Source organism: Mytilus californianus, unplaced genomic scaffold, assembly GCF_021869535.1.
Source record: "Mytilus californianus isolate M0D057914Y unplaced genomic scaffold, xbMytCali1.0.p SCAF_6, whole genome shotgun sequence".
Lineage (NCBI taxonomy): Eukaryota > Metazoa > Mollusca > Bivalvia > Mytilida > Mytilidae > Mytilus > Mytilus californianus.
The window spans coordinates 112,131,616-112,203,704 of NW_026262712.1; the positions used below are offsets into that span (position 1 = coordinate 112,131,616).

The 72,089-nt window shown below is 32.5% G+C and overlaps 1 protein-coding gene across 5 annotated transcripts; it reads right to left on the bottom strand.

Annotated features, from left to right (window-relative positions):
- Positions 1-2,233: 2,233 nt before the first annotated feature.
- On the bottom strand, positions 2,234-49,428 carry LOC127705930 (uncharacterized). 5 transcript variants are annotated; one of them, XR_007984119.1, is made up of 6 exons: positions 47,152-47,400; positions 33,296-33,379; positions 30,518-30,582; positions 13,354-17,151; positions 6,037-7,201; positions 2,234-6,003 (listed from the first exon to the last, which is right to left on the bottom strand). XR_007984119.1 is itself a non-coding variant. In XM_052210281.1 (6 exons), exons 5-6 carry the CDS (start codon positions 17,127-17,129, stop codon positions 7,168-7,170), a joined length of 3,810 nt encoding a protein of 1,269 aa, XP_052066241.1. In that variant the 5' UTR covers positions 17,130-17,151; positions 30,518-30,582; positions 33,296-33,379; positions 48,427-48,591; positions 49,287-49,428; the 3' UTR covers positions 2,234-7,167. The 5 variants fall into 5 exon arrangements, 4 of the variants coding, with proteins under 4 accessions (XP_052066241.1, XP_052066242.1, XP_052066240.1 ...); XM_052210281.1 differs by lacking the exon at positions 47,152-47,400 and adding exons at positions 48,427-48,591; positions 49,287-49,428 and having other exon boundaries at positions 2,234-7,201; XM_052210282.1 differs by adding an exon at positions 25,355-25,428 and having other exon boundaries at positions 2,234-7,201.
- Positions 49,429-72,089: the final 22,661 nt, after the last annotated feature.

The window sequence follows — 72,089 nt, forward strand, 5'->3', positions numbered from 1 at the left end:
AATCAAAAATCTTAATACACTGTAAGATTTGGCATATCAAAGGACACCAATAATTCAATTCGGATGAATCAAACAAAGTTTTATTTTAGACCAAGATCTGGACCAACTTGAATACTGAGCCTAAATTCAGTTATCTAAATACACGGTAAGATTCAGCATATCAAAGAACACCAATAATTCAATTTATGATGAAATCAAACAAAGTTTAAATTTGGACCCTTTAGACCTTAATACGGACCAATTCAAAAACATGACCAAAAATCCAAATTCTAAATGATCGGTTGGATTCAGCGTATGAAAGAACCCCAAAAATTCAAGACTTTAAACTAAACCCCATTGAAATTGGTCAGGAAATAAGCAATTTATACAAAGCATTTCAAAAGTATTGCTTTTGGCACCTTTTTCCTAAACCGTTAGGGTCATAACCCCTTTAATCAATCCCAACCTTCCTTTCATGGTATAAAACCTTGTGACACAATTAAATAGCAATCCATAGACTTATACTCAAGTTGTTGTCCAGAAACCAGGAAATCCTAGTTTTTTCCCCTTTTCAGCCCCTAATTCCTTAACGATTTGGGCCATGACCCCAAAATCAATCCAATCGTCCTTTTCAGGTATGGAACCTTGTGGTAAAATTTCATAGAGATCCATATACTTATACACAAGTTATTGTTCTGAAACAAGAAAAAGAAACATTTTATTTTGGTCCCTGTTTGGCCCCTAACTACTAAACAGCTACAACAATAATCCCAAAATTAATCCCAACCTTTCTATTGTGGTATAGAACCTTGTGCTAAAATTTCATAGAGATCCATATACTTATACTCAAGTTATTGTCTGCAAACCAAAATGTATTGGACAACGATGCAGACATCGCCATAGCATAAATACGAACGCAAAAATTTGGCGGTCGTATATTATAAAGTCGTATAAAAACTGATAACGTATAATAGGCTTTAAAAAGCCTTGACATGAAATATGTGAAACAATTCAAAAGAAAAAATTAACGGCCTGATTTGTAACAAAATAATCAACGAAAAACACATATCACAGACATCAACCAACAACAACCACTGAAATAGTTAGATTTCTTGATTGACAATATATTTGTTACGCCTGGAAGACGTGTTTTTCAACAAACAGTCAGCATCTCCATGGGAACCAACTGTGCCCCTCTTCTTGCCAACTTGTGCCTTTATTCATATGAGGCTGACTTTATACAGGAACTTCTTAGGAAGAAAGATAAGAAGTTAGCAGTATCCTTTAACTTTACTTTCCGCTATATAGATGATGTTCTCTCACTAAATAATTCAAAATTTGGTGACTATGTTGAACGCATCTATCCAATCGAACTTCAGATTAAGGATACAACAGATACAGTTAAGTCTGCCTCATATCTTGACTTACATCTAGAAATTGACAATGAGGGTCGGTGGAAAACAAAACTTTACGACAAAAGAGATGATTTCAGCTTCTCAACTGTGAACTTTCCATTTCTATGTAGCAACATTCCAGCAGAGCCTGCATACGGAGTATATTTCTCCCATTCGCCTATCATGATTTCCTTGAAAGAAGGTAGCTGCTCACAAGGAAGCTATAAAACCAAGAGTTCAAAGAGGTGAAGTTGAAATCATCCCTTAATTAATTTTACAGACGCCATCACGAGTTGGTTGACCGTTATGGAATATCCGTTTCACAGATGATAGCGGATATGTTCCAAATGTTGTAACTAAAATCCCATCCACAAAAGTGACCTACCGAATGCTTATTACCAGTTTTGTATTTACATGAGCAACACGATGGGTGCCACATGTGGAGCAGGATCTGCTTACCCTCCCGGAACACCTGAGATCACCCCCAGTTTTTGGTGAGGTTCGTGTTGCTCAGCCTTTAATTTTCTATGTTGTGTTTCGTGTACTGTTGTTTGTCTGTTGGTCTTTTTCTTTTTTAGCCATGGCATTGTTAGTTTATTTTCGACTTATGAGTTTGAATGTCCCTTTGGTATCTCTCGCCTCCCTTTTTCAATCTGTTATAAAGTATTTGGATTAGCATCCTGAAATAATAATGACTGAAGGACTGACACGTCAAACACTATTTGCCCCTGCTGCTTCGTAGCGCTGGGTGAAATTAAGAAGAAGAGAAGTATACAACAAAAGTTTACAAGGACAGAATGGAAGAACTGACAGATGAACAAAAAAAGAATGCAGCATCATGCAAGAAGAAATAGTCTCAATAGAATTAAAATTATTTTATTCTTATATATTTAGGTATAAATGTAACGAAATGATATAAAGTTATGTCCCTGATGGTAGATATTATTGCAATTATTATGATAACAAACATGGACATCATACAAACAATAATTAAAGTAGTATTTACTCCAAATTACAGTTCAGACAAGAGATATAACATCTCAAGGAAAGGTACAATTCTAAAATAAAATTGAGTATCATAATGACAGAACTACTTACAATCTTGTTATGTATAGAAAAGTAACACTTCTAACTGTCCTACTTTTGTATACAGAAACAAAGTTATATATGAAAATTTGTAATTTAGAATCAGAGAAATACATTGAATGTCAATTCATTTGCACTTACTTGAATGTAATAATTATTGGTTGAATAGTGTGTAATTGTCTCCATTACACAACATGCACACTTGGTTAAAGGGAAATATAGAAGGAACAAATAAAACATCTCCATTTAGTTCTTAAGATAACAGAGAAAAATAAAAAATATATCTAGTGAAAAAAAAAATGACAATGGTGAAAATAAATAATGGTCTATAATGTTAGTTATATCACCAACATTTATTAAGATGAAATATTTGTCTAAATATAAATTTTGATATGTAAAAATATATTTCATGGCAAATTAACATACAATATTTCAGCACTTTATTGTTTAAATAAAATAATGATATTTGTATATGCAGATTTATGTGTATAAATATAAAAAAAATAAAGAAAATGGTGAATATTTGATTATTATTTGAATGTTGATGTTTAGATGAATCAATCTTTCGTGTCACAATTTTTTAACGATAACTAAAGATGAATCTGTGTAGGAATGTCCCCAATTAAGGTTTGTTGATTTCAAACATGTGCACTGTATGAGTGTATTATTCACATTATACTGCAATCCAAATGAAACAGTTTGGACTTTGCGTCATGAAATTATACACCATAACCTCCTTTTCCCATCAGATAAATGCTAGTTTTTAATGGACACAATAGCCTTTATTGCAAAGTGCTATAAGTAAAAACTTATAACATTTTTTGTTCAATTTTCAAACTGTGCTTAAATGTGCTTAATTTTTGTAAAAATAGTTTCAAAAATTTTTGAATTATTTCACATGCATGTTTAATATGAAAGGTTCCTATGAAAAGGCAACAGTCTAGGTTTTACATACAATTACTGGTACCCCATTATCTGCATGATCTGTATACAAAAATTAATTGCTTGTTTACTATTTTAGTAAAATAAATTGAAACTATTAATAGCATTTAAAATGATTAACAAAAGAGTAAATTACAATTGAAGTAAACATCTAATTGGGTCTGATTGTTTTTGTCCTTCTGAAGGAAGTAACTGTTTAAAAAAAATGTGATAGGACATGCAGTGTATGAAATCATAGACCATCAACTTATCATTATAAAACATTCAATAGTAAACTTCCAATAAGTCTACAGTAAAGTTGTATCAATGATTATTCAATGTAAGGAAGTTAGTGTTAATGTTTACAGACCTATAAAGATCATGTCAGAAAAAAAGGGAAATCAGTTGTGTTTCTGTGGAACAAATTAAATCAACTTCCTAAAACCTGATATAAATAGATAACTTATTGAAAAACATTACACTTTTCAATAACAAAGCATTGTGTTGAATTATACTGCTTCCACAGAATCACAACTAATTTAGGTTTAAAATCACACGTGTAATTAGATGAACTGATTCCTGACTAGTTTATTCAATTCACTTTAAATTTTCATGATAAATGGATTAATGAGGAAACATACAAAAATAAAAAAAATGTATGTGCTTATTACATAAATCATATGATAACAAAAATATATTTTTGAAAGATATCAACATAAAAAAAAATATACATAAATAAAATTTTCACAACCAAAATAGAGTTATCTCCCATATGACATACATTGAAAATCAGATCTAGGATTATTTCCCTTTTCACATAGCCTATCACAGAAGTTTTGAGATTCTGAAAAGTATAAAGACAACGAAAGTTAGTGTAATAAGAGACAGTACAGTATGTGTCTATAAATAATGGTGGACTACATTTACTGGCCATACAAAAATCATATAACATACTTTACTTAGTTTTTTTAATGAGTTTCATAATATTTTAAAATAGCACTTTTGAAGATTTACTGTTTGGTAAGTGTAATAGATTGTGTGTTTATTTTTTGCTTAATGTCCATTTGTAAAAAAAGTAATTGATAATATACTTTAATGTGAAAGGACAAATTTTCACATTTTTTTTTAAATGTTAAAAACTATTTTGCTGACAGAAATACTTTGGTATCACACTAACCCCTAAAATATTTTAGATCAGCCAGACAATTGCATTTATTGCAGATTAAATAAAACTGCAGTAAAGTACCTGAAAAAGGGTTTGTTCCTTGTGCAGGTTCAACTGGTTCACACCAAAATTTTGTAGCTCATGACCCATAAGCTCATCATGAGAGGGGACCAAAATATTCTAAATTTTGTGGTGAAAATATAAATGGTAAATATTACATGAACATTCTCACTACAAATTTAAATAGTATTTATACTGACTAAAGACATGAAGATATAACTGTTATCAATCAACTGCCATTTTTTTTTAATAATTCCACAATTGATGACTCTTTAATAATTGAACATAATTCATAATATTTACCAGATAAAAATAGCAGGTAATCCATTATATGACAAGATTTGATGATTATAAAAAGAATTGACATGCAGTTTTGATAAATTGATGCTGCTTATTAGAATTCAGATCATATAAGATGGAATTCTTGTTAGTTGTATTCACTCAACATTTATTACTTTGCAACCAAACATTATATAGATACAGCTTAAGTATAACTCAGAATAAATGTTTTATATGATTTCAACTTACTTCAACTATCAGTCATATTTTTTTTTTAAATCTGGAATACTGATTGTGATTCTTATAATTAAGGTCTAATGTGTTTAAAAATTTCTACTTATCTATGATAGCATATTTTCAACTTTATATTGTTTTATCTCTCTCTCTCTACGAAATAAAATTGAGAGAGAAATTTAGGAAAAAAACTTCCTTCTTATTAATAATCAAAAGTTTAAAATTTTATTATTTTCTTTTAAACAATAAATCATACATTAATTTCATGGATTTATACAATTTTACTTTTTTGAACAAAATTATGAAATTATTACATGTTTTTGTTATTTCACAAGTTACCGATAGGTGATAAAGTATTCAATATGATTTGATAGTATTTCAGATATAAAGTATTCTAATATAAACTTTTAAGGAAATATCCAACACACAATCCATAAATTAGGACTATTTTGCATAGTATTTGTCTAACAGTACATGATAAGTTTTACTAATTATGAGATATGTTCCGGTTTGCTACCTCGATGTAAGAGAACACAATAAAATAAAATGGGTCAGAAATGTTTTACATAAGATCATTACTAACTATTTTAAAAGGTTTTTTTTTTTATCTAAAAACAAAGTTTATTTTGAATTGAAGGTTTAAAAATGCAATTTCAAACAGTTTAGTTATTTTGAATGTTTAATCAAGCTCAAATCATTCTTAACATTTGTAAGCAAATCTGTACAACTTCTTCAGTTCTGAAGCAACATATCAATACCAACAATATTAACAAACAAACTTCATGGAACCCTGAGAAACCTGGCCTTGGGGTCATAAAAAATTTGAGCATGATTATCATACTCAGACTCAGAAATTTAAGTTTTATGACCGAGACCCCAGGGGACCTGTCTATATTGGACCCTGAGTAACCTGGGAACCTGTCTATATTGGACCCTGAGTAACCTGGGAACCTGCCTGTACTAAACCCTGTATGACCTGATTACACATCTATACTGAATCTGAGTAACTTGGAAACCACAGTACTGAACCCTCAGTGACCTGGGAACCAGTCTACACTGAATCCTGATTTTTGTGGAACCTGTCTATAATGGACCAGGGGATGTCGTTACTGAACCCAATGTGACATGTGAACCTGTCTTTGTTTAACCTTGAGTGACCTGGGAATCTTGTCTATACTGAACCCTAAGTGACATGTGAACATAAACAACTGGAGGTTGTTAAATATTGCAGCAAGATATTCAATAAATCAAATCTAGAAAAATACAAATAGAAGGTATATTCATGATATTCAATTGTACACTAGCATCAAAGTTTAAAGGGCAACAAATAAGTTTGAAGGACAGGGGTACTATGGCAAGGTACATCCCCAAAGGTCATCGTCTCTGTTCTTTTGTCCTGAAGACCAGGTTAAGGCACTTGGCTCCGGGGTTACCTCAACTTTCTTGTGGAAATTCAGTGTATCAAAAGACTAATATAACTGAACTGCATAGAAAATGACTAGACAAGAAAGTATTGACAAATAAACTTTCACAAGATCAAGGTATTGTATACAACAAAACTTAGGCTTTCTGGCATAGGCAAGTTAGCCAAAACAGATGTTTGGCTTGGTTCAACATGGGCGTCTTATTATTGAAAGAAGGCCACAAAGTTATTATACTGGCATATATCAGAAACTAGGAGAAGGTCATGCTGGTTTTGGCATCGGCCAGGACATCTGAAACAAGGCCTTTAAGGTTTCAATATTGACCATTCAACCGACCAAGATGACAGGGAACTCAGATATTGTTCAGACAGCTAAAACTAACATTACCATTTTAACAATAAAATATTACAAAAATAAACAAATATACAACTATTGATCACAACCATGAACATATATTGTCAACATTCTGAGCACCTTTTACTTGTAGAATTAACATGTGAAATTCTTATTTTGTGTCACAACTCTTCCTTGAATTCAACTTAAGTTCTTGATCTTCTTGGTCTGTACCAACACAGTAGGTCAAGGCCATTTACTGATTATTTTCCTGTACTATTAATTGTCAGTTTCATCGATCAGCACTGTTGTCACTTATCACAGAACTGAAAAGAGAAATACAATAAAATTGAGAATGGAAATGGGGAATGTGTCAAAGAGACAACAACCCGACCATAGAACAGACAACAGCAGAAGGTCACCAACAGGTCTTCAATGCAGCGAGAAATTCCAACACCCGGAGGCGTCCTTCAGCTGGCCCCTAAACAAATATATTTACTAGTTCAGTGATAATGAACGCCATACTAAACTCCAAATTGTACACAAGAAACTAAAATTAAAAATAATACAAGACTGACAAAGGCTAGAGGCTCCTGACTTGGGACAGGCGCAAAAATGCGGCAGGGTTAAACATGTTTATGAGATCTCAACCCTCCCCCTATACCTCTAGCCAATGTAGAAAAGTAAACGCATAACAATACGCACATTAAAATTCAGTTCAAGAGAAGTCCGAGTCTGATGTCAGAAGATGTAACCAAAGAAAATAAACAAAATGACAATAATACATAAATAACAACAGACTACTAGCAGTTAACTGACATGCCAGCTCCAGACTTCAATTAAACTGATTGAAAGATTATGTCTTCATCATATGAATATCAGGCACAATCCTTCCCGTTAGGGGTTTAGTATCATACCATCATAACATATATGAGAAGAACATAACCCGTGTCATGCCAACAACTGGTTTTTAAATAAATGTGTTTAGTGCCGATGCAAAGACCCTATAAGTGAATCAATATTAATGCCAAAATATGCAATCTTTAATGACCTGACAACAGTATCGTAACTATATCCCTTCTTAATAAGTCTATTTAAAGGTTTTGTTAGCTTCAGAGGTGAATACTGACATTTTTGTGCTTTATAAAGAATATTTCCATAAAAAATTGGATGTGAAATACCTGAACGTATAAGAAGTCTGCATGTTGAGCTATATTTACGAATGATGTCCTTATACCGATGATAAAATTTAGTAAATGTTTTGACTAAGAATACATGAAATTTAAAAATTCAAGCTTTAATATTTTACAGGACTATCTTGAAACTCATTCTAAAAAATGGAATCTTAATTTAAAATAAAAACTGATTATGAATTATTACCTTTGTTGGGGAGTATACTAGTATAAATACTGCTTCACTGCAGTGCAGAGCAATAGTTAATGTAGAAGTAAAGAATAAACAAAGTGTTACTTTAATTTACAAACATTTCTATTTTTATAATAGAGTTTGTTTACAATTATGTTGGAAGGCAAATAACCATTATTATCACACATTTTGTACTAATATGTACGTTTTTGCATGGCCAATAATAGCTGGAAGTCAAGGTTGGTTATTCGCCCTCGGGGCCAATATCAATATTAGCCCTCGAAAATCCATATCGTGCCCCCGAATTTGACTTCCGGTAACCTGTCAATCAAAAACTATTTGTAAACAAGAAAGCATTAGAAGCAGATGATTAGGAGAAGTTTCTTGTTGAAAATTTTAAAACATAATTTGATATATGCTTTCTTTTTCTCTCCAGCTTAAAAATATGTGATAAATTGACTATTACATCTCATTTTTCAAATTGGCCCTACTGTAGCAGAAAAAAAAACAGTGGAAATAGGTCCAGGTTCCTATTTCTATTCACCTTATCGCTATTTGGAGATCTGTTCCCCTTGACCAGAGAATCTGCGCTGGTTGAATTTTTGACGTCATATAACAATCACTTTTCCATTGTGGCGTCAGATATTTTCTATTGTGACGTCAAAATTTTATGGGAACCTTTGCGATGTCCAGTATTGGCGGACAAATAGCGATAAGGTGTATTTTTCCTCACACAAACATTGGAAATGTAACAAGTAATATTTATAACTTTGAGAAATAATGTTTATTGTTAATCATTTGTTAAACTTTTCCCAAAACTTTGTTTACTCACTGTGATATGAATTTTTTTAACTCACTTTGATACATTTTTTTTATTTTTTTCTTCAAATTTTTTTTAATTTTTTGTTGAAAATAAAACATAATTTGATAAATGCTTTCTTTTTTCTCCAGCTTGAAAATATGTGATAAATAGATTATTATATGTCATTTTCCATATTGGCCCTGGTATCAGCCCTTGGGCTAAAGCCCTCTGGTTTGATATAATAGTTTAGGGCTGATACCAGGGCCAATATGAATAAAATGCTCCGCTGGGGCGCAGCTTGATACGACCGCAGAGGTCGAAACCCTGAACATTTGGGGCAAGTATGAACACAACATTCAAGCTTGATTCAGCACTGAATTTGGATTGTAATTAAATATTTGACACAGCATAGGTTTCCGACACAGAATGAAAATGATTTAAGAACTTAAAAATTTTTAATTTACCTATTCAAACCATATCATTATTATTTGCTTTTATATATAAATCAGAAATAACCAATTTAAAATGGAAAATTTTAAAGAAAAAAAAAGAAACAAAAATCCCCCCCCCCCAAATTTTTTGAACCCCCTTATGATTCATCACCCCCAAACTCAATCCCAGCCTTCCCTTTGTTGTATGGTACCTTGCAGTACAATTTCAGAGAGATCCATACACTTGAACACAAGTTATTGTCTGGAAACTAGAAAAATGCTTGTTTTTTGGCCCCAAATTCCTAAACGTTTAGGGCAATTACCCCCAATCACAAACCCAGCTTTCCCTTTGTGATATGGAACCTTGCAGTACAATTTCATAAAGATCCATACACTTACACACAAGTTATTGTCCTGGAACTAGAAAAATGCTTGTTTGTTTGCCCTTTTATGGCCCCTAATTACTAAAATTTTGAGGGAATTACCCCCAAAATCAATCCCAGCCTTCCCTTTGTGGTATGGTACCTTGCAGTACAATTTCAGAGAGATCCATACACTTGAACACAAGTTATTGTCTGGAAACTAGAAAAATGCTTATTTTTGGCCCCTTTTTGGCCCCTTATTCCTAAACTTTTTGGGCAATTACCCCCAAACTCAATTCCAGCTTTCCCTTTGTGATATGGAACCTTGTAGTACAATTTCATAAAGATCCATACACTTACACACAAGTTATTGTCATGAAACTAGAAAAAATGCTTGTTTTTTGCCCCTTTTTGGCCCCTAATTCCTAAAATTTGGAGACAATTACCCCCAAAATCAATCCCAGCATTCCCTTAGTGATATGGAACCTTGTGATACAATGTCAGAGAGATCCATAGACTTACACACAAGTTATTGTCATGAAACTAGAAAAATGCTTGTTTTTTGCCCCTTTTTGGCCCCTAATTCCTAAAATGTGGAGGCAATTACCCCCAAAATCAATCCCAGCATTCCCTTTGTGATATGGAACCTTGTGGTACAATGTCAGAGAGATCCATATACTTACACACAAGTTATGTCTGGAAGTTACAAAAATGCTTATTTTTGGCCCCTTTTTCCTTAACTGTTGGTACCATAACCCCCAAAATCAATCCGCACCTTCCTTTTGTGGTATTGAACCTTATGGTAAAATTTCATTGAGATCCATTCACTTAAACTAAAGTTAAGAGTGCGAAAACTAATGTGTCTTCGGACGACGACGACGACGCCAACGTCATACCAATATACGACCACAAAATTTTTTTTGCCGTAGTATAAAAATGCCATGTAATAATCTATAAATAATTAATTGTTGCCTCTTCATTGAGCTTCATTATGCCATGTAGCAGTTTTTCTGCAGGGCAAAGGAAATAACCAGCTTCAAATTATAATTTTAAGAGTAAAATTTATGATTCCAGAAATGAGTTATTGAAATGGCTGTAACAGACACAGGTTCCAATAAACAAGACTGAATTTTATCATCTCTTTTCAGTGCCATTGGTGCTTCAGGTTATAACTTAATAGCTTCTAATTTAAGCATTTTGGTAATTTGAGTCATTGGGTTGTTGTCTCTTTGGTGTTCAGCCCACATCTCCTTTAATACATAATAATTACATTAGATGTATGTTTCATTATTATACGTTATTTTGATTGGCTAACAGCAAATCTCTCGTCATTCTTCATTTCAAAATTAATTGCATGAATTGAAACATACATGATGACACACGTTTCCACAATAAAGTGCACAGGTAAATAAAAGAAAAACTTGATAGTAATCGTCTTTTCATGATCATAGCGAAAAATGTAATTATAAGTATTGAATGCTTCTTTTAGTAATTTCATAGGGTTGTAAAAGCGTTGACCGTGCGTACATTTTTAGAATGAAGCGCTTCCGCGCTTCATACAAAATGTACTTCGGTCAACGCTTTTACACCCCAATGAATTTACAAAAAGAAGCATTCAATTCTTAAATAATCAGCTAAAAATACTGACTACATTTATCCATTAAAGAGATTGTAAAATGAGTTGAAGGGTACCATTTTTAAAGCAACCACTTTAACATTTAAGTCACAGCATACCCTTACTTCATATCCTGGATTTTTAATGAAGTTCAATTTACTGATTCCCATTTATATTTTAGTCTGCCTAAAATACACTATAGTTATTGGTTTTTGACTGACTTTATTAAAATTTGTATGTATTCATAATTTGTACTTTTAAGTCCTAACTCAAAATAAAGAAGTCATTTCAACAACCACATACTTTATCTTGAAATATTCTTAAGCCAAAATCTTTTGTTGTATAAATACCAGTCCCACATATATTATAACAGTTAAATAAAAGCAGTTATTATTTTAAACTTCTTAACATGCATCATTGGTATGAATTCTCACGGCAAAATTGTTTCACTTAGAATAAAAAGCCAAAAAACAATTGAATTGGCAACATTTTCTTTTAATAACATTTGGTCAAATTAAGATCTTTACCGTCAAACTCCATGCTTCATTTAAGAAATAATTCTTTATTGTCATGCTCTATGGTCATTTTAACGTGGGAAGGCATGATATTTGTCAAAATCCTTACACCAAGCATTAATAGGGTATAAAATATTGACCAATATAATGCCTGTACTTACAGACCCATATTAAAATGAGAAAAGAGTATGCCGTACGGTGATCTAGCTATAGTTGTTAACTTTTATGTCATTTGGTCTCTGGTGGAGAGTTGTCTTATTGGCAATCATACCACATCTTCTTATTTTTATATGACATGGAAAGATAATTTCAATTCTAATATGAACATTTAGAATTATTCACGTTCAAAGAGGACCTATAAGACATGTTTGAAAGGCAGCCATTCTGATTTGATGAAGCAACAATGTTCCAGTAAACAAACTGCTTCCTGATTAAAAAGGACAAAAATATAAACAGACATACCTATTTAAAGACATTTAAGAATTTATCAAATTTTCCTAGCTAGCAACTCCAACAAAAATACCCATTTTGATCTCAAGTATCGTTCAAAATACAGCTAAAGTTGCAAGTTTCATTGTGACATCACGTACATGTATCCCATGTTTTGTTGGAACAAGAACATTGCTTTGTTTATAATTCAGAAGAGTGTCGTATTAAAACTAGTGATTACATCATGTGAACTTATAATTCCTGCTAAAATTTCTCAAACTATATTTCAAACTACTGAATGGCATCATATTGATAATAAAATGATGTTGTCGTTAAATATTTGATAGATAAATTATTACATGTTTTTGCTTTTCTCTGTTGTTGTGCTTCTGTCTCATAGACGTTTACCCAACATCTCCTTTTTAACATACATTGTTTCTGTTATGTTTCAAGTCATTCAATGGCTCTTAATAAAACTTTATTAAACCCCATTCCTATCCTTTAATGATTCTATTGAAATAAAATTCTGTCTTTATAGTGCAGGACATTTATTATAGATAATCAATCTATTCAGTGTTCAGCCAAAACCCAACCAACAGATTGTAGACAGTAACACTATTGAAGTGAGGGCCTAACTTATCGTTTGATGTGCAAAATTTAACCGCCTCACAAATGTTTATGCATTGAAATCGTCAAACTCATTACCTGCAAAAATATCCAGGTTTGAATTTGAAACTAGATAAAAGCAATACCGTCTGAACAATTAATGCTCATCCTTTAATATGAGTGTTGATGCATTGTTGAAGTCCTTCAATGGCTACTTCCATGTGTAAATTTGTATTGCTTTGACATGTCTTGACATTTAACCAAAATCTCGATATTAATAGATAATGACCGAGTACCCTGACTGACCCAAATCATAACAAGTGCTATGAAAGACAAAAATAAACAAACCTTACCCAGTATCTGAAGCAGCACTTTTGGTAAATCCTGGTGTGTAGACAGTCGTTACAGATATATTAGACTTATATCCATAATTATCATTTGTGTCACCATTAACATTGTTCTTGGAAGCACTCATTGAAGCATCAGTTCGTTGTGGCGACAGTCCTGCCGAACTGTCAGATTCATCAGCCGAGTAAAAAGATGACTTTTTAGAAGTACTAGCACCACTGTCTCCTTGAGAATTAGATTTAACGATTTGTTTCTTAGGTCCAGTCCAATTTTGATACACCTGATTACGCTTAGAATCATCTTGTTGTTTGTTTGGATATGACAGTAGACTTGTTTGTGGCCAGTTTAGTCCCCCATGTAACATATAAGCATTTAATTGCTGTGAAGTTGATGTAGGTGTTGAGTTCTGAACACCCATCATTCGCATATATTCACTCAGATCATAAGACATGGTTGGCACATTGTTATTGTACATTGGAGCTCCAAACCCTGTCGGAGTTCCATATGGTAAACCGTACCCAGATTGCTGGGCAAAGAACTGAGAAAATTCCACTGGATTAAAGCCCTGTTGGAATCCATTAGGTGGAGGCAGAGGTGGCGCTGACAGCATCCCATACTGCTGTTGTTGTTGTAATAACTGCTGATGTAGCTGAGCCTGCATTTCTAATCGCTGCAAGCGTTCACGAGCTTCTAACTCACGTGTCCGTTTAATATCAGTATCTGCCTCCATTTCCCTGCGCCTTTCTTCCTCTCGTTTTCTCTCCTTTTCTGTAGCATCCATGGTGATTTGCTCACTGATTTGTTCTCTCTCTTTCCTACGAACAGTATTATCGAAAGTAAACTTCTTTTTCTTATTTTTAAGTTTTGGTGCATGATTATCAAATTCTCCTGGTCCCTGTTCCCCTGGATGAACTTTATCATACTCAGGTAAAACAACGATTTGTCCACTCTTACTTACGTATGCCACACCAGCACGTTTCAAATATTTCTGATCCTTGTCATCCTCATTATCGGTATCTTCATTGCTTTCAATATGGCCGTTTGATTCAAACATGACCTTGTTAGTAACAATTCTCTCTTCGTCTGAGCTTTCACTACTCAGAGACACATGATCTTGGTAACCGTTTGGAACCATGTATTTATAGGCACGATTTGACAACTGTCCCTCACTTAGATTTGGTCGACTTGCTACAGGAGTGCCAGAGAATGATGGTGTAGATGAGGATGATGATAAAGTCCAGTTCATTGGTGCATCATTCACATATTCTAAGTCCTCAGATTTATTTTTCTTCAATACCTTCCCAGAAGCTTTACTTATAGAACCAAATGCATTTAACACACTTTTGTGAACAGAGTTTTTGAATTTTTTAATGCTGCCATGTTTTTTCTTTTCATCGTTTTCAATGCTTTTCTTGAACTTTCTCTCCTTTCCCTTTTGTTTCTTTCCTTTATAATTTATTTCATTAACTTTTGCTGGAAATACTGATGATTTGAAACCATTAGATTTGCCGAGACTTGACGTCAATACCTCAGTGTCAGATATATTGTCATCTGAATCTAAATCTACTTCTGGAGTCCAGTCTTTTGATGCATAAATAGAATTACGGTAACTGTCCTTCTGAGAACCAATGCCAGAACCCGGGGTCATCTGTCGTGGATGATGTATAATTTCACCCTTTTGTTCTACCATATTGCCATTTGTTAAAACTGGAAGATAAGGCTTTTCAATTTGATCTTTCCTGATGGTAAAAACTTCTTTTGGAGATTCAACTTTCACATTAGTTATCTTTTCTGAATGTGGCAGTGTTACTTCTTGTACAATAGCCTCTCTCTTTTTAGTATCCTCTTTTCTAAATTCCTCATTCTGTTTACGAATGCTATCGCTTCGTTTTACAGTAACCTGATCAGTATAAAACACAATATTAGCTTCACTTTTTTCTTTTTCCTCTGCCTGAGCAGCTTTTAATTTTTCATCAATAGTAGGTCCAGTCTTTGCCCTATGATCACGTTCATAAGCAGCCTTTGCAAGCTGCTCCCGAAATGCCTGTGCTGGATCCTTAGGTTTTTCTTTGACTGGTGTGGCATGTTTAACAATTTTAGTGGCCTTTGATTGTGCTGCTAGTTTTATATCATGTTGCAATAGACTGTTGAGGCGACGAATTGCACCATTTTGATCGACACTGCTGCTTGATGACTGAACACTATTTGCAGTGCTTGATTCAGATGTAACAGAATTTTGCCGCTCAAATGAGGATGATGAAGATCTATTGGGTTTCAGCGCCACTGGTGGAGGGGTTTTAACCAAAAGTGGTAAATCTTGATCATTATCATTTTTGGCACTTTCCAAGGTGTTTGTAGTAGCACTTAAAATCAAGTTCTCTTCCACTTTATTGTCTATATCACCATTGATAGTTGTTGTTGAAGTCATGACTGGTTCTGAGTTTTGTCGCCTCATGGCACGATTTTCTGCAGCCTTCTGAATTTGTGATAAAAATTTATTCTGTTCAGTCTGTAAGGCTGGTTTGTTGAAGCTGTCTTGACGAACTGGTGGACTACGAACTTTGATAAAGTCACTAGCACTATTAGCCATTGGTAGTTCTACCATTGATTTGTTCAGTCTTTTATTAGTATTGCGTAATATTCCTGTTCCAGGTGGTGGTGGGGGTGGTGGTGCGTTTGGCGGTGGAGCTGATGTAGCGGGAGCATATGATTTTCTGCTACCACTAGCAGAGCTGGACGATCTATTAATAGAAACATTTTTCCTTGGTTGAGCATCATCATAATCTGCAGGTGGCTCCCTGTCAACTGAATATGATTTCAATATTGGCGGTGGCTTATTAGGTCTGGCAGGTGGTGTATGCATATTACTGCCTCTTGGTGTACTTGGGGCTGATTTAGACCCTGGTGGACCTCTGGGTGTATTTGGGGCTGATTTAGACCCTGGAGGAGGAGGTGGTTGATTTGGAGGAGGTGGTGCTCGACTTTTCTTCTTACTGACAGCAGATCCGGCACTATGATAACTTTTGGCTGATCTAGTAGATGGCGCTCTTTCAAAGTTTGATTGTTTATCTTCTGCGTATGCGGATAGATCTTCAATCTTCCTTCCTGTCTTCCTTTCTAATTCTGCCAGAGTTTGATTACGTCGATATTCGGCTAACTGAGCATAAGTTAAGTTTTCCGAGTAAGGCATATCAAAGGAACTTTTAGCAGGAAGAGTTACCTTCCTTGGTCGGTCATCATTATATTTAGGTTCATCTGGATGTTCTATAATTGTATTCTCTTTGGAGTAAAGAACAGACGAAGCAGAGAGCTGTCTACGATGACCTTTGACATTGGTATTATTATTACCACCACCACCACCATTAGTGTACATTGATACAGGTCGTCGGTTCAAATCTCCATTTCTATTATCATTGGGTATATGTCCATTTGACCTTGGAGATAAATTCCCATTCACATCCTGTCTATTTGAACCGTGTTTTGAACCATCATGAACAACTTCCCCATTAGTAATATTTCCATTATCATCTTCTAAACTTTCCGAACGGAAGATTTCTTTGTATTCAGGATGAAAATCACTTAATTCCTGAGACACTGGTCTCAATAATGATTTGGCAGAAGGAGGAAGCACTATTGGCAAGACTTTATTTTCAGGATTTACATAACTTGGTCCCTGTGGTCCCAACTGACTGAGTGGTCGAGCACTTGGTTGTGTACTGGGTCTTGCTGGAGGACCTTTTGGTGTTGTTGGTATAGAACGAGAGCTTTGGTTCTGCCCCATGTTGCCTCAGTTCTCTAGTAACCTATAAAATATAAAGTGTAAATTTAAAATTACAAATATCATTTTGGTCTCATCTATTCTATAACAATGACTATACCATTTCATGTAATTCACAAAACCAAAACAAAGGAAACAGTTCTTTTATTGCTGTTTTTCATCTCAAAGTTTAAAAGAGAAATTCAAAAGGGAGCAATAGCTCACAACTCCCTGCAAGTTCAAGTTTTAAATAACAAGACAAATGATCAACACATCTAAACCATTGACAGCCAATAAAAGTATTTTTTTTTCAAATTTGACTTATTTATTCATCCTTCCATAAATAGTAAGTAAATTTAATAATAGGCAAAACCTCTTTTATTTCAGTGGAATTTTACACAAACATAAAAGCTTTATTCGTTTTTTAAAAGTGTCAATTCTGAAGAAAATTTTAAGTTCAATTTTCTCAACATGTCATAAAATGACAAATGTCTATATTTCATAATCTATCAGGTTTCTTAAAAATTCCATCTATTGTAGAAAACTAAATGTTGAAATAAGCAATAGAAACAGAGCTACACCCTTTTAATACTATATAACAATAGAAATATACATTAGTAATAGAAGGACTTATCCAGGGTAAATGTCCAACTTATTATTTATTTTTAATTTAAATACATCTATTATTAGTTGTAATACAAGTTTATTTTAATATCAATTTGTGAAATTTCTCATTTTAATCCATAATAATGAAAGGGGTGTTGGGGGTTTCATTTTTTCACATTAGTTGGCCTTTTCATAATCTTCCTATACTGTATGAGTTTTGCTCATTGTTGAAGGCTGCATGGTGACCTATATTTGTTTATATCCACATCATTAGGTCTCTTTAACATTTAGATGACAAGGACCTATAGTATAGCCACATCCTAAGTTGCTCATTATGTCCAATTTTCATTATTTGAAGAAAAATACCAACATTTTTTAGAAGTCTTAAGTAAAAAACCTATGAAATTAAATGATAAACAAACTGAGTAATTATTCAGGAGCCGTTATCAAATTGACAATAATTGTATTGAAATATTGAATAACAAATAAACATCTTTAAATTAATTTGTTTTACCATGTTGACCTCAATGTGTCAATACTGGTAGTCACAAAACAAATATTAAGCCTTCAAACTATTGTCACTTAAAACAGAAATTCATATTAAATATTCAAATCAACTACAATTAATATGAATCGACAATAAATAGGGTTTCTGAATACAAGATATGAGGCAATAACAAATATATATAGATTACTGTTAAAATTATAACAACAAACGCTCGATAATTGCATGGTCTTCAAAATGGTAAAATATGACAAATACCTAACTGAAGGGGAGGGGGGTGAAGAGGGAGATTCATTTTGTGTTGTTGTTCCTTTGAAGTTTAACTCAAATCCCCTTTCATTCACAAGTGAAGTTGGAATTGAATTAAGTTCTACAATCCCTTTCTTTAGATATCAACAGAGAAGAGACCAGTTATCTTAATTGTAGTGGGACCCACACCCAAAAAGAGGCCATCAAACATCAGAATAAATAGTTTCAGACTATGTCATATTGTGGTACGAAAACACTAACAAAATGGTGTGTTTTAAATTGAATAATAATGCAATATTTATATGAAAAATCAACAACTACAAAAAATATTTAAAAAAAAAGACTAATATGACATTAGTGAAGTTTTAAGTTGACTCATAACACATAAAACATATATTATTATTTACTTGTCACTACCAAGACTGTGTGGTAAACATTTCAAAATCTTGACAGGTCAAGGAAATCACAGTCATTCTTGATTGAAAAGTTGTAAACAAATTTACATAAAAAATTAATTACTGTAAAAACCCAGCAGTAATTAGTTAACAGACAAATCAAAGGAATAAAATAAGATGTATAAAAGATGTAGGATAAATATTAAGTTAAGACAGCAACCCAAAAGTGCAGAATTACAACAAACTTACAAATAGAGGTCATCAAAAGAGAGGTGAAAGATACCAGAGGGATATTCAAACTTGCAAGTCGAAAACAAACTGACAATGCCTGGACAATAAAACAAAAAACAACAAATAGACATCAGTTCACAAAACACAATAAAGACTGAGCAACAGGAACCCCACCAAAAACGGGGGGTTCAACATTAGCACACTAAATGCCAAAACCAAAACAGAAGGTTAAAAATTTCCACTCTTTATAAGTCTCTATCTACAGTTCACATGCCAAAACCAAATGAAAGCTGAAACAAGAGATGCATGTGCCTGGAGCAAAGATAAACAAATGAACAAATTTGTAGTGATTCTACTGAGATGCCTTATTCCAAGATAGATAACTCTTACAAAATTTTGCAAAGGGAAGTAACTTTAAAAGAAAAATATAAAAAAATGGTATTCTGTATTCACAATTACATTCAAACACCACTTGTCCTTGTCTAGACTGGTTCAATTTTACATCTTTTACTCTTGTATAGACATTTGTCTATTGATGACGTAAATACCTTGACCTCTAGACATATTGCATGCTGTTAGGCTAGCTGTTTGACCCAGGTATAGTGAGCAATATATTATATGTTATTCATTTCTATAATTTAATTAAGGGAAATAATTACAACAGAGGGAATATAAAGTCACCAATATAAACCATTAAACCATTCTAACTGTATACAGACATCATATCCAATATTAATTTTTTCAACATTTTATATCGGTCGTCACCATAAACTACAATACATGTTATCAGAGTTTTATGGGAGGACATTGTGACAGTTATGTGTTGGTATAATTAACATTTTTGTAATACCCCACCTATAGGAAGGTGACCTGTCCCAGGAATCAAATACAAGGTTTAGGTTACAGCTTCATTATGGAGCAAAAATAGTTCAATAGAAATTAGTATCACCAGTGTAGGAGTTGTACATAAAGAGTGTCAATCCCTATTAAGGATGAGTGTCAAAGTCCATTTCTTGCTATATGAGATTATTCAAATTGATAACTTCCTAGCCTTTTTCATTATAAACAAAGACTAAAAATGATATCCAGATGATAAAAATTGATTTTGACATTTTGCTGTCTTATTGGTGTTATTGCTAATCACCTCTGAATCATTTTTTAATTACAAGTGCCAATCTGCCTAAGAATCAGGCAGTGGTGAAAACATGACAAACAAAAACCCACTCAGTTGATATTAATTTATGTTCAAATTGTAAAATGGTGCAAGAATATAACATTTGTCTTCTTTTCCTGTTCTGGTAATTCAAGATATAATTTGGTTTAAATGCACTAGAAATTAACAATTTAAGGGGGCTAACTCCGTAATTTGCTATCATTCTTACCAAAAGTTATCTAGAGATTTCTTGAATTACCAGATATGCAGAAACAAAAGACCTACCATTTCTAACTCAGGATGAGGGTAAACTTCAAAATAGGATGGTTAGGTCGGTGGGTTTTTTTCGGCCAATGTTTTTGAATTTTTCCTAAATTGCCTGATTCTAATACAAAGACTGGCACTTAAATATTATGATTCAGTAACTATAAAAAAATATGCATATAAAATACAAGGATCACTCAAATATTTATAGCTGTATAGTAAAAATTTGAATTTGTATTATGAGTATCAATTAAAAATGTAAATTTATACTGACCATGAAAACTTTTGAAACATTAAAATCCCGTGTTCATCTATAGGAGTTACCTTTCAAAGTATATAAGTTGGGTAAGACCCAATATCTAAATTCAATTACAGAAGTATAGACTGAACCTTATCATTCAGTAAACAAATATACTCCTTCCTTAACTCATTAAGTGTTAATATAATTGATAAACAAAGTTTACCAAAGAAAGTAAACAAATCACCTTCCTATATAGACATAATAAATAACAGAAAACTTGATCAACTTAAAGATTAAAAGTTCAAATCCAGGTAGTGAGAACCACAACACGTAACCGATTTAGTTAAAATAATGAGAATTTGTCAACATAGTATTCCTTTATTTCAAAATCTAATGCAGTGTGAAATGAATTAGTGTAAAGAAATTAAAATTCTGTGACATTACACCTGACCCAGGTCACAGATGCTCACTGTTCCGTAAGCGATACACACTGTCTGATACGAACTTCATTGAACTTAAATATTCATATTCCGGTTAAATAAATAAAAATTAACACATTTGAATAATCTGTCATAATGAAATTTCTCAAATGATTTATTTTATTATAATTTTGTGATTAACCCGTAAAAACATTAGTTTGTGGAATTTAAAACTTTGAGAAAGCTTAAGTTTAAAATATTTTAATCCCTCCTATGGCTGTAAGAATAAGTAGCTGGAATATTACATTTTAAGTTTTTTCTATAATATTAAAAGATGAACTGAATGCGAGTATATATGCAGACACAAATAAAGATGAAAAAAAGGAGATGTGGTATGATTGTTAATGAGACAACTATCCAGCAAAGTTCAAATGAAGTGGATGTTAGCAATTATAGGCAATGTTTGTGACAGATGGGCTGATTCTGACAAGTCTCATTAGATAGGCTGTGTGTGACATGCCTTGACAGACAGGCATTTTTGTAGTGATAGATAGGCTGTGTGTGACATGCCTTGACAGACAGACATTTTTTTGAAGCGACAGATAGGCTTTGTGTGACATGCCTTGACAGACAGACATTTTTTTTGAAGCGACAGATAGGCTTTGTGTGACATGCCTTGACAGACAGACATTTTTTTGAAGTGACAGATAGGCTTTGTGTGACATGCCTTGACAGACAGACATTTTTTTGAAGTGACAGATAGGCTTTGTGTGACATGCCTTGACAGACAGGCATTTTGTTGAAGCGACAGATAGGCTGTGTGTGGCATGCCTTGACAGACAGGCATTTTTTTGAAGTGACAGATAGGCTTTGTGTGACTTGCCTTGACAGACAGGCATTTTGTTGAAGTGACAGATAGGCTGTGTGTGACATGCCTTGACAGACAGGCATTTTTTGAAATGATATATAGGCTGTGTGTGCCATGCCTTGACAGACAGCCATTTTTTTGAAGTGACAGATAGGCTGTGTGTGACATGCCTTGACAGACAGGCATTTTTTTGAAGTGACAGATAGGCTGTGTGTGACATGCCTTGACAGACAGGCATTTTTTGTATGGACAGATAGGCTGTTTCCAACAAGTTTGCATGGACTGACAGACCTTTTTGCCGTAGTAACAGACAAGTCGTAAATGACAAGCCTTGACAGACAGGCATTTTTGAATTGTCAGATAGACTGTTACCAACAAGTCGGCAAGGAATGACAGACATTTTTTTCTTTTTGTAGTGACAGATAGGCTGTTTCTGGCTTGCCTTGGCAGGAATATAAATAGTAAATGTTGTCTTTTAAATTTCTGAATTTTCTTAAAATAATGAAAACTCAATCAGAATAAAAAAAGAAATCTGTATTTTCCTAATTTTCATCAGTCTTATACATACCTTTCTTGAAAATGAAAGTAGCCATATAATTATTCTACAATACGACAAATATGTCTCCTAATCTGTTAGCCAGGGGTAGATCTCCTTCAGAAAATCGATGAGATATTTCTATTTTCCTTGTTTAGAAGTATTCAATTTATATAAATATTGACCAAATTAAATTTACTGTGACAGATTACACTTCAATAAACGTTGTCGTTTAAATTTTCACAAGTTCTTAAAAGAAAATATTATCTTTTCTAGACATTTATTTAAACAGCAAATATTGAAATCTTTGATTATAAAAATCATGTCTGGTCATTTAAATTTTGTTTTGATATTAATTAATTTTCTTTTATATATGAAGACTGTCATGTTTGCAGGTACTATGGAATTTATATTCAACATTCTTTTATGGTTTTACTAAAAATAGAGTATCTTAAATTTCAAATGACTTCAAATAAGCCTAAACCATTGATATATGTACATAATGTATTTCACTATTAAGCTCAGGAGGAAATATATTTTGGGTTCTTGGATTTCTGACCTCAATTTGTTCAACTGGTTGACCTAATAACATTTGGAAAACAATCACATTTTGTACATGTTGTATGTGATGTCAAATGTTTTCTGGCCTGATGCTAAAAAGTTATGGAAAAAATTAGATGTAAAATTTCACTTGCAACTGCTTTCTGTCTCTGCCATTTAAAAGATATTTTGTGATCAATACAACTTGAATGACAGAAACAATTAATCAATAATGATTTTATTAAGTTTTGATGAAGTCTAATTTCCATCTGAAATCAGATAAAATACAAATTTCTGTTACTTTGAAATATATAGTGAATCTCTTATGACAGAAATAAATAAATGAAATCTCAAATATATTTATTGACTTACATCTTGGTCATCTTTATACAAGGGAGATAACTGCTTTAGATATTAGCAACTTAACTTGAAATAAATTATGTTTCTTAAAGATACTGTGGTTACATTGCAGCTATATTATACAGATGTGTATTATCTACAAACAGACTGGTATACCTTCAGCTCACACCTCATACCAATAATGGACAACACATCAATAAGACGTGTGTCACAGCCAAATACAACAGCAAAATAAAGAAGGCATTATAATAGTTCTTTAATTCTTTAAGAAGTGATTGATTGGTTGTTGGTGTTTAATGCCATTTTTAGCACTGATTTATATCATGGAGACTAGTTTTTATTGGTGGAGGAAGCCAGCATATGACATCTTGATGTACGAATGTTTTGTTTTCATTCTTACAATTTTTGAGATATCCAAAATAAGCTGATATCATAAAGTATGAATTAGTCCTTTATAAATTTGTGTGAGAAGATTTTCTTGATTTACCTACATCAGGAACACTGATCACAATTAAAATGAGAACCAACAAAGGCTAGATAGATAGAAGAAGATGTGGTATGAGTGCCAATGAGACAACTCTCCATCCAAGTCAAAATTTATAAAAGTAAACCATTATAGGTCAAAGTACAGCCTTCAACACGGAGCCTTGGCTCACACTGAACAGCAAGCTATAAAGGGCCCCAAAAATTACTAGTGTAAAACCATTCAAACAGGAAAACCAGAGGATCTATATGACCAAAAGAGACCTTGAACTGCCAAAATCATCAAAGGACAACTTTCCTAGAGAATCTGAGTTCAAACATTAGTTTCAGAATAATTCTACATATTTCAATGGAAAAATCTAAGATATTTTGTGAAAAAAGTATAAATCTCAAATTCATAACAAAATTTAAGAAAAATGATAGCAAAATATATTGGGGAAATGCTCTGTAAAATGTTTTTTTAACACTTTTGAACATAAACCTGTTAGAATAGGAACTGAATGATAATAGCATACAATTTCTAAAAGTCTAGGATATATTTATTGATTGATGCCAAACCTTGTTTCAAAGATTTATATGATTTCATGTTAGAGAAAACCATAATGCCCAAGGTACACCATCCAATCTTCAAAAATCAGAAAGTACCTTACATAACAATTTAGGTTCAACTTGCCAGTTTTACCCTTATTCTACAAATGTAGTGTCAATAGGCATACACAATATTCCATGCAAAGGTAAACTCATTTACATATGTTCAGAGAGAATTAAGAAAATATCAAATTAAAAGTGTCCAATTCACCTTGCCATTATATAGAACTCACTCACAGTTTAAGAACATTTTTTGAATTTCTGGTATTCACTAAAGACAAGCAAATTTTTTACCAAATTGTTTTGAGACAAAAGAGAAGTGATAAATTTCTTGTAAATCATGAACATATCAGGATATCTTATGAACCTTTAGTCCTGGGTTATAATATGATGTGACCTGAATGGGCCAGAGTCAATGGAATACTTAATAGACTATCCAGCCACAAAATAACCTACTAAGAAATGACATAGTTTTACCGGTTTTAATGACAAAACTTTATAGACATCCTACTTAAGTAATGTAATCCAAAAAGGGAATTCAGTTTCCCAAAATATAAACTCCCAAGCGATGTTCTGTGTTGTTCACATTGAAAGAAAACGAAAATCTAAATATAACATATACAAAGTTCCATTGTATACAATTTTCCTAATTTAAAATAAGAAATTATATGTATTAGAAACTTACTCTATAATAGATAGATTATCCACGCTCTATAATTCATGCTTAAACACAGATAATTTAAAATCACAGTATGAAATATAAGCCTGTCTTTTCTATTCTTCCCAATACAATTGATGTACCTCCTACTCACCAATAATCACACACTGATGTGTATTATATCCCATTCATAATCAGTACTTCAACACTTGTTCAGTTTACCACAACCTATTAAACAGGAGATTTCAATATTCAGCCACTATATAGTCTGTTCTGATCTATTATTGATTAACGATTTTATTAACAAAGTTATTGATACGATCAAAACAGGTTTATATCCGAAGTAGCATTTAAAAAACCTTAATAAACTTATCTGATCGTTGACGCTGAAAGGTGCGATAAAAGTCATTATAAGACACTTTTTTATCGTCTTATTAAAGATTTTGTCAATATCTTCTATAGTTGATTGACTGAAATCACATCGAAATCAAAGAACTGAGACTAAGAGTAATCAGACAAACTCTGTCCAAGGTCAGACAGATTCTGTCCAAGGTCAATAAGTATGTATGCATAGGCAGATCCAAGGGGGCCCTGGGGGGCCCGGGCCCCCCTTTCGTGGGAAAAATTTGGTTGATTATATAGGGAATCACTGAAGCATGACTGTAGCGGGCCCCCTCTTATGGCAGTCAGTAAAAAAAAGTTCTGGATCCACCACTGGTATGACATTAAACAAGCTCTATACCTTCAGATGTGTTATGAAAGCAATGTCTTGAACCAATCTGCAGGAAGAGTCATGATAATTTAATCAACGACTATAAGAACCTAGTCAGTTTTATGACATAAAAACAACTTGTCAGTCTTATAAATTTATGATAACTAGTCAGTGCAATGACTTGCAGGACATCTAGACAGTATAATGACTAAAAGACATCAAGTAAGTGTAATGAGTTAAAGACACCAAGTCAGTGTAATGAGTTAAAGACACCAAGTCAGTGTGAAGACTTACAATACACCTAGGCAGTGTAATAACTTACAATACACCTAGGCAGTGTAATGAGTTAAAGACATCAAGTCAGTGTAATGAGTTAAAGACATCAAGTCAGTGTAATGAGTTAAAGACACCTAGTCAGTGTTATGACTTAAGACTTACAGATGGAGTTTAATGATTTACTGATAACTAGTCAGTCTGATGACTTCAGACACATACATGTAGTTGGTTACTTGACTTACAAACAACTTGTTTGTGTAATGACTTGTGGGACACCTAGTCACTGTGATGACTAAATACTCACAAATATAATTTAATGATTTATTGACATCTAGTCAGTAAAATAACTTGCGGGACAACTGGTCATTGTGATGACTTAAAGACACCATGTCCCTGTAATAACCAAAGGAATCTATAGTTTGAGTATGTACCACATGAAGTTATAATAGCTTATCTTTGTTTAAGACATTTAAATGTATAATTAACAGTTAATTGTCTACCACAGTAATGAACTACAGACATGAAAGGTTTACTCAGGAGGTATATAGACAGAACTATTTTACTTTGTATTTACAATTCCAATAATGAACATATATTTCTTATACAATTAGCAAAGAGATGTTTTTTTCTAATTTTTTTCAATATATAACTAATTTCTTCCCTACACCAGAAGTCTTCTAAGTATGTTTTTTTTTTTTTGGCTTTTATTAATTTAAGTTAAATAGTAAAGAGTGTATGTGACCAGTATAGATAGGAAAGTTGTAAAGTGCAAACAAGTGGTTGAAGCATACCCCTCCTAATGAATTTTTTCAATTTGTCTAGAATTGAGGCTCTAACATGGCGAACAAGTACTTATCTGATGATCAAGAGCTACAGTATCCTGAAGTTGCTTATTTCAGTAACACTTGGTTGGTTGGGTAGCTGTCTCATTTACTTTAAACAAATCATTTTATTCCTTTTTATCATTTAAAATTCATTTCTAAAAATCATTATTATGTTTCACTAAAAATAAAATCAGGTATAAAAGTTTTGGGACCAGTAAAGCCATAGTTATATTTTGAGGAGTGGACTTAAGGCCTGAGTGCTTACATTATTGAATATTTCTTACTTTGTAAGTAGTCAATGTGTCGCTATCAGATAGACATTACTGGTTAAATTGTGATGACTTGTTTTGACAGTTGATCAAATTAAATCATTCAAAACAGTGAAAGAAGATCCTTTCTATTAAGAAATCTATATTTCAAATCTTGTTTTAATACTTAGTGCGTCTATTTTCTATAATTTTACTAAGGAATAGATTTACAAGATCTTATAGTCTCGATATCAAATCTCTTTAAAGTCAATTGCCTCTGGATATCAGTCAAATTTTAGGGTTTGGCTAAATAACAACTATTTATTTACTTATTGAAAATCAGCATATTAAAATGTGTACAATGCCTGCTAAGGAATGGTGCAAAAAGAGTCGATAGATACCAAGGGAACATTCAAAACTCACAAGCTGAAGAGAAATTGATAACGCCATGACAAAAAACAGACAAACAAGTCAACATACCATTACATAGAAAACTAAAGACTGAAAATACATGAACCTCACCAACAACTTAATGTGATCTCAGGTGCTCCTGAAGGGTTAACAGATCCTGCCCCACCAGTGTCACCAGTCATGTTGCTTATCTTATTGCTATTTTTTTATGCAGTCAAGCATTGGTTCTTTCATGATCAGAGTTTACACTAACTTGCCTTTCTAGTCTAAGCTAGGGCAGTTGAACAAAAAAAAAAAAAAAAAACATTTATACTGTCTGCTACCATTGTTATTAATATATGCTAACACAATAGCAGTGATACTCTGGAAAAGGGGGGGGGGACATATAACACTTTATCAAGTGTTTCACACAAAATCATTAAATGTGGATACTGAAAAATTCTTAAACAATTTCAAACAATTCAGTAAAGTCCAAGAAAAGGACCCTGCTTTTCAGGACCCCTTTTATAAGCCATTCTATGATGCTCTTCCATATTATATTTTTGGTAATTCTGTGTACTTTTTATATACTGAATGGCTTTGACAAGTATGAAATTTGCTGTCCACAAACCAACGCTGTCTGTCTATATATATTCTTTGTTTCAATTTCTAAAGCCGGGAAGATTTCAAATCAAGTTATCACAAATCATTAAAATTTATCTGAAAAAAAATCAATCCCTTTCAAATGTGTCATTTTCTACCAACTTGTATCACTTAGTCCAGCACGTACTTCAAGAATTATCAAAATACTCTTTATCAATTCATCCAAATATATTTATTGATCTGTTAAGGTGACATTTCTAAGATTATTAAATCTTTTACTGAAAATATTATATTTTATTATTTTTATGTACTGTAAATTCAGAAATTATTGCGAGCATTTATTATTGCGATTTTGTCATTTTAGACTAAAATGCGATTTTAATTTTTGCGATATTGAGAAAAATCCTGTTTAATTCATATAAAAAATTTCAGAATGCGAGTTTAAATTATTGCGATTATAACCCTGTCGCATTTTTCGCAATAATAATAACATCGCAATAATTTCTGAATTTACAGTACATTGAATAAATTATTTAAATTAATCCCCTATTTTGCTCCCCATAAAGACCAATGTGTCTATAGTTGTTAATATGAACTTAATAATATGTGGATACTCCTTTTGTGGATTGTTATTTGAACTTGTTCTCAGTTATTCAGTAATAGAAGAACTAATATTTATCATACACCAATTACAAAAGTGGGTGTAGAAATTAAATCTAATAGTCTTAAAGTGTCCCGTATTTAAACTTATGGGCAAATGTTAACCACTTTAATTGAGTGAAAATTTCTTTTTTTAATTTTCTTGACAAGACTATTGAATTACAGAGTACATTAGATATATAATCATGATTTTGGAACCTGATTTTTTTTTTTGGTTGCTCTTTTAATCTCAATTACACTAATTTGCATTCCAAGTATGCATTAAAAGGCGACAACTATTTAGTAACACTGATCTATACTTCCCCAGAATAACACTGTTTTATAAATTTTTCATCAACCACCAAAACAGGCAAACTCTTACACTTTCATTCATTATAAGTATGTATAAAAGACATAGAAGTAAAAAAAGTTAAATTTAATAAAAGGGGTATTGCCATAACCTTGTATCATTATCCATCAATATTCCTTCAAGATCTCTTGTATTATCTATAAAACCTTATTTTACTTACAGCATTTATGAAATAACGTCCTGACATGAAGTTGGCAAAGTTAGTTATAAAATGACCTGTTGGTTCTCTGTATATGACATTATTTACACATCAGTGCAATGCTTGGGATAACTCCAAGTCTTATAGAAGACATGACAGGCTTGTAATACCCTAGGTTGTTATCATTAGACACATTCTATCCACCGCACACAGAAGGTCAGAATTAAAAAATAATAAGGTATCATTTGACAGTTTATAACACCCACATATATAGGTCAAAACTAGAACTGACTGATACCTAGTCTGACCGAGAATCAGACAGATATTCAGCCTTAAAACATATCTGTTGGATAAATTTTACTTTAAACTAGACATGTCCGTAGGACACAATGCCCTGCTCGTATTATTATATGTCTATGTTCAGTAAACCATGAAATACAGGTCAAATTATAATTTGGCATTCAAATTTTAAAATTCTACTCTTAATGAACATGTGTACTTCAACATGTTAAAGTTTCAAGTTGATGTGACCACAACTTCATGGTAAGCTAACCTTAAACCAAAAATATTTAAACTGGGAATGTACTAACTTCACACTATCACATTTCAATATTCAGTAAACCCTGATATCCGGTTCAAAACCATAATTTGGTATATAATTAAAGTTCATATCATAATGAGCATGTACTAATAACGTTTCAAGAAGATGTGAACAAAGCTTAATGGTAACTAACGACCTTTAACCTAAAAACTAAACCTGATACAGGATGGACAGACTAACAGACAAACCAACCAACAGATGGATGCACAGACTAGAAAAAATAATTACCCCCCCCCCCCCCCCATGACTATCATAGGTGGGGGCATAACAGAACCACAGGCAACAAATTTAAATATAACATTTACAGAGTTATTAACCGTAAAGAGGGATTCTGAAATCAAAAGCCAACAGAGATAAGAGAAATGGGAAGGCAAATTATTTCATTTTTTATGCCGTTGACGAGGAATTCATAAACTGGGTGTCACAAAGAGGTGCCTTAGCCCTGGCCCACCTCTAGAGTTTTAGAGTTCTCAACACCAACAATTGAATCATGAATAAATCTTTGAATTACAAACCTAAATATATTGCAGAGTTTCAGGCACTGTAATGACCAGTCATATTGTAGTATCCAGGAACATTTCTGAAATAAAAATTGTTCTATTATGTATGACTGTAGAGTAAACCTTTTGAGTCAATAATTTAATCATGAATGTCTGACGAGGGAGGGTACCGTTTTGGAGGTTTTATAAATACCAGATCATGGTTATTCGTAATTATATATAAACAAAGGTTACATTGAAACTACATTTATCTATTGAACAAAGGTCACAGACAGGGTCAAATAATTTAAAAGAATTACATAAAAAAGTTCTGGTCAAGGTAAAATAATCATCAATGAAAACATATCGTAATTTAAATCTTCCCACACTTAGAGAAATATAACAACACCAGATCACGTTATTTGACAAAGAGGCTCAGAATTTAAAAACTGGTCTTTTATCTTTCTTCTATAAAGTAACCATTCAAAAATAAAGGCCTTAACATGACTTTAATTCCATATCTATTATAACCCCCTGAACAAATAAGGCCTGTCAAATATACTTAGAACATTAATACAATTATTCCTTTCTACCAATTTTTTATAATTTAGGTCCAGTTATCTTAAATAAGTAACAAGAGAAATTCCTTTTAATGGAAAAAATTCTGATTCTAAATGGTAACTATTACCTATTGGACAGAAAAACAAAAATCTAAGAGTATTCTTTTTCTCTGAAAAGAAACAAATATGCAACAAGTTTGTTCAGTATATATTCTCAGATCTATTGTGCATTCAGTGTCAAAGAAAAGAGTATTATGAGTTACTAAGTAGACCACAATAAAGAATTTTTTCTAAAATCACAATGCTTTAACTATAAAATGTGTCTTGAAATGTAATGATGTACTTGACATGATGTCAATGACTATACAATCAATTGGTGTTTATAATAGCTGGGTTTTTTTTTGTGAACTGTGACATTTCTTGTTGTCACACTGTCCTTTGTAAATTTTCATTTGATGTTCTATGAACTGTTAATGAGTTTGTGTGTCATTGTGCTCTGATGCATTGTGACTGTTTTTTTGTGTGATGACAAAGTGTTGTGACTTTTTGTGTGTGATGACAAAGTGTTGTGACTGGTTTTTTTGTGTGATAACAAAGTGTTGTGACTTTTTGTGTGTGATGACAAAGTGTTGTTACTTTTTGTGTGTGATGACAAAGTGTTGTGACTGTTTTTGTGCGTGATGACAATGTGTTGTGACTGTTTTTTTGTGTATGATGACAAAGTGTTGTGACTTTTTGCATGTTTTGTGTGTGATGACAATGTGTTGTGACTTTTTGTGTGTGATGACAAAGTGTTAACTTTTTGTGTGTGATGACAATGAGTTGTGACTTTTTGTGTGTGATGACAATGTGTTGTGACTTTTTGTGTATGATGACAATGTGTTTTGACTTTTTCTGTGTGATGACAATGTGTTGTGACTGTTTTTTTTGTGTGTGATGACAAAGTGTCATGACTTTTCGTATGTGATGACAAAGTGTTGTGACTTTTCGTGTGTGATGAAAATGTGTTGTGACTTTTTCTGTGCGATTACAATGTGTTGTGACTGTTTTTTTGTATGATGACAAAGTGTTATGACTTTTCGTGTGTGATGACAATGTGTTGTGACTTTTCGTGTGTGATGACAATGTGTTGTGACTTTTTCTGTGTGATGACAATGTGTTGTGACTGTTTTTTTGTGTATGATGACAAAGTGTTATGACTTTTTGTGTATGATGACAATGTGTTGCGACTTTTTCTGTGTGATGACAATATGTTGTGACTGTTTTTTTGTGTGTGATGACAAAGTGTTGTGACTTTTTGTGTATGATGACAATGTGTTGTGACTATTTTGTGTGATGACAATTTGTTGTGACTGTTTTTTGTGTGTGATAACAAAGTGTTGTGACTTTTTCTGTATGATGACAAAGTGTTGTGACTTTTTGTGTGTGATGACAGTGTTGTGACTGTTTTTGTGTGTGATGATATTTTGTTCTGATGTATTGCCAGTGTTTTTGTGTGTAATGACATTGTGATCTGATGGGTGTTGTGACATGAAAGTTGAGTGTAATCTGACATTTTGTTTAGGTATGGTGTAAACTTGTGTTTTGTTTTGTAATTTTGAAAGTTGAAATATTGTGACAATGAGTTTCAATGGGGTATGACAATTACATTTAAATATGTTTCATAGTGATGTAATATTGTGGGCTAATGTGTTGTGAAATTGTGTTTTGGTGTAGTGTTTTCATGACACTGATTCCAAAAAAGTATAATAAGTAAAATGTCAGAGATCATTTCTTTATTCTTAATCATAAGGAAAAGACATAAAAAATTCTCACTTCAATAACACTGCAGTAAATCAATTCAAATATTTATTGTCAAAACATTTTATGAACTTGAAAGTATGTCACATCCCTCGTTAAAAAAGACATAGTTTTAAGTTTAACCATACAGTAGTCAACAAGCAGACTGATATAAATATAAAAGCATGTAGTATAAGTCTGTATTCTTTGAAGTTTTTTTTATTTCCAGTTTTTAAAGACAAATTGTTGCCCTTATCCTTTTGAAAATCAATTTACCTACAAAGATTAACATCAATAAAACATTTAAAATGCCTCCCAATAACACCATAAAAATCTTAATTTATTTTAAATAATAAATATTATTCAAATTATTAATAAGAACAGCAATAACAGTCCTGTTCCTCAGATATATGGTCCACTTTATTTGCCAGAGATTCTGGTCAACTTAAATTAACTCCCCTAAATCATTGCTTACCTAATGACATGAAAGTCTAAATGGTCTTGTGTTTGGTGAGATGGCAATTTCTGACTTCTTCTTTTACAACATATTCAAAATAATCTGCAAATTAAATGAACTTCAATTAGAAACAGAACAGTATGATGTTGACTATATTTTCTGTAAACTTTAAAAATAGCAACTAGAAAAAAAATCTTTAAAGATACCAGACTTATAGTTTAGAAGAGCCTGTCATCTACATATTAGAGTCATCTGTGGTGCTAGGATCAAAACTGAGTTGGATAACTAAATCAATTATGAAGTTGAATTATTTTCACACCTTTATACAATTTCTTAGAAATACAGAAATTAGTGAAATGACAAATGAAATTAGGTATTTGACAAATATGCAAAAAAGATTAAAAATAAATCGAGAATGTGTCCATGGGACACAGATAATGCCCGGCCTGCATATAATGTTATGAAGGGATATAACTCAAGAACAGTAAAAGTGACACAACCAAAATTCACACTTGATCTTGGCTTTGTGGTAATAAGCATGGTGTATAAGTTTCATCACATTTGGTTGAAGCAAACAAAAGTTAGAGAATGGAAACTAATTTTGTGACATACAGACCGACATACAGACGGACAAAGGTTACACTACAGCGGGGGCATAAAAAGGGGTGATTAATATAATTCACAATTGAGACTAATAAATTATATTATGTTAACCTAATTTTCCTGTTTATTTAGTACTTACATAAAATATTAGAAAGTAATCCTCCAAGGAAACATTTTATATAAGTCAGAAATATTATATATATACACAGAACTAGAAATCACTATTATATCAAATACTATAAACATAACAAAAACTATCAGATATAAATATAAGATCCTTGAGCTGACAAAATTCACAATACATCTGATCTATATACATTTGTACTGAAAATATGAATTTATTCATTGAATTGTTGATCCACGACTCAAATTTCCAGTTTCATTCATAAAATTCACCACAGGGTTTTCAAAATCATCCAACGTTGACCATATAAGTATATTTTTAAAGAAAGTTTGCGATCGTCAAACACAAAAGCTTTAAAGCCAGTATAATGACTTCCTTTTTTCTGACTTAGTAAGAAACATTATGTTTTTCCAAACTGTGGGGTACTCTGACGAAGATATTGTATTGTTGCCTGTGTTTGTTAATTTATGAACTGAAGTAAAATTTTTACAGAATGAAATTTTAGTTTACACTAAATTATAAATGAAATAAAAAAAAAAAGTTATGACTAAATAAGGATTATGTATTCACTAACCACAAGAGGCTACATATAAATGAGCACCAGAGAACTAGGGATGGCTTAGAGGGACAAAAGTCACTCACATTCAAATACAGCCTTATAAAGTGCAAAAAGTCTTTTATTAACTTAACAAAATATGATACTGTAATTTTTCATTCAACAGTGCTTCATTTTTAACCTTTTTCAAAAACTTCAAATTAATTTTGGAATTTTCAATGAATTTATGAAATTTGAATGGTTCATGACCTCAACGATATGTTTGATCTTTTAACCATGAAATGGGTTGTAGTTGATGACCATGTCGATGGACAGACATGTTATAATGTTTGTATCAGTTGGTGACATTATCAGCTCCTTTATCAACCAAATTAAAATGTCTTACATACCAAAATGTAGGAAAAGACAATCTAATGATATCGATAAATTTTCCAACCCCATTAAGGTAGTAAATCTGGACCATTCAATCTTATTGTGGACACTTCTTTACAGACTTTAAACATACATTAAAATTTATGTTTACTAAACTGAACTATAGAAGAATATAATAGACAAGTTGTCCTAAAATTAAAGATTGTAATCTAAGAACATGTCCACAAATGTGTTTTCTTCTCCTTTTTAAACCACATGTACTATGTCCTGAAAGTTTTAACTCTTGGCTATTCAATAAATACAATTTAATACTTATTATTTAAAGTCATAAGTTCACAGAGCTCCATATAACAGTAATAGTTTTAGGATAAAGCCATTTTTGTTTCCTTTCAGAATTTGGTCACTACAGATATGATGAGTGCCACAGCATAGGGATATACAAGTCTTAGATTTTCCCACCTGAATTTTCCCACCTGAATGCAGCTTGAAATTATGCATATGATGTTCCAGTAAAGAGCACTCAAAAAACTTTGTAGATCTCTTTGGAAATTTTGGCTTGTTGGGTGAAGGAAATGTGATCTTTTAAAAGGCTGATTAAAATTGTAAGAGAAAAATTAACTCAAATTTGCCCAAAGTGCTGTCAACACAACAAGAGCAATATGACTCACTCAGGGAAAAAAAACATTTACTGTAAACCAAGTTATTTTTGCAGATACTTTATTTCGCGTTTAGCAATTGTCAGCCGACTTAGCGGCAATTTCTTTTTCGCGGTTTACGCATTTTTTGATGTATTTTATGAGAGAAGACCCAAGTGCTATATATTCACGATGATTTATTTTTGCTTTATTTTTCAACTCGCGAAAATAAATCTCTCACGAAAATTTGCTGGTTTACAGTATTTAACAACATCTAACTGAGACTGGGAGGAAAACATTATGTTGTAAACCAGACCTATTGAGGTTTTCTATATAATGTTATCCCTCTGTTTGGTTACAGATGCATTCTTCTATATAATAAGAAGGTATGAGACAACTATCTTCCTGACACCCAATGCCTGTAGATGTAAACAACATTTATATTTTAGTTTATATATTATAGCTTGCTGTGCGGTGTGAGCCAAGGCTCTGTGTTGAAGGCCGTACTTTGACCTATAATGGTTTACTTTTACACATTGTGACTTGGATGGAGAGTTGTCTCATAGGCACTCATACCACATCTTCTTATATCTACATAATTTGATAATTTCTATTGTTATTTCATGTAGATTTGATATTTACTTGACTTTTTTGAATTTCAAGTACTCTGGTAAAAAAAATCATACAATTATGTATTTGTTTCAGATGTATCTTCTAATATTGGCATCACATATATCCAATGTCTTGGTTGTTTTTTTTTTAGATTAGAAATATGTATATACTAGAAAATCAACATCCCCTTTCAATTTTTTATCAGAATATCAACTTATAGATTTTTTAACATCCCCTTTAACTTGCCTCACTTAGTTTCAAGTGCACATATTTGTTCAATATTATTTAAAGCCTTGTATGTCCAGTTAACAATTTCAAGTGTAATATTGTACAAATATTTACCCAGGAGAGATGAATATCGTAATAATTACTGTTTATCTTAAAATTCCAATCATGTTCAAACTTTTCACACTTTTGAACTAGATTTGAACAAGATCAAACTTTAAATTTGTTAAATATTCATTTCCAAATGGATTCGGTATTGATGTTTTATTGATAAGCCAATTACATGTGTTAATTATGTAAATTACTTATCGTTTAGTCACAATTATTGTCAGTAAATAAGGTCAAACAAATTTTCATAATTCACTAATCTAAAGAGATAAAATCAACATTTTACGATTTTCTAACTTTTAGATTTTGTGCACAGAATTAAGACAATAATTTTATTTTTTTGGTACTTACCATATAACTGAATGTTGATTTCTTATTGGTATAGATTGCTTAAGAAACTTTTATACTACTAGATGTTCTTTGAGTTAAGTTGGTAAAGGATACCTGACCCCCTCACCCGCCAACCAAGCTAAATTTACCTTTAAGATGAAAGTTCAATTACCTTGACTTCAAGATGTTTGACCAGAACTATTTTGCTACATGAATATCAAGAATATATAATGCTCCGACTTGGTGTGAAATTTCAATTTACTAAGACAATAGCAAAACTACAAGACCATTGATTACCCATGCAAGGCAAAACTACAAGACCATTGATTACCCAAGCGAGGCAAAACTACAAGACCATTGATTACCCAAGCAAGGCAAAACTACAAGACCATTGATTACCCAAGCAAGGCAAAACTACAAGACCACTGATTACCCAAGCAAGACAAAACTACAAGACCATTGATTACCCAAGCAAGACAAAACTACAAGACCACTGATTACCCAAGCAAGACAAAACTACAAGACCATTGATTACCCAAGCAAGACAAAACTACAAGACCATTGATTACCCATGCAAGGCAAAACTACAAGACCATTGATTACCCAAGCGAGGCAAAACTACAAGACCATTGATTACCCAAGCAAGGCAAAACTACAAGACCATTGATTACCCAAGCAAGGCAAAACTACAAGACCATTGATTACCCAAGCAAGGAAAACTACAAGACCATTGATTACCCAAACAAGGCAAAACTACAAGACCATTGATTACCCAAACAAGGCAAAACTACAAGACCATTGATTACCCAAGCAAGACAAAACAATAGGACCATTTTTATGAATAACAACCTTGAAAGTAACCTGAGAACATAATAATTGTATATTCTTCCTCCTTCCCCTATTCTTTCAAATCTCAGAGATAATGCAACCTCTACTATATTATTTCTAGTTTATAAAATGATGCAATTGTGCTACAGCTAATTAATTAATGTTGCACTTCTCTCAGGGAAAGTTGATCTTAGGTGTGTTTGGCTGTTCCATTAAAGCTAATTTGTTGCACTTCTCTCAGGGAAAGTTGATCTAAGGTGCGAACTTTGGCTGTTCCATTTAAGTCCTTGTTTTTTATGCTATCAAAAATTTTACATTTTTAGCGTGCCAATCTTTTGATCTTGAGGCTAGTCCTGATGAATGTTATTACAGTAATACAATGATGTTGCGCTCTGTAAACATCTCATATGTTTTATAAGATAGAAACATATTATGTAATGCCTTTATCAATTTTCTTCATCTTAATGGATTTTACAATTTACCGTGTTTGGTACAAAATTATCACATGAGTTATTGTATATATAGTAATTTTATCCTTGCATTATAATGTGGCCTTCATTATTGTGAAACTGGTTTGGAAATCTTTTCAGAATAACTATTTTTTAAATACAGAATTCTTTTAACGCTGCTTTGTTGGAAAGAAAATGTGCACCAACTGTACAACATGTATATAGATTATAATAGATAAAAATACTTCTGAGTCAGCACGTAATCATCTTTATCAACTGAAAACGTGTATGATTTAACACAATATAAAACTTAATGAAACTATGACTATATATAGAAGAATAAGAATTCAAAGAATGGAAAAATCAAACATCAAAGGGAACTTAAATGTTTTAGTATCTATGGCCCCGTTGGTATGCCAGGAACAAACTTCCACATCTTAAGGATTATTGTTACCAACATGACCAATATGAATATGAGGAGCTGTGGATATATATAAGACAATGAGACAGCAACCCACCAATTAAGATATTCAAATGATATCTAGAGGTCAACAGATGACAGTCTTCAACAATAACAAACGGGTATACAATATGTCAACAATTAACAAATATATAAGACCAGAAAATTTGTAAACAAATCCACAGAGATAGGAAAAGTTCTTTAAACAGATACAACAAAAACTTACAGTGGAGATAATATAAGTCCGTAAATTTGTTGTGACTGCATGTGTCATTAATGTTAAAAAAGCCCTGGTTCATTAAATCAAATGAAATTAGAAGTCTGTATAAAGTATAAAATCTTTATTAAAGTGGTCTATATCCCAGATATCCTTCAACAGAGATTACATGTGATCAAACATGACTAATAAGTTTCACTTTTAACAGATTAACTTTAGGGTTAACCCCTTAATAGCAGATTATCTATGGATTATCAGAATATATATATGTGTTCTTACATGTTATCAAATATGACTGACGCTGACATAAACAGAATAATCTAAAAAGAATGCCCACTCATTTTGACAACTTTGTTTTTTGGGATGTGACCAAGAACTTTTGACCAGGGAATGTAATTCTATATATTAAAGCTTAACTTTTCTAGTTGACAGGTCCTGTATGACTGGAGAACTCATATCAAAATGAATTGGAAAGAATACCATATTCTTAGCAAAAGTCAAGTCATGGAAGGATCAGTTAGATCAATTACATGTGCCTTCAACAACCAACTGATTTTACTTTCTAGTTTAGATGAAAAACTTATTTAAATATATACATATTTATATTTGTAGACATTACTCAGCTGTATCTAATGTTGTACACAGCATAAATAAATTTCCATGTTGAGGAAAAAACTTTTTTCAATTTTCAAATATATAATTTCTAAAAAAAAGTGCCAGAGATCCTGACAAATTGATTCTATAGAACTTGAATAATCTTTCGTCAAAATTAGTTTTACTGACCATTTCCTGGCATCCGAGCTGGTCAACCGCTCAATTAAAAGATTCCTGAAGACTATCAAATATATATATACACAGAACATACTTTCCTCTGTTTACTTGACTCGTCTACAAACACGAAACAATGTGCAAAACTGGAAACTTGTCAAATATTCCTGCTTATCGCTGTGAAACTAGATCATAAAATTGTCTTTTTATCAAATCTCAGGTTGACCACCCTTTCATCGCAGTCAAAATCTCTTCAAATCACATTTCAATTCACAATAAATCTCTTAAAACTTACTTTTGTCAACAAATCCATCATGATTTTCACCTGACCTAAAATTAGGTCATCAGAGAAACTTTCACCTGGACATTTTATCATCAGTCAAAAGTTTAAGACACTATTCTAAGACTTTTTGATAATTTTGTGTTTAAGTAATACATATGTCTGACACGTCTAACATATTTTTTTGGTAATTTTGTAATAAAATATTAATAAATAGAGAAAAAAACTCTTTATTTTTGTTAATAATAGAGAAACATAACAACAAGAAATTTCTGCCCATCAAATATCACAGTAGTCTCCTATAGCAAACTCCCATCAAATATCACAGTAGTCTCCTATAGCAAACTCCCATCAAATATCACAGTAGTCTCCTATAGCAAACTCCCATCAAATATCACAGTAGTCTCCTATAGCAAACTCCCATCAAATATCACAGTAGTCTCCTATAGCAAACTCCCATCAAATATCACAGTAGTCTCCTATAGCAAACTCTAAATTACCACAAGGTCAAAACATGTTAAGAATAAATTCAAGGGAAACAACCACTTATTTGTGCCTTGCTTGAAATATAAGATTTTCCTTTAACAATGATAAATATTCTAATTTTGTTATCAAAATAGACAAAAAAGATAGGGGAAAAAGTTAACTGCCTCTTCAAACAAATATCAGAACATGCAAGCTTCTTCTGCCCACTTGCATATTAACTTCCATTACATTTCTGACAGTAATTTGCTCGCACTGATTGTAGGCCTTTATAAATGATCATCAATAATTTAGAGAGGACAATAATATTATACATGTACTTATTACCGTTGGTTTTCCCGTTTGAATGGTTTTACACTAGTAATTTTTGGGGCCCTTTATAGCTTGCTGTTCAGTGTGAGCCAATGCTCCGTGTTGAAGGCCGTACCTTGACCTATAATGGTTTACTTTTGTGAATTGTTACTTGGATGGAGAGTTGTCTCATTGGCACTCATACCACATCTTCCTATATCTACTTGATATATAATAGAGAAAAAATATCAGTTACTCTATTTACAGATTCTTATGAGGAAATAATTTACAATGTCTCCATAAAACTTTAGATGAAACCATCCACCTTTGTTTCACAATGAAATCTGTATGAAAAATTTGCAAAGGGCTTTTAAGTGTGACAGACTTTTATATCAACAGCATAATATATTAGAAAAACATAAGCTTAAAGGGGCATTAGCTACGAGATATAAAAAAAATAAAATATGATTTTTTTTTTTGGTTCAATCATTAATGAAAGTGAAATAGTGAAATAATATTTTGCTTTTAACAGCCAGTTTGGTTCAGTTTTGTTAAATTAAGCAAAGAAACATCACTAATGAATTATTCACTTGCAAGTGAATAATTCGACCTCATTGAATTCATATTCATGTGAACTTTAATTGATCCCTATAGCTAGAGATGGGTTACGCATGAACTAGGCGTGTTCAGTTATTAAATGGAAAAGAATGTAAACATTGAAAGCAAAACAAGGTCAAACCATTTGGTTGACTGATTCTATCTAGAAAAACTCATTCTTATAAATGTAAAAACGATTACTGTAAATTCAGAAATTATTGCGAGGTTTTTATTAATGCGAATAATGCGATTGAGTGAGTATCGCAATAATAAGACCTCGCATTCTGATATCTCATATAAATAACTGTATGCAGATTTTCCTGCAATCGCAATAATTAATCTCGCATTTTTGTCCTTTCCACAAAAATCGCAAAAATAAATGCACGCAATAATTTCTGAATTTACAGTATTAACATATTTTTTAACCTATAGTATGAAATCAAACAGACCTAAAAAATCCAATTGCATGAGTTCACAATCTTTTTATATCTATGTTTATGTTTAGTTCGGGTTATATGACAGTTGGCAGTCTTTGGAGGTCATCTTGATAGTTAATTAGATGACGTCTAGACTAAAATACTCACAAAATGTGGATATATACTATGGAGTCTATGCATTGTAATTGTTTATTTTTAGACTTTTTAAATTTTGGATATGTGTTTTAGAATGTTTAGTATGTTATAAGTCAAATATAAAAATTTGAGTTAAATCGGTGAACATGAATTTGACAGCTAATGCCCCTTTAAGAAGTGTTTCAAAAGATTCACACAAAATCTGAATGGGCTAAAGAATTTTTAATATCTATCAGTTTTACAAATTAAATAAGATTTTGAAGATGGTGATGCAAAAATAAAATTGATTAATAATATCTTAATTGAATCTGAGCTGACCTGATGTACAAATCAATTTATCCCTTTCAGGTCATTTCAAGGTTAAATTCCTTATTTTAAATGGTACCTACATATAGGTGTCACTAATCCCTTTTACATAATATACTTAGCCTTAGGATTGGCTCTGACATGCTCTAGAACACAAGACCATACAACATGACCTTATCAAAGTTCCAGGTCAAATCTAATTTATTAAAAATCCCATTTTTGATATATCATAATAAACAAGGTTCCAATTTCGTCTTATGAATGAACTGCCTCGGTCAACCTTGGGCCATTTGTTACAAAACGGATCATAGGGCATTGTGACGTAAAGATATTTGCCTTGTGATATCAAATTTTCTAAGAAAATGCAGCAATTGGAAAATCATGTGCATTGTATTATATTGGAGGTATTGAGTGATCTAGGCATCTGGTCAATCAGTATTAAGTCACCATGCTAAGGATGCTGATCAAAATGACAAGTATATTCAATCTGCTGCAGTAGCATAGGAGAAGGCTAATTCTTGAGAGGGCTTTTTAAAGTGATCCAAAAAAAAGAAAGAAAAAAAGAAGATTTTGTCCATAGCCTATAGTCAGTGTACTCTTTCATTCTCATTTTTTTAGGGGGCTAAAAAGTTTTAAGAATTCTCTGTCATTATCCATTTTGTAAAAACTTATCTCTTCTTGCTCATGCTATTCCCATATATATTCTTATTCTATTTGACATTAGTTAAATTGTTTTATTACTATCTACATATATATCCAGAAGCTACCTGTTAAAACCTGTAAAACTTAAGATAAATCTACTAAACCAAAAAATCACTAAAAACAAGAAAAATTTGGCAATCCTAATCAAAAACAATCTTACATGTCCTTTGGTCATTGTCAAAATTAGAGGATATGTGTTTTAAAACATAAGATTCTACATGATAACAAATTTGATAGCTGTATGTTGACTAATAACTGGTTTGTAATTCATACACCCTTCAAATTTCTTTGTTGTCCCCCCTAAAGCCAATGTTGGATTGTCTTAATTCTGATAAATTATGACAACTTTTATGACAAGATAAAAAGACAAACTCCTTTGAGGATTAACTGGTCTTTGTTTTTTTTTCTTGTCTACATGACAGCAGTTTGTTGGTATTTCATAACTCCCTTAAAGGGAGATAATAAAACAATTCATTTCACTTATATTTTTGTACCCATACAAAACATTTGGACAAGCTAAAGCTGAAACTTGAGGAATATTTCACTTATGCTAAGAAAAAAAATACTTTACTGCATGTCCATCACAAATATCTATATATATATATATAAATATATATTTGAGAACTTAAACTTCCTTTTTAACTTTTGAAGTGAAAAGCAGCAAAAGAGAATTCTCAATGCTAATTGAGTATCATTTATTTATAAAATTCTTAGAATAGCAGTCACTTTTGCTGTTAGTATCTGTGTGTTCTACAATATTTCCTTCAAGTTGAAAAGTTGTTACTCATAAGACCCATCCATGGTTATGTCAAAGCCAAGTAGGTCCAATTTCTCAGGTATCACACCATCCTCTGTGCGATTTTTCAAACAGTCTTCAGAGATGGATTTAGGGGGTCCAGGGGGCCCGGGCCCCTCCTTTTGTGGGAAAAATTTGGTTGATTATATAGGGAATCACTGAAGCATGTCTGGAGCAGGCCCCCTCTTAGGCAGTCAGTGGGCCCCCTCTTAGGCAGTCAGTGGGCCCCCTCTGAAAATTTCTGGTTCCCCCACTGGTCTTTTAATCTTTACTAAAACTGTGAACTCTCTGTCTGATGTTATGGCAACATCAATTCATTTTCGTAAACATTTTATCATAATATAAATACTTATAATGATCTGGGCATTAGTCAGTCATCTAGTAATAAATATATCTTTAGATGGCAAAAAATGCATTTCTAATACATGTACCCGATAGATTTGACAATTTTGAGTATCGTCCTAGAAACAAATAGATAATATATTCAATACCAAAAAAATAAATAAAAATTAAAACTATGTTCTGACTTTCAGAAAAAAGTCATTAAGTTAAATGCCTTTGATTCTAGATTTGTTGATGAAACTGTAAATCATCACAAAAGCTTGTAAACCTTTCAATATCTTACAAAAACTAGTATTCAACAACAATGTACAGGGTTGAATAACATTAAGATTTTATGGAAATTTTTAAAAATGTTTAAAAATTTTTTAAGTATATGATTTGTATGATAAGTATATATCCATTAGACTCTGTGATTGTTAGATTGCACTATGACTCACCATGTATGTCTGGTACCCTCTCCATGAGTGAACAAAAACATATCAAAATGGCCAAACCTGAATGCTGTACGGTTTCCTATAATTGCTTACATCCACTTCATTTTGGAGGATAGTTGTCTCATTGGCAATCATACCACATCTCCTTATTTTATACTGACCCTTTTTCTTAAAATTCAATTATTATTGTTACAACATAATTATATCATATCAATACTTCTTATCTTTTCCTTGTATAAATATCTATTTGTAGAAGGATAAAGACACTAGTATAGATATTATATATGTAAATATAGAGAGTTTTTCATTATTAATCAACATCCAATCAAACTTCACTGAACCAGGAAATTATATTTTTATATTCAAACAATTATCTTCATTCCCCAGGAGAATATTTTTGTAACATTTTTTTAACATAAGCAATTTAATGAAGAAATAAATTGCATTAGATGATAAAATTTGCTTAGCTTACTGTGCATTTAAAATTCCCATTTGGTTTATGAACTAAATGTTAAGCAATCATAAAGTTTCAAATGAGTTTTTCTGACATTTTGTTATTGCAAATGTAAATCTAGGTGATATTTATTGTAAGTAAACAACTGACTATGCAGTATGGGTTTTGCTCATTGTTGAAGGCCGTATGGTGACCTATAGTTGTTATTTTATGTATCATTTGGTCTCTTGTGGAGAGTTGTCTCATTGGAAATAATACCACATCTTCTTATTTTTATAGGTATGATGAATATGCTGAATCGCTAATTCATTAGAAAAAATTAAATCGACTTCAAAGTAACCTTTCCTGCAGACATTAACAATCGGTTTCACTGAATTTGAAGTGATCAATGTGAGTTAGACATATTATTATTAGTACTTATGTCTCAAAATTAAAAACTGCTATAACTTATTATGGAAATTTTCAATTTTAAACAAATAAAACATTTTTTTTTTCATTTCAGTGATATATATGTTGTTTAGAATTCAATTTGTAAAAAATGCAATTTAACCATTGGTTATGATTTGTTACTTAGGCAAACCAACAGACTATGACCTTCATAATAGGTTGTGTTTTTAAAGAGCCAACTGTAACATGTAGGACAGTCTCAATATGATACAAATTTACAATTGAAAAGAAAAGCAACATATTTGCATCCATTCTACTTATACACTGCAACCTTTTATTAGGGACCTCCAAAGCCTTTCAATGGGTTTATCTATAAGTGATATCGACTATAAAATTGCACAATCAATTACATATTTGGATTGCCCCAATTGCCAATTGACCAATTTTGGATTATAACATATTATAAGAACATCACTAAAATAGACACATCTACAATGATACCAAGAGGACATTTAAAAAATCACTGAAACCACAAAAATCACCCTTGATGTGTACTCATTCTTACTGAGAATTACCAAGGAATCAATTGAACATTGAATCTCTTTCCTCCCACACCACTCTGCATGACACACCCAAAACAGTAACATCTTGCACTAAATAAATTTTTATTTTAAGGGCAATATATCACTTATCAATATGAATGCATTAATTTCATATCTATCTATTATTTATACAGTAAAAGCTAATGTTTCAAAATATTATGAAAAATGAAATTGATTTTTTGGTAGAATTGCAACAAATGTTACAACCTCAATGATATTTCATAAATTTATTGAATAATACACGTATTAATATAATGTATATAAATTCTTATATTATGTATCAACTTCAGTAATACAATATTTTTATACTTATCAAACAGACTGTCTTAAATTTCAAAATTCAAAACATCTTTTTGGTTTAAGTTGGTTGCAGAGAACTAATACATTTAGGGGAAGTACCTCAGATAAGGGATTAATCCAGATACAACAACATAACCCTCCATCCAAAATAGACGAAGGGTAACATTATCCTATGTAGATTGATATATTTGTGCAAAAAAGTTTCTCAAAGTACACCTGTAAAGCAAAACTATTGTTTCCTTGTATAAAATTTGCAGTAAGTTTTCTTAAAGACTATAAGTAAACTATTGATGCCTCATATTTCTCAAAGAATTGTAGTTTTGTTTTCAGTTTCTTAAAAAAACTAACAGGCCCATATGAAAGTGAACGGTTTCTGCCTTCTTTAATGATCATAGAATTCTACTAACAAGATATTTGTTTTAGAAACTTTAAAGTAAAATATCTGCGTTAAAAAACATGTCAAAATAAAATATCCATTCCAGGACAAAATAAAACCTCTAACAGAAGACGAGACTTCCATTGTTTCAGTAAAGAATTCCAAACATGTTAAAATCTTTATGTTATCATATTAAACTTAACCATGTTTAGTTTGATTTTCAAAATTGCTCCAATTAGTTTTATCATCTATCAATTTAGTAAACATGAATATTTATGTGCGCTCATAATGATATGTTTAAGTTGTATATTATATATATATTGTGATGGATTGAATTCCATTTTTTATTAAAAAAATAATTTATGTTCCTGACAACAGGCTAAGAATAAATTATTTGATATTCATTTCAAACAACCCAAGACAAGAAAATGAACGACCCTGTCAATCATTCCACATTTCTCTATTGTCAAAGTTTTCAATAGTAAGATATAAAATGTCCATTTTATCATGCTGTAACTAAGTGAATCACAACTTCAACAATTAAAATTGAACTTCAGGAGATTAAGAAAAAGGATCTGTTTAAATATTCAATTTATAACATCAAAGAAATGTACATTGGTAAGATTATAGACATGTGTATTGGTATAACTACTTAATGTACCTACCCGGATCGTGTATTCCACCTGGACAAATTAATCACTTTTCTCCCATTTAAAAAACAATCCTCGAAAAAAAGTTTGTTGTTTTTAAAAAAGTCAACTCATAAACTATACATCCACCAGTTAATATTCCAAACAAATAATTTCCAGGAGATGAAACTGCAGAAATTCCTAGTTTTTCTCACCAAATGAGATACACATCCAGTAGTGAAGAGATTAAAACACCCAGTAGTCTACCCCTCACCCCAATCAATACTATAGTATTTACCTGGTGGTCACTGAACCATGACATCTTACCTGAACCATATGAACAATACATATCTTTACCTGAGCATGTCAATATAGATTAATCAACTTCATTGTTATAATTAAATTACAAATTGAACAAATTAAGTTATGTGATCTAAAAGACAAAGTTGGACTTGTGAAAACTGATAATTTTTAAGAGAATTACTATCACTAATTATCAAATTGTCCTTTTGACATTTCATTAACCTGAGAAACACCTGAGACACTAATCCATGTTTAATCACAATTTAATTGCAAAACAAAATAAAAAGACCAAAATGTTAGCAGTTACTTGTCTCTGTCCAGGATGGTGTCTTGTATATATTTATGTTAAAGGACAAGTGTATGGAAGAACAAACATTGGCCCTCAAATTTGAAAATAACCACAGTTAATAAGTAATACCTAAGTTCTGAAAATTGGAATAATAAATGAAGAATTTTTTTCTTTTTTTATGCAAAAAAGGAGATGTGGGGAATGCATCAATGAGTCAATGAGTCAACAACCCAACACAATACTTACACCAGAACAACGCATTTAGTCTAAACTTTTCGGAAGTCAAAATAATAAAGAATGCTTGAAATCACAGAATTTAACTTGACAATGCTATGACAAAAAAAGAAAATCGATAAAAAGACAAAGAACAGTATACAAAACTCTAAACTACTAATTAAAGCCTCCTGAATAGTCATATAAGATATCCATAGATAATCCCCAAAAAGACCTTCTAACCTCTTACAAATCTTAATAGCAATTATAAGTATCTGTCCACTTAGAAGATGTAACCTTTTGTTGATATTCATTACAATACATAATGTAAATAATGATGAATCGGAAACAAATCAAACTGTTAAATCATCTGGTGAATTTAATTCAGATGTCTTTTTGTTATTTGTGTTGATGGGTAGCTGTCTCATTGACGCATAACCCACACCTCCTTTTATTCATAGTTAATTCAATTTCATGTCATCTCAACAATATAAATTTGTACAAACCTAAGAGTTTTTTTTCCATCAATAAATCAATGTCTGGAAGATAGGTGGGACAAATCTGACTTTTCATCAGACTCCATTTTACCATCAGCACAGTCCATTTAAGTTCATGTAAGGTCTCCTAAATACAGTAGTCCCAATTGTAAGCCTCACCCCCTCTTGATTTATCTATAAAAGAAGTCATCAATTCAAGATCAACTTTTTAATCGTTTAAAGATTTATTTTTTTTTATAAAAGTATAATGGACTCATGCCTGATTGAACTTTCAGACCATGCAATGATTGCATCTGTAAACAAGATATGGAGTATTCAGCATTAACATAATGTTTATATATTACTACAACACCTTCTGCTATTCTGTCACATAGTTTGTGTTTATGTATGTATTGTATGTATTATTGATGTAATTCAAATGTGTACCTATATAGTTTATCTAGACTTTGGTAATAAAGATATATACAACTCTTCTAAATTCTGAAATATAAAACTTTGAACATAAAGTACAGTCAATTCAGAAATTATTGCGAAGTTTTTATTAATACAAAACATACAACAGTATCAGGTGTGTAATAATAAAAACTTACATTCATAATTTCCGTAGTGATTTTCCTTAATAAAAGTTTTGCAATCGAATTAGTAAGATTTCAAATTTTTGCCAGAGGTCAAGGATTACAATAATAAATGCATGCATTCATTTCTGAGTTTACAGTATACAAAGTGCCTGCAGTTGAAGCAACAGCCAGATTCACATCAATATCCATTTTTGAATATTTGTCACAGGCAAGACAAAAACCACTTCAAACTGGCTACCAGTAGTTCCAACAACCTCGTTCAATCAGTTTACATGTTATTAAAACACTTACATGGTTTTTGGTGTTTTTATTAAGTTCCTTCTTTTATTCATTGCACTTCTTCAGGTTATTGTTAAAAGTAAGAACTTGTTTCTTTCCCTGTATCAGATCTTATAATAGACTTCAGATTTCATAAATTTTCACGGCTAGATGAATTTCAAAGTCATCGTTTGTACAGAGAATGTATGTAACAGTTATTACACAATATACACCCAATCTAGTGTGAAATTACAATCTTCATGTTATTTATAAAAATTTCAAATTTAATAAATTTGAAATAGGATTATGCAAAATAAATTTAAATTTTGACACCTGATATTTTTGTTTAATTTAAATGCTCACGAGTTTAGCTGCAAGAAATACTCTCTTAATGACTTCATTTTCTAAATAATTTGAAAATAAATCCATTAAAATGATGTGACACATTCACAGTACATTCTTGGTATATTATTATTTCTAACACCCTCCACTTGGGAAATCCTAAATAAGTTATAATAAGTTTTGACTGAGTTAAGTAAATTGATTTAACAAAGCTCACATATTTATCCATCCCAACAACCCACCCATTTCACTGTCAACCTGCTTTTAGCTGTCATTTATATTTTCAGCTAGTGTAAAGAGCACAAGTTTTAAAGTCATTTGCTTTTTAAATCAACAAGCACTAGTACTTGTATCACTGCCATCTTATTATAGCTAGGAGCAAGCACCTGTTTCATGCCCTTCTGATTTTAGCTTATAATCATCAGGAAATTGTTTAACTGTCATTATAATTTTAGGTAGCAGTAGGCACTGGTTTCACTTAATAAAATCTATCAACAATACTGATTTCAATGTCATTCTAATTTAATCTTGCAACAACCTTGGTTTCACTGACATGACTGTCATTCTAACTTTTAGATTTATTAGGTAGGACTTTTGTTGATAAGAGTAAAGCATTTCTTTTAAATCTGTTAAAAGTTGTTACATATTGCATGCATGATATGAGAGTTATGATTTGACATAGTTATCACAAAGTCCAGGGGATGTTTTTTTCTAAAACCCAGCTGCTTCTTCTTTGGGCCAACAAGGCAACTTAAGAATACATGTTGCTGCGCATGCATGCTTGGCAAAAATTTGTACAAATTTATAATAAATACATAACTATTTAAGTGTTTATGTATATAACGTGAGGGTACACAAATTGTACCTATTTTGACAGTTTTTTCACCTACGTTTATTTATGATCCAGACAAAAGTTTCCATTCTGTGTTTATTTTGTAGATGTATCCTTATCAACTATATAGGTACACCAATTTAATTTTGAAACCATATTGAATCATAGAAAAATGGGTTAGTCCAACCTCCAAACGACCCATGAGTCAGTAATGAGTACCCAAATTGCATCCATGCTTAAATTCACATCCTTAAAAATCGAATATTACAGATGATTTGTTTTATTTCTTCAAATATTTAGAAAAATTTGACATTAGTCCATGCTTAATATTCATTTTTTAAGAAATAGATGCTTGTAACATATTTTTATTTGCCCATTTTTAAAAGATGACTTTTTGTGGACGTCGCATGGCGACGTTTCCGTAGATTTTACTTTTTCCAGTAAATACTTCATCTGTTGATATATACTGTGAACATTTTGTGTATATTTAAATATATTTACCTATGTTGAAAGATGTGTATAATGTCAACTCATAAAAATACAAATTGTTTAGTCTCAAAGAAAACTTGTAAGATTTTCGCTGCTATTTTTGCTGAATAGGTGCAATTTGGGTACTGTGACGTTACAGATTGTGATTTAAAACTATTAGAATTACACAGTTTTGTCTGCATTCAGAGAAAATTTCATGGTGTAAACACAGACATTTTTGTTCAAGTGTCTAGATGAACCTTAAAATAAATACACGTCAGAAGTGAGTGTCAGTACCCAAAATCATATATTGAGAGACCCTTCAACGACCCGACCCCTCCTCCCCCACCACACACACACTAGCTTTTATACTCCTTTTTCCATATATTTCCCTAAGTTAACAACAAAGTTTCTTGTTACATACTTTTCGTTGAACTTTGTATTAACAGCTTCTTGTCAATGTACCATGAAAGAATGGGGAGTGAAACATGCTCTAATAGTACCGAATTTAGTCTCATGTCTCGTGCAGCATACATATTCCGGACATAGGTAATCGACCCGTGGACAACGTTGTAAAAAGGTTTACCTTCAGTCACCCTGATGAATCCACCCTAGTATGTTGCAAATTAAAGCTAATAAACATGTAACACTTCTTGGTTTTATATCAGGCTTTTTGATGTAACTTTTTGACCGCAACTTGTAGACAAGTTTAACTGACGAACAAAAATAGCTACTGGAGTAGATAACATTCATCTAAGCTATTATGAGCTGGTCACGCACCGGTACTATACAAACATATCATAACACTTATAAGTACCACAATAGAAGCTGGGACTAATATATTGATAATAGTCTCTGATAGAATCAATAAATTTCATGTCGTACCACTACATGATAAAAAGAATGATCCACTTTGATTAAAAGAACTACAGCGTAAAAAATAGGATGTGATATACCGTTTTTTTCATAAGAATTCTACAGGTAGGGGATGGGCCAAACTTTCTAACCAATCATGCTTTGTATGTGCATTTAAGAAAGGTCGCAGATGTCAGACAAATCTGCTGAGACTCCTCGAAGATTGAAAAATAGCTTTGGATAAAAAAAAATCAAGTATGTGGCAATAATACTCAAGTTGCGGACCTTCGAAAACTTTTAACTTCTACAACGTGACATTCTTTTAAGTAACCTCTTCTTCAAAATCAGATGAACTGTGTTCTAAATTATCTTACCGGTCGTAATCAACAAATCAAACGTCAGGGAATACGCAGTATGAAGTTGGGCTGACATCCAGAAAGGTGTACCCAAGGTTTAATCCTAGGACCTTTATTATTTGATTTTTTTTTATCAATGACATATTTTTTTTTTTTAACATGGAACGCTTTATAACTATGGTGGCGATAATACTCTGTCATATTCTGATGATGATTTTGAAAATTTATTATGTAGATATAAGAAGATGTGGTATGAGTGCCAATGAGACAACTCTCCATCCAAGTCAAAACTTATAAAAGTAAACCATTATAGGTCAAAGTACGGTCTTCAACATGGAGCCGTGTGTATATTTGAAGAAGAAAGACCAGTTTTAATTGAATGCAGGTAAATCGTCACGGATAAATTCCAATCCATTGCAGTTGGAAATTAAACATTTGAGAAGAAGCCTGTTTTTTTATGTAAAGTCAGCTAAAATATCATGCGATGAGATTCCCAAACTTTTAGATCATGATTGCTATTAAGTCTGCCTCATATTTTGACCCACATCTAGAAATTGACAACGAGGGTCGGTTGAGAACAAAACTTTACGACAAAGACAGATGATTTCAGCTTTCCAATTGTGCATCTTCCATTTCTATGTAGCAACATTCGAGCAGCGCCTGTGAATGGAGTATATATCTCCCCGTTGATTAGATATTCCAGAGCTTGCATTTCTATTTACAATTTCCTTGATAGAGAGCTGCTGCTTACAAAAAAGCTATTAAACCAAGAGTTCCAAGTGGTGAAGTTAAAATCAACCCTTCGGAAATTTTACGGACACCAAGTCAAGACAAGACATTTTTTTATTTAAGTCTCACCTCTTCATTTTATAAAACATACAAATAGCTAATACAACATAATCATAAAACATACAAGAGCCACTCTAAAAAGAGTTATGAGAGACTATCTAAAATGTAACGGGTATATACATTATGTACACTTAAATTAGAAATATAAAATACATCTTCTTTTCAATAAAATGTCGTTGCAGATTTTGGCAGTATAAAAGTATATATTTTCATCTGTGAATAAAAATATAAATTTATCGTCATTAGACAAATGCATAAAAATTGACGTTATATATAGAGATGCATGATAAAACAAACAACAACGCAATTTTTCATTAATAAAATTGAGAATGGAAATGGGGAATGTGTCAAAGAGACAACAACCCGACCACAGAACAGACAACAGCAGAAGGCCACCAACAGGTCTTCAATGCAGCGAGAAATTCCCGCACCCGGAGGCGTCCTTCAGTTGGCCCCTAAACAAATATATATACTAGTTCAGTGATAATGAACGCCATACTAAACTCCAAATTGTACACAAGAAACTAAAATTAAAAATAATACAAGACTAACAAAGGCTAGAGGCTCCTGACTTGGGACAGGCGCAAAAATGCGGCGGGGTTAAACATGTTTATGAGATCTCAACCCTCCCCCTATACCTCTAGCCAATGTAGAAAAGTAAACGCATAACAATACGCACATTAAAATTCAGTTCAAGAGAAGTCCGAGTCTGATGTCAGAAGATGTAACCAAAGAAAATAAACAAAATGACAATAATACATAAATAACAACAGACTACTAGCAGTTAACTGACATGCCAGCTCCAGACTTCAATTAAACTGACTGAAAGATTATGTCTTCATCATATGAATATCAAGCACAATCCCTCCCGTTATGGGTTTAGTATCATACCATCATAAAATATATGAGAAGAACATAACCCGTATCATGCCAACAACTGGTTTTAGAATAAATGTGTTTATTTCCGATGCAAATACCCTATAAGTGAATCAATATTAAAGCCAAAATATGCCATCTTTAATGACCTGACAACAGTATCGTAACTATATCCCTTCTGAATAAGTCTGTTTAAAGGTTTGGTTAGCTAAAGAGGTGAATGCCGACATTTTTGTGCTTTGTAAAGAATATTACCATAAAAGATTGGATGTGAAATACCTGAACGTATAAGATGTCTGCATGTTGATTTATATTTTCTAATGATGTCTTTGTACCGATGATAAAATTTAGTAAATGTTTTGACTAGTTTGTGATATTGAAAACCCTGGTGAAATAATTTTTTAGTAATACATAGATTTCTTTCGCTAAAACCTAATACGTTGTTACATACACGAGCGAATCGTACAAGTTGAGATATATATAAACACCATAAGATGGTGACAAGGGAACGTCACCGTCAAAAAATGGATAATTAACAATAGGAAATGAAAAATCATCTCTTTTATTATAAATTTTGGTATTAAGCTTCCCGTTAATGATATAGATATCAAGATCCAGGAGAGGGCAGTGTTCATTGTTAGTATTAGCTTTATTTAAAGTTAGTTCAACAGGATAAATCTCTTTAGTGTACATACTGAAGTCGTCATTATTGAGAGCCAATATATCATCCAAATATCTAAAAGTATTATTAAATTTTTGTATCAGATGTTGTTTTGATGGGTCTTTGCTGATTTTAGTCATAAATTGTAACTCATAACAATACAGAAACAGGTCCGCAATAAGTGGTGCACAGTTAATCCCCATTGTAATTCCGATAACTTGACGATATACGGAATCTCCAAAGCGAACAAAAATGTTATCTAGTAAAAATTCAAGGGCAGTTATAGTATCAAAGCAGGTCAAATTGACATAGTTCTTTTGTTTGTAATTATTGTAATTAGAACATGGCTTCGTTTCCAAAGTGAGAAAAGAACGTCATATTAGAATAAATGATTTTCATTACAAGTGTTGTTAAAAAAAATTCTTTTTTTCAACTAAAATACCTTCATACCTTTCTGTCTCAATTTTCAAAGGAGCAGTACCACTATTTAATAATAGACATAACAAGAGTGTTGACAGTGTGTGTTGAAAAGCTTAGTAAAAGTAGAATACTCAAAACCACCATTTGCTTTGCATTTAACAATAAGTAAACCTAATGATCTGCTGGCTGATTTTGCTACAATTTTCGCCATCTCCGGCATTACAATCCAAAAACTCATTCAATAATAAACCAAGATACATATATATGTTGATGCAATTTCCGTTCAACATAAATTCAAAATTTGTTTGTGTCACAGATTGTGTTCTAAAATGAACAATTTTTGACTTGTCAATATTTACAACTAAGTCATTTACATTTCACCATATACTTAAAACATCTTATATTCTTTTAAGGTAATTTTTATTTTCGGCTAATAACACCACATCATCTGCAAAGGGGGTCTCATTGGGGGGAGGGTTCTGATCCCGGATCCCGCTTACTGTTTTGTCAGATTCCTGTATCCCGCTTACACTATATGTACGTAAGCAATTTTCATTTTTTTGTAATTTCCCGTGTCCCGCTAGACTTCATTTCCCGTTTTAACGGCACAATAATTTGACATTCACGTGTCACGCTTACAAAAAATCGGCAATCCCGGGCCACGCTTAGACCCCAATGAGACCCACTGCAAATAACAATATACAATTTTTTTCACCATTTACATTTATACCAATATCTAATCTCTTAATGTCATCAACTAAGTTATTTATTAAAAAAATAACGGCGATAATATACAGCCTTGTTTTAGGCCAGAATTTACTCCAAACCAATCAGTCAAATTGCCATTAATCTTGACACTTTACCCAGCCGTATGCTTTTATAAAATCTCTAAATGCACAGAACGTGGAAAGTTTACAAAGTTTTCTCGTTTCAATAATAGTGGTTAAAGTTGATAGATGGTCTATGGTACTACGACTCTTTATAAAACCATTCTGTTCGTCGTTGATTACTTCAAGATCGGTAAGTTTTCCTGTCAAAAGAAGCATTTAGGACGCCACAGTATAAAGTTTATATGCCACTGGTGCTAGACTTATCCCTCTATATGACATCGGATCTCTGGGATCGGACGTAGATGATTTTTACCAGAATTATAACATATATTGAATACATGGGTAAGTGCATTCAATGCTGTAGGATTTTTATATAATTTAAATGGAATATCATCAACGCCCGGAGCTTTTCCACATTTTGATATCCAGTTTACCACATTATACACTTCGCTAGTGGTAATTTCACCATCTAAAATTTCATCACAAATTATATCATTATTACAATTTCCTTCTTCATTACTATTATCGCTATTTTTTTTTATTTAACATTTCCTCAAAATCACGTTTCCATTTATTAATAACCATATTTTTATCATCACAAATTGATCCATCATTCAATTTAATCTCCATTGGGATAGTATTTTGACGCTCGCTCCCTACTCCGATCCTTCCAATTTTCCGCCAAAATTCCTTTGGGTTTCCTTGCGAATTGATTAATTCTTCCTGCATTGGATGCTAGTATTGACGTTTTGATCTTTGGACTCCTCGGTCGAATAATTTTCGTTTGTGTCCAAATATATGACGAAGTTTCCTTTTCTTACTTCTAAGACAACATTTATTCCAAGTTTGCTCCGCATTACATACACCATTCTACAACACATGTACATAGTAAGCTCGTGATTCCACCATGGTTTTTTTTTTACATTTTCTAGCTTTATTGTTAAACGCATTACTGATACGAATTTCCTTACTCGGTAACTTTTCAGACATTTCGGTTTTCATTACAAATACAAAATATTCATACTTTCTATCAGTATATTGTTGTGAATCTTCAGGTTTATGTAATTAAAATATCACACGATAAATTCTGTCACAACAGACTCTCTATGAAGCCAGTCTTCCGGTATACTCTTGGTATCATATTTAAGTTTTATAACAGTAATGAGTTTGACTGTTGTCTATATTTTTAATGACTTGGTCTATAACGGAAAAATATAGGCACATATTCCATGTCAATAGTGAATGATCAGGTACTATTTTACGAATACGAAGATCATATCTACCGGGTTCGCCAAGACTTTGAATGATAGTAGTAGCTCTTGTTATACGCTAAAGGATTTAAATGAGCTCCGTGTTGAAAGCCGTACTTTGACCTATAATGGTTTACTTTTACAAATTGTGACTTGGATGGAGAGTTGTCTCATTGGCACTCATACCACATCTTCTTATATCTACCAACATCTCATATGGTAAAATACAGTAATTAGGAAAAATTTGTCTCTATAACACTGGTAATATATGCATAGAATTAGGACAGATATACGCTTAATAAACCGTTCTGAATAAAAAGCAATGAGGTCGATCTCACCAGAGCTAAAATATGATGTATACATGTGTTATTAATGTTTCCATAAATTCGTGCACATTGACTGCTCTTGAGTTTTCTTGTTGCAGGTAGACGACGCAAACGTATAAAACATATTGGCGTTACAACGTTTAGTATTATCATCAACGATTTCAATGTGAAATTGTCGATCAAAGTCATTACGTACTAAAAGTCCTACTCCACCCGATCCATTCTTCGCTCGAATATGGAAATACCGTCGGTTATGGCCGTGCCAGCAGTAACCATTACAGAGTTAGATCCAATCAGGTGTGTTACAGCAATACCCAGTATATGTAGATTGCGTTGCTGAATAAAAGAAGTTAAAAGACTATATTTGTCACTATTTACATTATAGTTCCATCAGTAAATGTTCCAAAATCCGGATTCTAACTAATGACCACCACACCCACCGTTTCCCTTGTCGACTTCCACCCCGAGTACTGTTGTATCCCTGTTTGTTGTAATTTCGATGTTCATATTCTTCATCGTTGGGTAGGTGACCTCCTTTTTTTGGTATTCACTACGACGTGCGCTGCTGTCAGAGCTGTTGTCACGAAATCTTGATTCTCGAGTTCGGGCTCCTTTTATTTATAGTCTAATTTCACCAATTGCATTCTCAATATTCCGTAAGTTGTTATTTAGAATCCGTTGAGACTTCGACTAATCATTTTCAATGAATATATCTTTAAAGTTTTTTAGTTTTGAGTTGGTTGACCGTTATGGAATAACTGTTTAACAGATGACAATGGATATTTTTCAGTTGTTGTAATCGCAATCCCGTCCTCTTTTCCTCGAATGTGACCTACCGAATTAGACGTATCACCGCGGGTTTATACTTACATGAGCAACACGACGAATGCCGCGCATGGGTTACTATCTTACATAATTAGATAAATTGACTCGTTATTCTTCACACATTTATTTTTATGTTAACCTTAGTTATTGTCCTTTGGTGTGGCATTATTACAAGTAAAACAGAACTAATTAAAAAAAAATAGTACTATCTGGTTCATATACAAAAACTGTCAGTACGTATGATACACTACATGTACGAGCTAAAGTTCCATCACAGCAAGAGGCCGAAATATTTGAAAATTCAAAACTTATGGAAAGATTGAAGAGCTTATAGAACCAAATGTATAGTCAAAGCCAGGCAAGGAATCAGAGCTTTACATGAGATGAAGAACTGCAACATAGTCAAAGCCGGGCAATGAATCAGAGCTTTACATGAGATGAAGAACTGCAACATAGTCAAAGCCGGGCAATGAATCAGAGCTTTACATGAAATGAAGAACTGCAACATAGTCAAAGCCGGGCAATGAATCAGAGCTTTACATGAGATGAAGAACTGCAACATAGTCAAAGCCGGGCAATGAATCAGAGCTTTACATGAGATGAAGAACTGCAACAAAGTCAAAGCCGGGCAATGAATCAGAGTTTTACATGAGATGAAGAACTGCAACATAGTCAAAGCAGGGCAATGAATCAGAGCTTTACATGAGATGAAGAAACATAGTCAAAGCCGGGCAATGAACCAGAGCTTTACATGAGATGAAGAACTGCAACACAAGCGCATTTCCTTGGCTTTTGGTTTTATTTAATGCCTTTAGTGATTGTCATTTCTTTTTCAATTTAATAAGATGTTCCTTAGTACAACTTCGGCATTTTGAAGTTGGACAGAATTATAATGTATACATTTATCTCTTCAATTATCTGATTGTTATATATATATGAATTTAACTATTACTCTCATTCCTGTTTGACTATCTTTAATGCTATATGTTTTACACTGTTAATAATGATTCCCTGTGCAAATTTTAGCTCTGTTGAGATCGACCTCATTGCTTTTTATTTAGAACGGTTTATTAAGCGTATATCTGTCCTAATTCTATGCATATATTACCAGTGATATAGAGACAAACTTTTCCTAATTTATTTGATAAAATACAAGACTTAGTTTACTTAAACCATAGCCCGGAACTATGCGGAAATTGATTCTGTAATATGTGTTATTATGGCAGAGCATTATGTATAAGACTACGTACTAGAGATTTATTAAGTAAATATGCATTACATTGAGTAAAACGTGATTTGTTTACTTGTACGTATAAGTTTATAAACCATTTAAATTAATGGCAATATGTAATAATGATATATTCTAACTGATAAATATAATAATAACATATTCTTACTATTTAATGATTGACGTGTTTTGCAGTATCAAATGAAAAAGTCATCTTCAAAACTATTTTTGTGAAATTTAAAGCTATCGCAAATAACTGTTTATATTTATGGGGAACTCTCTGAGACTACTAGTACTATAGGACAATTATATACCAGGACATACGATTTGTACAGAATTTTGGATAAGTGCTCATATTTGATTGAGTACTATAGTATTAGCATTACGTCAAAGTGAAAGTATCTAAACGTCTTAAAATTTGAGAGATAATACTGCATGCACCTTACAACCATTCAGGTTGCATTGATCCAGCAGTATTTGACGGTGAGAAAAATGAAATGACCATTATCAATTAAAAAGATGACGGGAAAACGTTAACGAGACAGCAACCTAACTGCGCAATGAAAATAAAATCTAGAGGTAAACATACGGTCTTCAATGATCGATTATTTGTGTTATCTAGTTATGTTTGCAGAATATCATGGCCAATAAATAATATAAAGCAGAAACTGCTCCGTCCGGTAGAAACACGAGTTCAACCCCTACCTCGATTTTCCTTTTATATGGTTCTTGTTGCTATGGCTTTCGGTATCTGTGTTGTGTTTTGAAGAATTTTGTTTGTCCTTTCTCTTTTTTTTTCCTTTTATCATTGTTTTATCTGTCTTTCGTCAACTTAGATTTTTCCTCAGACAATTTTTTTTTTTTATTATTATATAAAAGGTCAAATTCTTTTTACAAGATTAGTAATGGCATATAGGCTATAGCCCGACAATCTGATATAGAAGTTACAAATCATAGAGACAATCGCGCACAAGAAATTTAACTGGGAAGCTGAGTGCAATATTCCTTTCAGAAACATTTGTCCTAATAGAAATTAAGGGAAAACTGCACAAAAGGGCAAACATATTTTTTTTTAAATAATTCGAACAAGTCGGCTAAAAAGAAAGTCTTTGCTGAAGACTGTGTTGACATCTATATGACATGTGCTCGTTGGGTTAATGTCTTTATTGAAGTATACCACACATCGCTTTTTCATTGATATGCCATGCAATTTTTCCATTGGACGTAATAACAAATAATCACCAAATTAATCTTTTCATTAAATTACAAAGAAAAGAACCTTATATACTATATGGAACGACATGCAAATATTATACACGGGAGAAGAAACAAACAAGCAAAAAAGAAAAAAAAGGAATAGGAACAAATACAGCGAGTAAGTTACCGTTAATAAAGAAGAGTCAAAAACTAAAAATTGAATGACTATCTATGGATGGATTAATAACGGTAAAATGTATCATCGCTATCTGCTAATGAATAAATAGGCATTAGGTTAAAATGATTTTGTTTTCAATATGATGATAATTTTACTTCATCGAGAGTTGCAATGTAACTACCTAATCCCTATACTTGTAGAAAATAATTTAAGGTAAAGGCACATGCATATTTTTATCAATAAAATTGAGAATGGAAATGGGGAATGTGTCAATGAGACAACAATCCGACCAAAGAGCAGATAACAGCCGAAGGCCACCAATGGGTCTTCAACACAGCGGGAAAATCCCGCGCCCGGAGGCGTGCTTCAGCTGGCCCCTAAACAAAAATGTGTACTAGTTCAGTGATAATGGACGTCATACTAAACTCCAAAACATACAATTGAACTAAAATTGTAAATCATACAAGACTAACAAAGGCCAGAGGCTCCTGACTTGGGACAGGCGCTAAAATGCGGCGGGGTTAAACATGTTTTGTGAGATCTCAACCCTCCCTCTATACCTCTAGCAGAAAAAACAAACACACAGCAATAAGCACAGTAAAACTCAGTTTAACAGAAGTCCGAGTCCGTTGTCAGAATAGGTAACAAAAGAAACTAAGCACAATGACAACGGTACATAAATTAACAAAGGACTACTAGCAGTTACTGACATGCCAGCTCCAGACCTCAATTAAACTGATTGAAAGATTATGTCTTCATCATATGAAAATCAAGCACAATCCCTCCCGTTAATGGTTTAGTATCATACCATTATAAAATATATGAGAAGAACATAACTCGTATCATGCCCACGACTGGTTTTAGAATAAAAGTGTTTATTTCCGATGCAAAGACCATATGAGTCAATCAATATTAAAACCAAAATATGCCATCTTTAATGACCTTACAACAGTATCGTAACTATCTCAAGTTTTTTTTTATGCTATTTGTAATATTATGTTTAATAAGTATAGTGACAAGTCTATGATTTATTTTTTTTTAGAAAAATTGGTAATACACTAGAAACCATTGAGTCAAGCATACCAGATCTCGCTATTTCATAAACATTATAAAATAATGAGATGTGGTATTATGGTCAATCAGACAACTATCCACCAGAGTTCAAATAAGTGGATATAAGCAATTTACCCGAATTTTACCGTTAAGTTATATTTATAAAACTGTTTATCACAATTATTATCTTTTGAAATTGTTTTGACTTGTTAAAACAAGTTTTTTCAATAACCTGAGAAAAAGACCAAAACAATTAGAATCATCATTTTTTTAAATATAGATACTTAACATAGGTTACCCTGATAAAAGATTAATTGTAAGGTACACTCTTACAATCAATTTACAAAATTATTTTTTATGCTAATTCAAAACTTTAGTAACATAAGCCAAACCTTTTGTTGTTTAAACCCGTTATTTATCACTACGTCTTTATAACCGTAATTGCTGAGTCGACAATATCGTTTGTTGACATGCACACATCATCAAAAAGCTACAATGGTACTTCATTGAACTTTAAGCACCCCATCGAACTACTCCATGGTGGTCGACCTCTTGTAGAAATTGTTATTCTCCGTATTCAACCAATAGAATATGAATGAGTATTTCGATTCATAAATTTCCAAGTGTCAATATGAGTGTGTTACTTTAATCTAACATATATTCAATCACTATTTGAGAAGAACAGTTCAACAAGTTCAATGGTCACTACAACTTTCCCTTCTGATAGACCTGGTCAAACCAATGTGTATTTTATAAATATGTGAACAAAAGCGGAAAACTAAATGTTTGATTTATCTCAAAGAAAGAAAAAATATTCTCTTTGAAAAGATTAACGACTTCATTATTTCAATGAAAACAAACATTTTGAGTTGAAGTTTGTATAAATGAACCAGGGTTTTTGTTCCTAAAACTGAAATAGATGTATTTATTGAGAACAATAGACGCAGATGGAAAACATAGTGTTTTCCCAAATGACTAGTATATTTTGAAAATCACTCGATTATGTTGGATAGATCACTTGGGCTATCGATGTATTACATGACATTTATTTAAATCAACAATACCATGCTCTAACCAAATTCTGAAATAAGGAATTAAGCCGCTAGTTTTCTCGTTTGAATGGTTTCACATTTTTCATGTCGGGGCATTTTATAGCTGACTATACGGTATGGACATTTTTTCATTGTTGACTGTACAGTGACCCATAATTACTTATATACAAGACATGTGAGCTCTTGCGGATAGTTGTCTCATTTGCATTCATACCACATCTTTCTATTTTTATATAAGGTACCCTAAAAGAGCAAGCAGTTCCTCAGTGACCAACACAGTCAACGTGTAATATCCAAGTCGTATTATGAAAAAACCCATATAATGAGATAGTTCTTCTCACAAATCTGTAATCAATGTTGCATCACTCAAGGTATAAAACTATTAAAAGTTAGAAGGAGACAAAATATTTATAAATAATAATTTATATTAAGTCCTCAGAAACTGATCGAAGGCAAGAACTTAAATAATCATTCAGATCCTTTACTATTCTGTACAGAAGGCGTTATAATTATCAAACAGTGAAGAAACTATTTGTGCGGGTTTCATGTATTTCCATAGCTAGGCGAAATCCAATGTTTAAGGCTGACTCTGAAAACCAGGCAATAAAAGAAAGAGTATAAATATGGTTTACAGGATGTCTCTAGAAAAAAATAAATATCTGAAGCAAATGAAGACATCTTTCGTGGTTGCATTATTTACCGAAGAGTTGTCTTTTATTTTACCTTGCTTTCCGTCTTGGTTTTCTTATGATTTTCGTAGGATCTTTGTTGTGCATATGATAGGACGTGTCCATGTACTTATTCAACTTAAAAGACTGCGAGTGACTTCAATATTTAAAGATATGATTATGTCCCAGAGTGACTTTTTACAAACCATTCCACTGTTAATTTGCACAAATGTCCCATTATACATTTTATGTGACATGTTTAAGATTTAACACACACAAGAGAGTGCATTAACATTCATTATGTCCTTGAAAAAAGATGACAAAATCCCAGTATTTGTAAACGTGCCAAGATTTATCAACTTCAAAGGAGTTTCCTGGGTTTTTCTTATATATGAATATACCACTTTTGGTAATGGATTTCGATTTTTCATTTCATATTGTTAGTTCAATTTTATGTCAAAATAATAGTTCACATTGAATATGTCTGTCAATGATTATCTGTTGTGTAACATTTGATTGACTAAGTTAAAGTCTACGGTTTTAATAGTACTTAAACATTAGACTGAGGAATGCAAGTCAACAGGTCATAAAATCTGTGTTTTCCCAAGTCATGCCCCACGTATTTGGACTGATATTTATCCTGGTTTCCTCCGCAAAAAGAACGAAAATAACAGTTGATAAATTGCATGCATCCGGAGCGCTTTTCTGGCTATACCTTTGTCAGGAACGCTCAAAGTGAATATTTGAAATCGAAGGATGTATACGAACCGAAAAAGGTGAAAAGCTATTTATATATATATATATATGACTAAAAAGGACCTTCTAATAATTATAGTCAAATCCATTTAATGTTAACGTTGCCCGAGGGAGTTTGATACCTTAGAGCTTGTGACATGGTAAAAACCCTTGTTCAACATTTCTGTCTTTGTAGTTTTGCTTCTATTTGTCGTTGGGTTTCTGTCTCGTTGACCTAAACCCAATAACTCTTTCCAATAATTTTGAATACCGACGTTTACCACTCTTTTTATTCATATACAAAACAAAAACTTTTCTAACTTTCGCTTGTCCAGGGTTATTTACATTTACAAATTATTCCTAAAAGTATTATTAAGTCTTCTAATAATTTATTCATTGTAATAAATGAAAATGGAATATCTAAATAATAAATACCAACTATACAATCTGCCTTTTCCTTTCTTTACGTAATTATACCTTTCAAATTTAACTTTATGAACAATTTAATTGATTTTTTAATCTGAAAATCTGATGGTTATTTTTTTTTTCATTCACAGAAAATTTTTCGGAATATATATAATTAGCTTATCACAGTACATAAAATTTTCCAATGCCGTAATATTTTAAATTACAATAAATTCAAACAATCTATTTTGCATAAGGTTCAGTTTTAGTGACAATCACTGGAGACATATCCTAATCAAATCAATAGAGATCCATTGTACCTGGTCTGATAAATGAGAATTGTGTTTACACAAAAATGTCAAGATTAAGATCCGAAAATGTAAAACACGAAATTTATCACTTTACCTTTTATCTAATTAAAATCAAAATATGTTAGGAAAAATTAATCTTTAACAAAATGTCTTTCGAATTCTTATCAAATAAATGCAAACCTTATAACGAATGTACTAATTAACGAGAGTACTAAATTACAAGAGGTAACAAAACAAAAGTCCAAAATTACTGGTAAAACGGGCACCAATCTAATGACAAATGACAGGTCTTTCGTGACTAGATACTTTCTATGGGAAAATACTGGGTTCAAACAGGTCTTTTGGCTGCAGTCTATCATGGTCAATCGAAACCTCATAGACATAAGAAAATAAGCACAGACGAAGTATGTAATGGGTACTATTAACAATCAACGTCACTTCTTTAATCATTCACAAAATAATATTAATTTTGCTTCTCCTCTTTAGTATACAGTATTGTTACTTTATTTAGCAAACATATTCTACGTAGACCTAAACGTCTCTTCTGTCAGAAAACAAGTGTTCGTTACTGAAAACACGGGCACGTCACTGGAAACAAGAGAGCATGATTTCTATTAGAAAATCACATTGTCTCCTCCGGGACTCTAACCCCAATCTCTGTGTTCGAAGTCAGTAATCTAACCGACTGAGCGAATGAAGAACTTCCCTACCTCAACTGCTTACGGCTGGCTAAGTATCTATTACTCAAAGGGAGCAATCCCCAATCTCAATAGTCATATACCTTTATGAATCTTACAACACATACCCTGGCTGTATATTATCGCTAACAACCGTGTTTTTTTTAGTTGGGCGCCAAATGTGACCCGAGAGCATGATTCTTATTAGAAACTCATATTTCCCATCCGGGACTCGAACCCGGAACCACTGTATTCGAAGTCAGCGCTTTAACCGGCTGAGCTAAAGAAGTACTGCCCTAGCTCAACTGCTTATGACTGGCTAAGTAATCATTCACCATAATCCCGTCACACACGAGTCGGCGGGACAGGAATTGAAAATGAACTATACAATATATTAGAACAATAAGATATGCATTTTGGTATGAAGATTCCCATGAAAAAAAATTGATATCAGGATCTAAAAGGGACAACGGGCCCTATTGAAGAGTGGTTTAATATGAATGAATCAAAACTATATATTTTGACGAATCTGGGTTGTTTTCAGAAAATATGCCTGATTTATCCCAGGATTTATCATTATGTAATCAAGTGGTTGTCTTTATCGTCCTGTCGTGCACATTTGTTAAATAAATATTTGACGTTTTATGTTAGTGATTTGCTTGATTTAATTAATTTGAAAAAGATAGTGACAATACGCTTGTACTTTTCGAATTTTTTCTCACTGGGGCTACGGTATGGAATTGTGCCAATTATCAAAGGCCGTACAAGAATGACTGTCTGTTTAGTTGCACTGGAGTGTTAGATGTTGCCGATCTCCGAAGAGGCCACTTTGGAATGTCACACAAGGAAAGAAAACTACGGATTTTTTCGCCTGTATTATCTGATATTACACACTAGCGTGATCATATATACAACGAATTCTATATAGTTCAATGCGGTAGAATTATAGATCATTGTGTTGATAAACTGAAAACACTTTCATGAGTTGAATTGTTTATGTGCACCTCTTTTGACTTAAACACGAACAAATCATATTAATCTTATATATTGTCAGTATGAAAGTTTAAATTTTTATTGCTTTTTATAAATAAACTTTACTTAATAGCGAGTATATTTATTTTACCTGTATTTTGGCAGTGCACAAGGTCGTGTTTTTCTCTGACAGTTAATGACGTCTTTACACTAAATCCATTGGATGTTGCATGTGTACTGATTGATACCTTAGTCTGTAGTTACATGCATTTTTATTAGATTTATTGGCTTTGAACCAGCTGTCAGTAACTGCGAGCACTCTCAGATCTGTACTTAGTATAAAAGTAAGGAGATGTGGTATGATTGCCAATGAGACGACTATCCACCCAAGTTCAAATGAAGTGGATGCAAGCAATTATAGGCAACCGTACGGCCTTCAACAATGAGAAAAACCCATACCGTATAGTCGGCTATAAAAGGCCCCGACATGAAAAATATGAAACAATTCAATTGGGAAAACTAACGGCCTAATTTATAACAAAACAATTTACGAAAAACAAATATGACAGACACGAACCAACGACAACCACTGAGCTACAGGCTCCGGACTTGGGACAGACACATACAGAATGTGGCGGGGTTAAACATGTTTGTAAGCGTTCAACCCTCAACCTAACCTGGGACAGGCGTGTAACAAATGTTCCTTATTAATTTTAGCTGACAAAAATTCAAAATCAAGAGTAAAGTTTAGAAACACATAATGCAAGATTTTAAATATAAAACACACACAGTATACAAGTAGAATTAGAAGTAAGATTTCATTGCCCAATCAAGTGTTCACAGGGGGCATATAGTCCTATAACATATGATCTCTGGGCACTATTTCCTTTTTCTGTTTGTTATCTGATATTTTTATTTCACAGATTTTGCTTTTTGCTGTTATACTATCAATTTGCCACTCGGTCATTCCAAAGAAATGCAAAATGTAAATATCAAGAGAAAACGTTACAAATTGAAGGAGAATACATGTGAAGTCATATATTATAAGACTTGCGTATATACAAATTATAAATAGAAAATATATAGTATAAAATTGAGAATGGAAATGGGGAATATGTCAAAGAGACAACGACCCGACCAAAGAGCAGAAAACAGCCGAAGGCCACCAATGGGTCTTCAGCACAGCGAGAAAATCCCGCACCCGGAGGCGGTCTTCAGCTGGCCCCTAAATAAAAATGTGTACTAGTTCAGTGAAAATGGACGTCATACTAAACTCCAAAACATACAAATGAACTAAAATTATAATCTTATATTCTTATAAAGCAATTTCAACAATGACCATAAGACCAGAGTATTCCAACATGAGTATTTGAAGCCAATTCCTTCTAGAGGTGACTAATGAGCAGCATATACCAAGGATAAATACAAACAAAAGGTAGATAACCTGATTTTATGGTGTTTCCGAAGCGCTTGGCCGGATTTGCATAGACATTTGCAAATAGAAGAAAACCGTATGTTAATATCTAAATGTCTTATTTTGTTTTCTTTTGGGTATCATTGTTTATTTCTCATCTTCCTTTGGTGTTGTAAGGGAGATAACTGTTTTTTAGTTTTTCCATTTTTCAAAAATTTTGATAAATACTAAATCTAACTGATGAATGATCATCTATGCACTTCCCTGAAATCATTTTCTTTAAGTCGCATGTGAAAAAGTTTACATCCAAACATTTTACAGGAAAAAAGTGAGTTTTGTTAATAAATCTTTTCCGAAAATTTAAAATATACTACCAATAAACACAAACGTCAAATATTTACTGATAGACAGATTTTTTTTGTTTCAAATCAAGCTCTTCTTCCAAGTCTAACATTCCATTTTATGAATATTCAGCTATACAAAACATAAGCACAGTAATTGAATGATTATTGTAAAATATTAATTACGTCTTTTTGTGAGATGCACGGATTTAACATCCTTATGGATTGAAACATGGTTATGTTCTTCTCATATATTTTATGACGGTATAATACTAAACCCCTAACAGGAGGGATTGTGCCTGATATTCATATGATGAAGACATAATCTTTCAATCAGTTTAATTGAGGTCTGGAGCTGGCATGTCAGTAACTGCTAGTAGTCTGTTGTTATTTATGTATTATTGTCATATTGTTTATTTTCTTTTGTTTCCTATTCTGACATCGGACTCGGACTTCTCTTATACTGAGTTTTACTGTGCGTACTGTTGTGCGTTTGTTTTTACTACATTGGCTAGAGGTATAGGGGGAGGGTTGAGATCTCAAAAAACATGTTTAACCCCGCCGCATTTTTGCGCCTGTCCCAAGTCAGGAGCCTCTGGCCTTTGTTAGTCTTGTATCATTTTTAATTTTAGTTTCCTGTGTATAATTTGGAGTTTAGTATGACGTCCATTATCACTGAACTAGTATACATATTTGTTTAAGGGGCCAGCTGAAGGACGCCTCCGGGTGCTGGAGTTTCTCGCTGCATTGAAGACCCATTGGTGGCCTTCGGCTGTTGTCTGCTCTATGGTCGGGTCGTTGTCTCTTTGACACATTCCCCATTTCCATTCTCAATTTTAATCATTCACTACAGTTTAAATTGTAGAAACTATTAAATAAGAAGATGTGGTATGGTTGCTAATGAGACAACTCTCCACCAAATTTCAAATGAAGTGGATGTATTTTATTTGTGTGCATCCCTGATAATTGGTGCTCATATGTTTCTAACCTCAAGGGTGACTTGGAAATAGAAATATGGTCACCCTCGGTCTTCTTCCGACCGGCAGTACTTGTAAATCTTTGCAAAATTAAAGTGGGGCGTCCGTTTGGTTGTGCGAGATGTATAAATACGCAGCCACATTCGGTCAGAATTGGAACGTTAAATCCAATGTCTCGTGTAGAGATCGTGCCATGCTCTCTGTACGTAAATGACCGTTACAACAGTCTTTGGGAGATCATAAGTGACCTGTTGGAAGGCAAAATTTCTGTCCCTACCCATTTACATCTTATCCTCATTTTCCAGTGGCAGTTCAAATTTTCCCCGACCTTCAACCCGGACGGCCTCTATCTCAGAACCTACCTATAGTATTTATTCTCGTCCTGGGCATGCAATATTTGCCACTGGACGTTGAGCAATCAATAATCAATCAATCAATCATATGTTGCATATAATTTTCATAAATGTATTCACAGATAAAACCTCAGGGACATAAACTAATATTTCATTATCAATTATTTTCTATTACTCATAAATTTATTCAGTTTGAAATTGAATATTTTTTGACCGAAATATCGTTTTGTTTAAGTTTAACCATGTTGACTCTCTTTCTGATTTCCGACATTTTCTCAGGCTATCATGGAAATACAAAATATCACGTGGTATTGTTAGAAATAATCTGGTTATTCTGGGATATAACATATTGTTAGAATACTACGTATTCACAATAGCACGCTGTATTAAATACTACACAGAGAACACGTACAGGGACCGTCTCAAAACATAAATGATATAATTGCGTTATCATTTTACTTAACATCACATCTAAAAGCATATGTTCCGTCAAAAAGCACATAGGTTAGAAAATATCAATGTTTTTTTGCTGCAATATAGTCTTTACTTTTTTACTTTCCTATCTACAAATGAACTTTGATAGTTGAAATATACAATGTCAGGTGGTAGCCTATCCATAGAGTGACCGTATCAAAGACACAGATAACTAACTGTATAAATGATCGAAAAATTTCGAGACGTTCCGACAATCTTGTTTTCGAGGATATCTGAATGGCTCATAGAAGCTACCAAAACTCACCAATATATAGGCGTGAACCCGGGTTCACGCAAAAAGTGTAGAATGACCACATGGAATTTGTCTGTTTTTTCCCTTAGACTATCTAAGACATGTCTACTCCAAATCAACCACAATCTGTTAATCCACTAGAACTGATTTTGGCAATGTTTCTGGTTGGATGTTATTCACATTGGTTTGCAAAAATCCGTTCCCCTTTTGTGTTTCGATAATTCATTAAAATTACAAAAAAAGCTTTTTCCAGAGATACACTAAAAATGTGGGTTTATTAGATTTATCATCTCATGAAACAGAGAATTGTTTTTTGTTTAGTGCTTTATTGGCCATAATTAGCTACCAACATTCATCTGATTTACCCTCGAATTCTGTCGCAGGTATTGTTTTGCTTGATTTATTTGTTTAATTGTGGTTACACTTTACATTCTCAACTGTAGTTGTATACGTATCTACATAAAGGTTTAACCTCCTCTTGTATTTGTCTAATAGATTTTTGCAGTTTCAGTTCATTTTTATCATCTTGTTTTAATGAACATTTCTGATCAAATTCTTTTTTAACTGCTGTGTGTAATTTTAGAGTTTGTCAAAGGTTTCTATGCCATTGGACGGCATGTGTCATGTGTGGATTTGACAAAACTCTGTTCTGAAACACTAGACTGCGATTTTGAGACATTGGTGAGGGCCTCATCGTTCTGCAATAAAGTGACATTTTACTCTGTTTGTATCGTACTCGTGTTACTTGAGATGACAGAACTTGTTATTTGTGTTTTTTTCTTGTTATAGTGATTATTGTTATTGGTTGTGTTCTCACTGTTTTAATCGTCGGAGTCTGAAGACCGGTCTACAATTAATTGGTTGTGTTCTCGCTGTTTAAATCGTCGGAGTCTGAAGAACTGTTTACAATTAATTGGTTGTGTTCTCACTGTTTCAATCGTCGGAGTCTGAAGAACTGTTTACAATTAATTGGTTGTGTTCTCACTGTTTCAATCGACGGAGTCTGAAGAACTGTCTACAGTTAATTGGTTGTGTTCTCACTGTTTAAATCGTCGGAGTCTGAAGAACTGTTTACAATTAATTGGTTGTGTTCTCATTGTTTCAATCGTCGGAGTCTGAAGAACTGTCTACAAGAGTCTGAAGAACTGTCTACAATTAATTGGTTGTGTTCTCACTGTTTAAATCGTCGGAGTCTGAAGAACTGTCTACAATTAATTGGTTGTGTTCTCACTGTTTCAATCGTCGGAGTCTGAAGAACTGTTTACAATTAATTGGTTGTGTTCTCACTGTTTAAATCGTCGAAGTCTGAAGAACTGTCTACAATTAATTGGTTGTGTTCTCACTGTTTAAATCGTCGGAGTCTGAAGAACTGTCTACAAGAGTCTGAAGAACTGTCTACAATTAATTGGTTGTGTTCTCACTGTTTGAATCGTCGGAGTCTGAAGAACTGTCTACAATTAATTGGTTGTGTTCTCACTGTTTAAATCGTCGGAGTCTGAAGAACTGTCTACAAGAGTCTGAAGAACTGTCTACAATTAATTGGTTGTGTTCTCACTGTTTGAATCGTCGGAGTCTGAAGAACTGTCTACAATTAATTGGTTGTGTTCTCACTGTTTTAATCGTCGGAGTCTGAAGAACTGTCTACAATTAATTGGTTA

Coding starts and splice junctions, on each gene's coding strand:
- LOC127705930 (XM_052210281.1), bottom strand. CDS start 17,129: ATGGGGCAGAACCAAAGCTCTCGTTCTATACCAACAACACCAAAAGGT. Junction 7,202..13,353: donor AGTGCTGCTTCAGATACTGG/GTAAGGTTTGTT, acceptor TTCTCTTTTCAG/TTCTGTGATAAGTGACAACA.